The 72,089-nt window shown below is 42.5% G+C and overlaps 3 protein-coding genes across 9 annotated transcripts; 1 reads left to right on the forward strand and 2 right to left on the reverse strand.

Moving 5' to 3' along the window:
* Positions 1-7,857: 7,857 nt before the first annotated feature.
* LOC121634113 (ribonucleoside-diphosphate reductase subunit M2-like) lies at positions 7,858-50,160 on the reverse strand. Its single transcript, XM_041976606.1, has 8 exons — positions 50,138-50,160; positions 35,482-35,620; positions 35,145-35,258; positions 34,687-34,865; positions 33,692-33,695; positions 27,360-27,364; positions 10,788-10,794; positions 7,858-7,868 (listed from the first exon to the last, which is right to left on the reverse strand). Exons 1-4 carry the CDS (start codon positions 50,143-50,145, stop codon positions 34,713-34,715), a joined length of 414 nt encoding a protein of 137 aa, XP_041832540.1. The 5' UTR covers positions 50,146-50,160; the 3' UTR covers positions 7,858-7,868; positions 10,788-10,794; positions 27,360-27,364; positions 33,692-33,695; positions 34,687-34,712.
* LOC121633615 (protein Z-dependent protease inhibitor-like) lies at positions 26,443-28,448 on the forward strand. Its single transcript, XM_041975754.1, has 4 exons — positions 26,443-26,756; positions 26,840-27,165; positions 27,234-27,494; positions 28,359-28,448. Exons 1-4 carry the CDS (start codon positions 26,471-26,473, stop codon positions 28,431-28,433), a joined length of 948 nt encoding a protein of 315 aa, XP_041831688.1. The 5' UTR covers positions 26,443-26,470; the 3' UTR covers positions 28,434-28,448.
* Positions 50,161-56,195: 6,035 nt separating the features above from the next.
* Positions 56,196-66,940, reverse strand: LOC121634105 (oocyte zinc finger protein XlCOF6.1-like). 7 transcript variants are annotated; one of them, XM_041976561.1, is made up of 3 exons: positions 66,832-66,940; positions 66,650-66,726; positions 56,196-59,104 (listed from the first exon to the last, which is right to left on the reverse strand). In XM_041976561.1, the coding sequence occupies exon 3, from the start codon at positions 59,047-59,049 to the stop codon at positions 57,763-57,765; it is 1,287 nt and encodes a 428-aa protein (XP_041832495.1). In that variant the 5' UTR covers positions 59,050-59,104; positions 66,650-66,726; positions 66,832-66,940; the 3' UTR covers positions 56,196-57,762. The 7 variants fall into 7 exon arrangements, 1 of the variants encoding a protein (XP_041832495.1); XR_006009185.1 differs by lacking the exon at positions 56,196-59,104 and adding an exon at positions 63,079-63,328; XR_006009184.1 differs by lacking the exon at positions 56,196-59,104 and adding an exon at positions 63,384-63,851.
* Between the last annotated feature and the right edge of the window lie 5,149 nt (positions 66,941-72,089).

Genomic DNA, 72,089 nt, shown 5'->3' on the forward strand with positions numbered 1-72,089 from the left:
TACCTCCAAACCACAGATGAGCGGGGTGAGATCCATAGCGCCTTCATATTAGCGAGGTCTAGAGTGGCACCAAAGAAGCAGCTGTCAGTGCCCACACTAGAACTGAATGCTGCCCTCACTGGGGCACAGATGGCAAAGGTGATCCAAACTGAGTTAACCCTGGACATCAATCAGATGTTTCTCTGGTCTGACTCAACAACTGTGTTGTACTGGTTAAAGTCAGAATCTTGCCGGTACAAAGTGTTTGTTGGAACTCGTGTGGCTGAGATTCAGAACCTCACTGATGGGGCTAATTGGGTCTGACACTAGTAGTACTAGCCTGATCACATCGGTGGAGGGGTTGCTTCAGCATCCAGATCATTGGCCAGCACCCCCTGTGTTTCAAGCTGAACCAGATGAGATTGAGTTAAAAAAAAGTCAGCCTTGGTTGGAGTCACTTCCTTTATAGCAAACATCCAACTACCAGACCCAGATCAATGCCACTCTTGGAAGGAGCTCATCCGGGTCACTTCTAGGTCCCTTCACGGGGCGGCTGCATCTGATGAGAATACACCTTGTGAGGCTGCAGACTTCATTGAAGCAGAACGGTTGCTTCTTGTTCAAGCACAGCTGCATTCCTTCCCAGAGGAGGTGAAAGCTCTCAAGGTGAAATGACCAATACCACCCAACAGCCGTCTCGCTTCACTCGCCCCAGAATACGATGAGGTGACAGGTCTCATCAGAGTTGGAGGGAGACTGAGACTTGCTGGAGATCTGGATGTGGAGACTATTCACCCAATCGTCCTTGACCCAAGCCATCCCACGCCCCAGCGGTTAATCCAAGACTTCGACCAACGTTTGCTCCATCCTGGCAAGGAACGGGTCTTAGCCGAACTCCGACGAAGGTACTGGGTGGCAGAGCGGCTATCAGGAAACTCCAACATGCATGCAGAGAGTGCCAACACTGGCTCGCAAAGCCCATCATTCCAAAAATGGCTGACTTGCCACCTAGCAGACTGCGCCTATACAAGGCACCTTTGTAGTCAGAATAGGACGGCGACAGGAGAAAAGATGGGGAATCCTGTACAAATGCATGACCACCAGATGCGTACATATAGAACTTCTGAGAAACCTGGATTCAGATGCCTTTCTCCGGTCTCTGCGTCGCTTCATCGCTTTCAGAGGCAAACCGTTGCGCTGAGTTGCTATGTGACAATGGCATCAACTTTGTCGGAGCCGAACGGGAGCTATGGGAGGCCTTGCGGCCATGGAACCCCAGCTGAAAGAGCAACTGGCCAGTCAACAAATCACATTTCACTTCAATCCACCCAGTGCTCCCCATTTCGGGGGTACATGGGAGCGAGAGGTGAAATCGGTGAAGACGGCCCTCAAGGTTATCCTGAAAGAGCAGTCAGTGCCAGAGGAAGTTCTGTACACTGTCCTAGTGGAGATTGAGGGTATGTTAAATGCCAAACCGCTAGGATACATATCATTGGATGACGCAGATCCTGACCCCATAACGCGAAACATCCTTTTAATGGGGAGAAGGGACTCCTCACTACCACAGGCCTTCTATGATTCCCACAACCTACTAGGGAAGCGACGATGGAGGCATAGCCAGGTTCTCGCAGATCACTTCTGGACAGCAATCATTCGTTTTTACCTTCCAGGACTGCAGGAACGCCAGAAGTGGAGAACAGATACCCCAGGACTCTCTGCTGGGCAAGTTGTATTAATAATGGACCCACAGCTACCATGGGCTCAGTGGCCTGTGGGCATTGTGACAGAAGCAATTACTGGGGCAGATGGACGAGTGTGGCTCGCTAATGTCAAGGTAACGGACAGAACGGTTAATAAAGCTCCCTGAGATCGTGGATGATGATCCAAACACTCCTGCCCGTCTTCCCAACTGATTACAAATGTCTAAGTTGACATTTCGGGGCGGCTGTGTCTGGAAGTCGGACAGGACACCTTGTGGCGGAGATGTGTACTGCAGCCCTGCTCAGTTGTTTTTCCTTAGCTTCAGTAGCAGCAGTAGCAGAGTGAGTTAACAGTTAGTGAGACAATTAAACTTGTGCAGCGTGAATTGACCGTGCGTTCATGAATAACTTGTAAGTATTGAGATATCAGACAGATCGAGTGTTCTTTATTTTCTCATAATTGTTGTAAATATAACATATATGCGAGTCTTTTCCAGTATTCTGTAAGCAGCTAATCATGTCATTGTTAGCAGGCTATTAGCATGTAGCTGTATGCTTATCTGCAAGCATATTTTGCAGTTATTGTCAATCGAGGAATTCATTGCTTCGTGTTAATACTCCGTACTGTTCAGATGTTCTGTAATAGTCATGTTAATGATGCAGGTGTGACGGGAGAAAGTAGCTAATCGCCACGCCTATGTATATTTGAGTTAATATTGTGGATTCCTCCTCTTTAGTTTAGTCCTTCAAGGAACTGTGTAAAGCTTTCTTTAATTCAGTCCCAATATGTGTTCTGTTGCAGACCACACACACATACACCTCCAAGTTCAACTACTTCACGCTCATGTTCTGTGCATCTATGTCGGTGAATAAAATGAGTTGAATGACATCTCTTCTCTGGAGCCTGATTCTCTGACCGGGATCAAATTCATATTGTTACCGCCTCAACCAGCGTTACAGCATAATGTGGAAACCCTTTACCACATAAGTATATAAGTGTATTTGTTATATTTTAATTTAAAGTGATTTCCTAGATTATTTTTAATGGCGGACAAAGCAATTAAATGCTTTTCTAAAGAAATATTAACACTGATCAATCTTCAGCATTCACAACCTTAAATAATATCAGTGTTGTCAAAACATTCTAATAAATACTATGTTTTTATATCATAAACCTATTTTTATACAAACATTTAACATTTAAATTAAGACACAAAGTTTGAGGTTGTAGTTACAACATATAACCACACGAGGGCGAAGAATTAGGTAGAAACATTTAAAGTTAGAAATAAAACCATAACGCTTTTCCTTCTGGTTAGGGCTTGGAAACAAACCCGTTTGTTCATAAATAAAATATACAGTTAGGCCCTAAACTAATTCTGTAATCTCTTTAATTAATGTGTTTATTCATTCATATCTGACATGATTAGGCAGTTCATGGCAGCCTTCTGATGGGTAGATGAATAACTACATTAATGTTTATCTTGAATGATTTAACCAGAAGTGTGCTAATTAGGACTTAGCACATTATGCTAATAATAAATTTATCGGGAGTAGAATAGTTTAAGATTTTATTGTGGTGACAAGTTGTGTGTTGTAAAATATTATCTTATTTTCCAAATAAACGTTAGTAATAGTTCAGCAGCATTTAATCAAAGAAAACAGAAAAGCTAACAGCTTGGTTTACAGCAGCAGACTTCTGTTAGCATAGCACCGTTTCAACATCTGGTTGGTTTTTACCTCACGGCATCCATCTTTATTGATTTTACCCTCTTTAGTAGCTCCTCTACAATCAAAACTAATCACTAGATTTTAATTTAGTAAATACAGCTGAGCAATACAAGTGATTTATATTTTATTAATTTCATAGTAGATATTGTAGATTTGTAATGTAATTGTAAATACGGGTTGTGACCACCAGAGGGCAGTATGTTTGTTTCCAGGTACATGTTAGTAAGTTGACTCCACCACCATCATATCAAACACGGCCATATAGAAACTAATTATTCACTATCTTTATTTTTTTTTTAAGCAAAAATAACCAATAATCAAATAACTTTCTTATTTTTAGCCAAAAATATTGAAAGACAAATTTCTTTTTTTCGAACTCGATTAACTGTGTTCCTCGGGTTTCGCGTTTTCAATGGTTAAAGGCATTTTATTTTGAATAATCTAGCAGGAAGTGGAACTTTAATGTACATTCTCTAACTTTACACATGTTGTAGTTACCAACATTGGCCACTAGATGGCAAAAGATCTCCGCTGATCACTGTTTGCAACGAGTAGATCCATATTTTAGAGAAACATGACCACATTACCAAATGGAACTGTTTGGTGGATGACCTAACATAGAAAGAGACCTGACAGCCACCTAGTCAGCATCTGATTACCAGCAAGGTAAAATAAATTCTTTTAAAATTATAGATTTTAACCAGTCAATAACTATGTCAAAGTTAAATTTTAGACAGACATTGATGTGAATTGTAGTTTTGGTGAGATTCCCAGAGAATCTGTTGTACTTTTGTTTTGGTGTTGCCCTGATGTTTAAACCTTTTGGTGTGATATGTGTGTGTTTTTATTGCAGGGAATGTTAAGTTTTGTACTATTTTGGAAAGACATATTGTTTTGTATCCCAAATGACCATAAACATATGAATATTATTAGGTATTATTATATACATTTGTATTACCAAATACATTTTTTTTACCTTTTTGACAAAGTAAACCCTTTTTTTTGGAAAGACATAATTTCGTATTTCATATGATAATAAACATTCATATTCTAAACTGATGTACAATCCATCTTAGATTATAGGCAAAGTTTCATATTCATAAATGCAAATGTACAGGAAGACACTCATCTTTTCTTACATTTATTAATGAATTCACAACAATCACTCAATGAAATACTCAAAGAATCCAAAAGCTATTAAACCTTTTACAGTTTTGACCAAGTAAACCTTTTTAAACAGATTAGCATTTACCCCTAATCTCCCATGACTAAAATAAACTATTTTGTGGACACATTTTAATGTAATTGTTATACACTCTTCCTTACTGTCATATATTCTTTCTCATGAAAATATTCTGTGTAGAATTTCTCATTTAAGTATAATTTGACTTCTAATTTGTCTGGCGTGCCCCAATGAAAGTGGCTGAAATAACTACATTTCTTAGCTTTGTGAGGCATTAACTGAATATTCAGCAACAAATTAAGTCTACTTTGTTATTTCATTTGGCCAGTTTTAGTTAATTAGTTGTGTAATTAGCAAGCTAGTGGTGGTTTACTGTTTTACCGTCAGGTTGGCTTTTACTTTACTGCATCCATCTTTATTCATTTTACCGCTTTTAGTAGCTCCTGTACAATTATAATAAATCAAAAGATATTAATTTAGTAAATACAACTGAACAATACAAGTGATTTATCTTTTATTAATTACGTAGAAGATATTTGCAGAAGCATAAATGTAAATTCACAAAGTACAGAAAAAGTCTCATGTTTGTCTTGGTGGTGGTTTATGGGAAGCTCAGTGCATGACGTGCAAAGCAGGGAGCTGGAAACTCACATCAGTTCTGCATAAAGACAGAGGTTACTTTTTCCTTTTTTATGTTTGTTTGTGTTTACATAAATTTATTACCTTATGTTATAATGGGACAAACACTGAACAGGAAGACACTTGGTCAAAATGTGTCTTCACCAGACTGGAAATGGACTGAATGCCAGAATATTTTTAGCCCAAAACACAAACTGCAGGAACATTGAATGTGGACACATTTGTATCCTGATGAAACAAAGGAAGGGATTTGAACATGGATCACGATTCTTCTGTCCTGTTGTACCACGTGTTGTAGCTTGATCCTAACATATGTGGCTACATAGACAACGAACCACAAGACCCACGGGAGTACGTGGTCATGGTCAGACTCCCTCTGCCGACCTCTACTGGTCAGTAGCTCTACCTCTTCACCAAATAACCTTTATAATTTTCCACAGTTGATGGAGAAGTTCGGGGCAGCGTTTGTAGACGAGGTAGGGGACCCCTCTTGGAGAAGATGCTGATCGGGCTGCCTTGATGGCCTCGTCAACCTCCTTCAGACTCGGTCCTGTCAGCTTGAACTCTGCTGTCGGTGGAGCAGGGTTGATGAGGGCTTTGTTGGGTCCCAGGTCTTGTTCCCTCAGTGGGTTGCTCGTGGTATTCTGGAGGAAGCAATTCACTTCTTCTACTGAGCACACCAGCCGGCTGCTGCATTTGTCCCTGAGCAGCTGTTTAGTAAAACGGAAGGAACTGGCAATGAAGGCTGCTTGCTTCATAGCTCTCTCTTCCTCACCTCTTGTTCCACTCTGCTCTGCGGAGGGTTATGAGCATTTTCCGCAGGATACAGTGCAGCTCTTCCAGTGGTCTCCTCCTCATCTGTTCTTCTATACTGATTCTTGAGGGTTCGAAATTTATGATGAGTTTCATTTCATTCAAATGTTTAATTCTGGCCTGATGGATCTTTAGGTCTATAGCTTGTTGAGGTTCTTCTTCACTATAGATAAAGGGTGTGTCTCAATCAGAACACTTCTATACTTCGAACACTGTGTTTAAGTGCATAGTGCTGACAATGAAATTTCAGTAGAAACTGCACTGAATGTACCCAGATGTTGCCTTAAACTTGGCCAAAGATCTAGTATGAAACGATGAACACTACACGCACAAAATGGACAATTTTGTGGAAGAAGAGGGACTTTCGACCAGTTTTCCAGAGCTGAATAATGGAGGCCAACGACTCAGCGGTACCGGTGCAGGTATAGGCTGTTTTGTACAGATGTCAGTATGAAGTTATTTGATCATAATTCTAATGTATACAGGAGCATGCTACCGATTTCTTCTATCTCTGACAGTTATGGACCTGATCATTGAGCGGTTATACTAACTCAATAGAGTTAGCACACGTAAATATTAACCGTTTTTAGCCGGTTTCGCGGACTTGAATGGCTAGGCTATAGGATAGGCTATAAGTGTTAGAAATTATTAAAGCTATAGGGTTATGTATGTTTATTCATCATTGTTGAACCTCCAGATTAAGCCGTGCGGTGTGTTGGAGAAAACCATAAAAAAAGTAATAAAGAACAGGGACTCCTTTGTGAGGAAAACTAAACAGGTACTTATAAATTCACACAATTTTAGTTACTAGATACTGTTCCACACTAATTTCTTTTTACCTTTCTTTTTAGGTTCTTGAGCGTTTTTTCTTTTTTTTTTTTGATGGAGCATAGATGACAAACTACTTCTTTCAGTTGAAAATTTGTGCATTTACATTGAGAATGTACAAATTACAGAGCCCCGGGTCCATATCTGTCCCTGGCAAACAGACATAAGAAATGTCTTGCTGCTCGCTACAGACAGGACATTGACTCTCTGTCTCTGGACCCCTTATAAATGCAGCTCATCCTCCTTGCTATACACAGTTTTGCTGACTAATGGTGCAGTTGCAGGAATCGGGTCAGATCACAAACACACAACCTACTAAGCAAGCAGGAGATTTCCTCTGGACTCTGGTTAATTTAGACATTTCCTTTAAGTGTAACATTTCACATGTTTTACCAGCAGACACAATTAATCAACCCCTGACATGTTCTTCTCACTCGCCCATATGAGGAGTCTAATTGTTGCTTAAGCACACTAGCACACTTAGTAAGTATCTGAGCTTAAAGATAAGAGATATTTAATGATTAATAGAGTAAGAATATAAATGAAAATAAGTAGCACACTTAAGCAATTCCTTGATAAGTATCCCAATAAATTTATTTACAGGTGTCTATGGTGTAAACAAAATGGTCCTTAATCTGAAAACTGATTCAGAAACAATGACAGTTAGAAAACCGGCCTGTGTTGATGGTTCTGCTGAGTAAGCCATACGTGCAAAGGTTTACAAAACTGTACATCCCTTTAGTTAAGAGTGTGCAGTACCCATAAAGTATATAAACATGAATAATGTTTGCTTTCATATGAAGTGCCAATGTATGCTAATCGTAGGTCGCTGTGGCATCAAATCACCGAGCCAGCAGTGATTTGGCACCACCTGGGGCTTGGATGCTGCTATGGAGTAGATGTCATGAGGTGGTGTATGGATCCAAGGAGTGAAGCTTACGGAGAATGATGAAAGAACAGTTTATTGAATTGTGCAGAGGAGATTGCAGGGTTCGCTGAACGGACGGGCTGGAGCGGGCAGACAGGACTTTCAGGGATGCAGGCGAGGTTCGGGCAGGTTCTTGGGAGAGAGATGTCAACAGGTTAGTATCAATTAGACACGACAGAATCAGATAATATGCACGGCTGGTTACCACGATGAGTAGTATAATCCAGCGATGACTGGATGTCCGTGTGGTGGTTATATGGAGGTGAGGTGATGGTTTGATGTCCTTCAGCTGTGCCGTCCTAACAGTGGTGTCAATTAGGGGTCCGAATATGGTCAACAGGAAGCATTGATTGCAGATGAGCATGGGCCATGACAGTAGAGGAGGAGGTGTTGTTTATTTGTCTTTGACAACATTCTGTAGTTTTGTGAAGTCATTGTGTGGTTGATAACTTTTTCTCTTCTCGGTACCGTCATTTCTTTCTTTGTGTTCTTGGTGCTGTATTGTTTCTGTGATATGGTGACTTCATTGTGATGACCCTTTTCATAAAGCCGTTTTGTAGTGAATTACTTTAAGCAAGTGATGTGATTAAAAATACTTTGAGGCAAAAAAAACTGCGGACACCAGCTTGAAATATAATAAAAAAGATGGTTTTATTACAAAAAGTGACATCTTACAAAGATCTGGAGAATCTGTGAGGTCTCTCGGCCAATCTTTAGAAAACCCATTGCCTCATGCTACTTGTAGAGTAGCATGAGGCTGATTTATTTTGTTTGAACTGATCACACAAGGAAACCACAGACAATGACCAGTTAAAAGAATACGATATATTTAATAACTATTCTACAAACATAAGATACATAAAATTTGCAAATGAGAACTGGTTCTCAAACATTTTTACCTGGTTAAATAAAGGTTAAATAAAAAAATAATAATAAAATATGAACATTTAAAGCATAAACAGAAAACATGTAAATATGATGTTCAACCAAAGTTTGTATTGTGGAAAAGTGTAAAAATATAGGAAAATGAGGCATGAAATAATGTTCAAGGGAATGAAGAAAGGCTTTCTGAATCAGACTAAACTAGATTTGATGGACAGTTTCAGAGGTCAGCCTAGATTGATGACTAATATAGTATAATTTGTTTTCAGCCAATGGAAGCAGACACAGCCTGCAGGGAGGCGTGGTTTATTGTTATCAGCTAATGGGAGCAAACATAGTCTTGCAGCTTTGGTAGAAGATCAGACCGGCTTGATTTTCAAGCGTTTGGCTTAATGTTAGAAATGTTTCTGTTTCTTCATTCCCTTGTCTTGGAATATCAGAATTACACATTTGTGAACACATCTGTAAATTAGAAGTTGTTTAACCCATTAGCAGTGACACACATGTAGAATCATTGATAAACTATTCAAACAGGATGAAACAACATGAACAAGTTATTATAAAGCAAAGATACAACATACGATAAAAGAAATGCTCTAAAACCAACTAAATTCATTCCTAATTGTGTAAGTCTTAATGATTTGTGCTTCCTACATTTATATAACTATTAGAAATTATACATGCTATTTGGACATTATTTATTAAAAGAAACAAACACATGAACAAAAAATGGATTAATAGCAAAGATGTCTTTTCTTATATCTAAGTTGCAAATCTTCAGTTCTCATTAACAAACTAAGTTTAGAGAAGAATCTTCTCATTTTCTATTCATCTTTTTTTTTTTTATCTTAGATCGTCATGAGTTACACAGTAAGCTGCACCATGATTATAACAATATGAATTAAACTACTACAATGGTTTCCATAGGTCCCACCTGAGTTACCATGGTAACTTGTGCTGGAGAACATGTCTGCGCCAGGCCCGCCTGTAAAGCTGATTTAAGTAAATTCTGTAACTCTTGTTTTTACGCCCAGCAGCAATAGCGTCCCTCTTTGTTTGTGGCCTAAAGTGACCGAGTTGTTCTATTTTATTTTACTGTGATTTTATTTGACTTATTTTAAGCTCATTTATTGTTTTGACTTGTGTCAATCTCGTCTTTGACATGCCACTGGCTCTGATTTTGTTTGTTGATGTTTTGATGTGATGTCTGTCCTATGTGTGTGTTCTGGCTGCAAAATCAATTTTGAATTGAATTGACTGACTTTCCTGGAATATTCCCCTATAGTTTTTCTAACCAGCACATATCTGCACTGGAAACAACACATTGTTTACAGGATTGTAGCAAAATCCTGCAATTGTGCCTTCTCTATTTTTTGTGGAAACGCATGTGTCTTTTTAATCTTTGAAGCCACCTAAACTGTTGACCACAAACCCCACAAGCAAATGGTTTCTGTTCTGTGTGGATGCTCATGTGTAGGTTTAAGCCTGTCTTGTAACTAAATCTTTGTCCACATTCCCCACAGCTGAATGGTTTGTCTCCTGTGTGGACTCTTGTGTGATGGTTGAAGCTTGTCTGGTGAGTAAATCTTTGTCCACATTCCCCACAGCTGAATGGTTTTTCTCCTGTGTGGATTCTCATGTGTCGGTCTAAGTGTGCCTTCCGACTAAACCTTTGTCCACATTCATCACAGCTGAATGGTTTGTCTCCTGTGTGGATTTTCATGTGTCGGTTTAAGTGTGCCTTTTGACTAAATCTTTGTCCACATTCATCACAGACAAATGGTTTGTCTCCTATATGGATTCTCATGTGTAGGTCTAAGCTTGTCTTGAGACTAAATCTTTGTTCACATTTATCACAGCTGAATGGTCTGTCTCCTGTGTGGATTCTCATGTGTCGGTATAAGCTTGTCTTTTGATTAAATCTTTGTCCACATTCCTCACAGCCGAATGGTTTCTCTCCTGTGTGGATTGTCATGTGTCGGTTTATACTGTCACTTCGACCAAATCTTTTTCCACATTCCTCACAGCTGAATGGTTTCTCTCCTTTGTGGATTTTCATGTGTATCCTAAGATGTACTGTACTACTACAGATTTCATCACAAACATCACATCTAACTGTTTTTTTTTCCTTTGTGGACTCTTTTCTGCACATTTACATTTTGTGCTACTTTAAAATGTTTCTTACTGTTCGTACAGCTGAAAGACCTTTCATCTGAATGCTGTGTCAAGTGTCTCTGGAAAGATTTTTGGTAGTGAAACTCTTCACCACATTCAGAGCAGATGAGGGATTTTTTGGCAGAGTTACACTCCACATCACCGGGTACACCTGACCCATGTTCCTTCATGGGATTCCAACTTTTATCATCGTCTTCCATTTCAGGTTTCAAATGTGACAAATGTTTTATCTCAGAAGAGCCTGAAGCTTTTTTGTCACTATCTGGTTGTAAATAACTGTTTGGGTCTGGGTTACTGGTTAGTTCTGGTCCTCCACAGTCCTCTCCATCACTTTCTGATTTTATCTGTTTATCTGGGTTGTTGGTTGGAGTCTCTACATCTGTGTTGCCTTCAGTTTGGGCTTGATGAAGGTGGGCTGAATATGACCAAGGTTGAAATTCTTTATCATCATCATCTTCACTCTTCAGAGGGGCCGCCATCATTGGTAAACTGGTGCCAGTCTCTACCAGCTTGTTGTCAACTGCTCCCCATCCTGATTGGGCCATAGTTCCTCCTTTATGACATGGGACTCTAGGTTCTGCTTGATAAGACTCCATTTAGAAAGAACCCCTTCTGTAATCACCAGCAGCTGCTGCACATCTGCAGGGAACACTGAAATGACAAAGAAAGATAAAACTGATAAAGATAAAGACAAAGATAAGCACAAAAATTCCCACCTCATCCCCTCAGAGCTTCTTCAAAGTCACACCTTCAAAATGTCTGCATGCACAACACCTCAGTTACCAAGAGCAGCGTTCTATAAAATATTAAGAGATGTTGCAGAGAAGACTTTGTAAAACAGAAAAGCTTATTACCACCTCAACTTTATTAATTGATCAACAAAGACAGCACTGCAGAAGACAAATGGTCAGGGTAACTGACAGATCCATGTAATTTTTTTATTGGTTATGTGGATTGTGATGGACATCTCTCTCACTAGGAGTTGACTGATGGTTTGGTTTGGTTTATTTATTTCAGTGTCATGGACAGAATGTGCCCAGCCCAATGGGCCTACAAAACACTAAACATTATAAATCAAAACAATTCTAAGTAGGGCTGCAACTAATGATTATTCTGATGGTCGATTAGTCACCGACTATTAAAACGACTAGTCGACCAATCAGATTTTGTATCTCATGATTATTATAAATGGATCTTATTTCACTTTCAGCTTTGAAATCTTGCATGAGGTTATGTAAGTCCGACGTTCCTCCTCTTTAAATGTTCGAGCGTTGCAGACGTACTTTCGTGGTACGCAAGGTCCGCTTTACAAACCTCACATGTATTTGATTTATTTTGTAAGTTCAACGTGAACTTATCACAGACTTTTGACATCCTCTGCCGCCGTTTTGCTCCCTAGTTCGCAGCCATATTTTTCCCCTGGTGGACTTTATTGCACATGTGCAACTCTCAGCAGAGATAAAAAAAAGAAGACGATGTCTCACTCTGTATTTTTTTTTTTTTTTTACCTCTTTGCGCCTGTGCATTGTGAACTCTCAGCAGATAGGATTAGAAGACAATGTCCCACTCTGTAGGCTTTTTTTTGTTGCTGACAATAGTCAACAGCTAAATTTGTTGTTTATTTTTATTGTCGACTATTGTCAACAACGTCGACTAGTCGTTGCAGCCCTAATTCCAAGATGGCTAAATACAAAAAAATGATCAAATTATCAAAGGATTATCAAATAGAAAGCGGGTGCTTATGTAGGATACAGTGTTCTGTCTTAAATTCCAGGCCTTCTCAATAAATCTATATAGCATTTAAACCTCCTCCTGGAATAGCTAACTCAACATGGCAAATTCGGACATCCAAAACAGGTCTGCTTTCTTCTTTTGTACTTTTTCAAACTGAAGTTTCCTCATTTCATCGTACAAAGGACAATAAAACAAAAAATGAAGTTCATCTTTAACAACTTCCAGATCGCATAAAACACAAATGCATCTCTTCGGGTATACCTTTATACCTACCCTTCCTACTTCAATCGCTAGGGGCAACGTTCCAGCTCTTAATGGTGCACACAATGACCTCTGACCTCTCCCTAAATTCTGCATTAAGTATGCTTCTGTAAAATATTCTTCTTTAATCTGCACATACGTTCTAAGTTTAGGTTTCGACCAAATCTCCTCCTTCCACTGTTTTTTGTGAAAATAAAACAGCTTTTGCTTTACAATATCAATTTTACACTGCAGATTATTACTATAAATATGACTCAAATCACAGGAGGATAATATTTCATTAATGTCACTGGACCAAGAATGATTGTGGGCTCTATCCCAATTAAAGATCTTTTTAGTCAACCTATCATCAGGCATCCTAATTAATCGGTTCCGGAGCCGAACCATTTCACATCTTTGTTTTACGACGCAGGGTTCCCATCAGCAACAGCCTTTACTGTAAATTTATGCACTCCAAGATAGCACCTCAGGACTCGACTCTGGATAGAATTACTTTCCGGGGAATCCTTAAAACCCCCAAAACAAAACTGAACCAACCATAGAATCAAAGAGCTTGAAAAAAGTTATAAATCCAATATCTGGACACCTTTTTTTATTTTATTCATCACAGCCCCCAGAGCCCTACCCGCTGACCGCGCCAGGGCTGTCCTTCCTTTTTCAAAACTCATATTTTCAGTAAAGAGAAAACCAAGATTAATCCCACAACAGGTAAATTTGTGTGTTACTAACTCGACTACAGGAAAATAGAGGGAGAAAAGCAGATTAAAAAAATACAAATATTAAATACAAATGCTAAAGAATAAAAAATATATACCACAGTAACTGGTGTTCTATGCACAAGCATACACAGTATGCATTATGGAGGAAGGGTTTTGGAAATATGCAATTAATATTTGTCTGTATGTATGGACATACATATATACACACATATACACATATCTACCCATACACATACTGTATGTTCATATGTGTGAACAATCATTGTGAAATGTAAATAGTTTGTGTTTACACAAATATGTTATATTTATTATACGTGTAGTATAAATGACTAAAATAACTATAGCACACAGTTATTTGTTTGTTTCTATTTATTTATTTTACCTAGTGTGTCAGGTTATTTTCTTTGCATGATACTGTCGGCCCTCGTCCTTCCTCCCTGTAGTCAGATTCATCGTTCTAACAGATCAGCCCTGCCGTTGTCACGTCATTTGCTGATATGATGATAGAATTGGTGTAATGTGACGGAGTACAGTCATGTGTGTACAGCCAGGAAAGGAAGTAGCTCAGTACACAATCTGTGGGTTTCCTGTGCAAAGAAAATAACCTGACACACTATGTAAAATAAATAAATAAATAGAAACAAACAAATAAGTCATTATTGTCTTTAATAAAAAGAATAACACAAACACTGTATATCAACAGTGAGAATCTGGAGAAGGTAGTAAGCTTTAAAATCCTGAGCAGCCACATCACAAAGGAGCTCTCATGCTCATTCAATGACAACATGCTGAGGGAAAAAAGCATGAAGAAAGTTAAAGTTCTTAAAACACACTGCAGAAGATAAATCTTACTAAATCTAGTTGCTAAATGATACAGATCCATTAAGAAGAGGCACCACGCAATTTCTATACAGTTTTTACTCCAGAGACATGAGCATAGTGAAGATTGAACTCAAAAACTACCTCCAATTCAACAGCATGTTTCATGTGCTACATCTTATTATGCTGTTCTTTAGGCACTGTGTGCTATAGTTATTTTAGTCATTTATACGACACATATAATAAATATAACATATTTGTGTAAACACAAACTATTTACATTTCACAATGATTGTTCACACATATGAACATACAGTATGTGTATGGGTAGATATGTGTATATGTGTGTATATATGTATGTCCATACATACAGACAAATATTAATTGCATATTTCCAAAGCCCTTCCTCCATAATGTATACTGTGTATGCTTGTGCATAGAACACCGGTTACTGTGGTACATAGTTTTAATTCTATTGCATTTGTATGTAATATTTGTATTTTTTTAATCTGCTTTCCTCCCTCCATTTTACTGTAGTTGAGTTGATAACACACAAAATTACCTGTTGTGGGATTAATAAGGTTTTATCTAATCTTTTATACAGTTCTTCTTTAAGTACAATATACTATAGTAAATATAGTAGTAAATACACTATTATCTATCATATTAAATATAGATGCTATTACTTTAGTCTGTTTCATTGCAATCAATAGGTTGGTGCTCAGTGTGTGGTTTCAGACAATGTATGTATGTCGACATCTGTGAAGAAAGAATTCTTTCTTTCTTTCTTTCTTTCTTCATAAAAGATATAACAAAGTTTATCTATATGTGAACTTGTATCCTGGCAGTGCATTTGAATATGGCTAGAGATGTAAGTACACAAGCAGACCACAGGGTTACTGGAACAATGCAGACAATCCTTTAGAAGAGATCAGTGATGAACTGGAGTGGTCTGCTCTCATTCTTTACTGATTGGGTCATCACGGTTAAATTTGGCTGTACAAAAAAGGGGCTGGGATAATTATAATACAACAAAACAGCGCTTTTTACGCGCGTTTTAGTTGCACAAAACACCGTTTTAAATGCGCATTAAAGTGCGACAAAACAGCGCTTTTAACGCCGTTTTTTTTTTTCCACAAAACTGCATATTTTACCCCATTTTATTACAAACGCGCCATTATAGAGGCGACTTATGGCCACTTTAGCTTGCCATAGATTTTATTACAAACGTGCCATTATAGAGGCGAGTTATGGCCACTTTGGCTTGCCATAGATTTTATTACAAATGCGCCAATAAAGTGGCGAATTATGACCACTTTGGCTTGCCATACAAAACGGCACTTTTTACCCGCTTTCTTCGAAGTTTAGTGACCACCAAAAACGTCGTATATTTCGGAGTTTACCGAAGCTTTACGGAACGCGTATTTTACGCCGTTTTTGCCACATAAAACGGCGCTTTTAACGCCGTTTTTTAAACCACAACATGGCGTATTTTACGTCGTTTTATTACACACGCTCTAATATAGTGGCGAATTATGGACCTTTTGGCTTGCCAGACCTAGTTAACAGCGGGGATGTCACGTGCGCGTTCTTCGTTCTTCCATTTAACTGGAAGACGGCATTTTTATTTCATTTTTATTTATTTTTATCTGATTCTCTATGTTTACTTTTGCAGAGAAAGCAAGGCTTGGAGATAAGATGGCAGCTTCTGCCGCAGCTCAAAAACACATCAACCCCGCAGAGCCACCACTCCGCTGCAGCAACACTTTAACCTCACTAAACTCCAAACATCACAACCACGCAATTCCCGGGAATATTACCACTTACCGATTAAAGCAAACACTTCCCACCAAGGTGTACATTCTCACCTCGCTTCCCGACGAGGTTTCCCTCAATAACAAGTCTTTGTCCGACTCCTCCTCCGCCCCGCCGTTTCTCCCCAGCGAGCTGGCCTCCGCAGCTGACCAACAGAAACCAACAATCGTCAGCATCCAAGATACGTCGGAGTCTCCAGATGGAGTTTAAAGTATTAACTGAATCATGTTGGAGATGATACCTTGTCAAGAAGCGAAGCGGATCTTAGCTCTCTACCTCTTATTTATTCCAGTGAAGTTATGCTCGAGTCCGCCTCGAGCCTATGAACAGGAAGCACTGTTGCCAACGCTTCAGTAAGAAAAGTTGCTATTGGCTGTCCTAAAAGTCAGTAGAAGTAGCCAGATGTTCTCAGAGTTGCGACATCCGTTGACTTCGCCTAGACTTCGCCGTAAGAGCGGTCACGTGGGTCATGGAGCCTCCAGTAGTCCCAAACAAACCCCGCGCTGCTAGACTCTACTACGGAACAGACCGCTGCGATCGGATGAGGGTGAAAACTAAATAAACATAATAATCCTGCACATACACGTTATTCACCGAATGCATTATTAAGTCAGTGTTGATTTAAGTGATTATGAAGTCATATTTGACAATAGATTAAATAAGTGTAAACAGCACAATAATTTCATACATTTTTGGAGAGAAATATTCATCTCAACCAACAAGCTAGCATTTATTTAAGATCAGACATGATGGTCCTCATTAACCTCTATATTTCTTACTGATAACCGTCCTTACAATTTACTTTAGTAAGGTTAAATAATTAGGTTGTTAGGACTTACTTTCATCTATTAAAGCCAGCCGTGTGGTAGCATGTAATGTTCCAGCAGTATGGACTTAAAATCAAAGACAATGCAGACAACACCAAAGATCCCCTTCAGAGAGGACTCTGTCTCTCAGCTGCATTTCAACGGTTTGTATTTAAAAGTCCAAATCTGCACCGTCTCTCATATGCTGGATTTTAAAGAAAATGATGATGCTTAGTTTATGTTCTTCCTTTTTTGTCTTGTTTTTTATTTTAAATTATGCTTCATATATTATGTTTTAATGTCTTTGTAAAGCCCTTTGAATCACCATGTTGTTGAATTGTGCTGTACAAATAAAGCTGCTTTGCTTTGAATGTAAAAGGAAAACTCACTGTGTAACAACTTGGTTTAACTAAGAACTCACCTGACTGGTGGGACTGGCACCGACAGGACAAGAAAACAAGTGAAACCTTTCAAAAAACAAACATTTTATTTACATAAGACAAAAGGGCAAGGCAATAAAGTAAATAAACCAGTTTACCAGTTAACAAATGACAAAAAAAAACAAAAACTGATGGATGTCAGTGTTCCTGCCTGCTGCTCCTGAACAAAGATTTTTTTAATGACAGTAATTGCTAAATTAGCTACAAAACATAAATGTAGAACAGCTGTAACATGAGCGAATATCAATGAGTTTTACCAAGTGACAAGGTTATAATAGTTAACGAAAACTAACGAAAAAACGAAAACTAAACTTAAAACAACATTCTCGTTAACTGAAATAAAATTAAAAACGAGAGTTTTTTTAAAAAACGAAAACTAACTGAAACTGTTTTGTGTGTTTACAAAACAAACTAAAATGAAAGCAAAAATGTCCTTTCTTTTTCGTTTTTTGTAAATTTATTTCATACATAAGGCCTCGGGGTTGATATGAAATCTGTTTACTTCGCTCTGCCGGATTTACGTCAGGTGTCTGCGTCGTACGGCCGTGACGTCACGTGCCAACAGCGTGTCCGCGCGCCGGCTAGCGTGATGCTACGGAGAAAGTTAGGAGAAAACGAGGAGAGTCATATTTGGGATTTCTTTCGTTATGACCATGTCAAAGATAAAGTGTCTTGTAGAAGAAGCAGGTGGTTCAATATGTGGAAGGAAAAACCACGAATCTGAAAATCCATTTGAAAAGCTGCACATGAAGGTTAACCAGGAGCACCTGGACCAGGTAGCCTCTCTGCCCCCCTCCCCGGATTGATAAGCTTCAGCCAGGCCAAGCAGCATGGGGAGGGAACGTGAGTCACACACACACTCTCAGTTACACACACACGCAAACAGACCTACACACACAGTCACACACAAAATCTTGAAAAGCTGAATTTGAGAGGCTTAAATTAGTTTTTGTTTACAGTGTTTGACAGTAGTTTATATGTATAGAACATTTCATGTACAGGACAATTCAAAGTGCTTTACATAAAACAAAAGCATTACAGATATTAAGAAATAGTAAAAGGCAGCAACATATAGCAAGAATCACAATAAAATCATAAATTACACTAAAATGATTAAAAGCAAGATAAGTTAAAAAAGTTACCGTACAGATTTCATGCATAGGCACATGAGAAAAGAAATGTTTTTAACCTGGATTTAAAAATGTCTACATTTGGGGAAAGTTTAATCTCCACTGGCAGTTTGTTCCACTTGTTTGCAGCATAACAGCTAAATGCTGCTTCTCCATGTTTAGTCTGGACCCTGGTCTGGACTCTGGTCTGGTCTCTGGTCTGGACTCTGGTCTGGACTAGTTGACCAGAGTCTTTGGATCTAAGAACTCTGCTAGGTTTATATTCTCTGAACATATAACAGATGTATTCTGGGCCTAAACAGTTCTGGGATGTAAACAATCTGAAGGGTTTTAAAATCTATTCTGTGACTGACTGGAAACCAGTATAAACTAGAAACCAGTTCAAACTGGAAACCAGTGTAAAGATTTCAAACTGGTGTGATATGTTCAGATCTCTTAGTCCTGGTTTAAACTCTAGCAGCAGTGTTCTGGATGAGCTGCAGATGTTTAATGCTCTTTTTAGGAAGTCCTGTTAAAAGACCATTACAGTAATCCAGCCTACTGGAGATGAATTCATGGAGGAGTTTCTCTTGGTCTTTCTGGGAGACTAAACTTTTAATTCTGAAAAGAAAAGAAAAGCACATCAGCATCCAGCTGAGATACATCAGTATGTTAACCAGCAGCTGGTTCTGTGTTCTACCAGACACGTTCACTTTCAGTGTGTAAAATATCCACAGCTTTATCATGTCCAGTATAACATGTGAGGTCCTGTACTGTTAAACAGATGCAGTGATTTGTACTAAAGCTGCTGCACCTCTAGTTCAATTCTTTATGTAGTTAATGGTGACTTGTTTAATCTGAATGAATTAAAGCTCTGGTCTAGAGTTTGTTGGGTTTTTCAGGTTGTTCATGATGAGTCAGATTTATCTCCTTTAGACTCCTGGCTGCCAAGAACTGTAAACTGTCTCTTGAATGGATTCATGTTATGTTGGTGTGTGTCTTTAGTATGTTGGTTACGTTGATTTTTACCTAGCACACTATCTCAGAAGCAGCATTGCACACATTTGTTTTTTTTTTACTTAAGGCTGTTATCTTATGGGCTGTTGTCTTTGATTTGTCGTTGGCTGCTCATGTTTTCTCCTGATACAGTTTTTAAAAAGTGTATCTTAAGTTTTTATTATACAGTGCTTATTCTGATTATTTTGAATTTTGCACTTGGCAAATACTCTAATTTAGAAAAAACAAACAAAAAACTAAAACTAACACTAAAACTAATAAAAACTAAACTAAAACTAAGCATTTTTAAAAAAACGAAAACCAATAAAACTAGAAAATTTGCTCTAAAAACTAATTAAAACTAACTGAATTTGAAAATAAAAAGTCAAAACGAAATAAAAACTAAAACTAATAAAAAATCCAAAACTATTATAATCTTGGTAAGTGAACAAGTATGTATGAAAAGTAATGCAAGAGTAAAGAGGGAAGATAAAAGAGTGATAGTGAGTGAATAGATATGCACAGGGGATCAGTGAAATATAAGTTAATTAGGAGTGATTTTTAGGTGATTACTATTCAGTTATTGGTGGAACATGGAAAACAAAAGGAGACAAGGCAGTTTTAATAAATATTTAAACAGTTTAAACAACATTTAATGGAGATAATCCAGTAGGCTCTGGATAATTACCTAACAGATCATCTGCTCTGTGATTTTCTATTATAAATAATGGTTATATATACTGTACTTATTTGGCGCATTTATCCAAAGCTCTTTACATGTACATCACATTCACCCATTCACACACACATTCACACACTGATAGCGGAAGCTACCATGCAAGGCGCTCAACCACGACCCATCAGGAGCAATTAGGGGTTCGGCAAAAGGGAAAGAAGAAAGGAGACAAAAAGATCAAAGACAGAAGGAAACGACCCTTCAATCCACACCATCACCAGACAACAAACTGTTACACCTGTACATGAACACACCAGAAAATTTCCTGAAACTTTTACAAAAGCAGAAACACACACACAGAAAAAACAGGGCTGCTAGTCATTAAGAGTTTTTAAATAATAACTAAATCAAAAAGACATAACAGCAACCAGATACTAACTCACAGGAAAAATACAAAAAAATTTTTTTTATAATTATCGCTTAGTATAAAAACCCACTAGACAACTCAGTGACTGTGTCAGCATGCAGAGCATGAGAAACAAGGAGTGATCAGTGATGAAGAGTGGTGAGTGAGATCATGCAAATGCGACTACGCCTCCACTGAGGCCAGAGGCAGACCAGGGCCTGGGCCGGGCCCTCAGCAGCAGACCCGGAGCACCAACCCAAGCCAACGAAGACGACTCCAGCCCCACCCGAAGGGCGGCAGAGGAGAGCCCCAGCAAGAGCCCCCCACGGTCCCGTGGGACAGGTCCCAGTGGGCCAAGATCAGCAGCCGCTGGCCCCGCCAGGGACTGGCCACCCAGGGCAACCCAAGCGAAGGGCCCAGGGCCCCAGAAGCCCAGAGGCGGCCGCCCCACCCCCCAAAGGCAGAGGGCCCACAACATGCCTAGGAGGACCAGGCCCCCCCAGACAGCCACCCGGCATAGGCCAGCACACACCCCGATGTTCCAGCCGCACACCCCGGGAACCAGGGTGCTATCGGCCCCGTCCCCCTACTTCCCACCTACTTCAATCTGCACCCCATATAACCCCACACTCACACCCTCCCCCGCGCCGCACCCACAATCACTCACCACCACACAGTCACGCCACACACAACCCACCCACCATGCCCCGTGGGGGACACCCCAGGCGGACCAGCGGACAGCGAGCCCCAAGCAACCCCCCTTGACCCAACCCCCACAGAGCCAGCAGCCCACCAGCGCAGCCACCCTGGGACCCGGCCCCGGGGCAACCATCCCCCCCGCCCGCCCCCAGCCACACACAGGGGGAGCAGGGGTGTGAGAGGTCCCCAATACCCTCTCCCTCCCCGCTCCTGACTGTTTATGTAGTGTGTGTTGTGTGCAATTAAAATTGAGGGGCAGTGACTGCAATGAGCCGGGCCACCTAAGTGGCCCCGCCCGCTATGCACCGCATGCCATGCCCCCCAGGTGTTGTTTGTGTGTTCTGTTTCTTGTGTTTTGGTGTCTCGGTGCAATTAAAACTGAGAGGCGAGCCGCCACGGGGTGCATCCAAGGAGACCACTGAATGGTCTCCTCCGTTCCACCCCACATGGCTCCACGCCTTCCAACTCCCTACATGTGTGTGTGTGAGACAGAGAGAGCGGGAAGTAAGAGGGGTCCGGGGATGTACGTCCAGAGGGAAGCAAACTTCCCTCTGGATGATGAGCCTCTAGTGGCATTAGGCACCCCTGCTCCCCAGGAGGCCCCCCAGGGCAAGACAGGCCAGGAGAGGCCGCCCCCCACGACCGGGCCATTCAGGGGCCGCAGCCAGTGAGCCGTCACCCACCCCAGAAAATAACCACCCTCCCACACCCCTAAAGGGGAATGAGAGGATGGGGACAGCGGCAGACCCACGGCCCACCACCCCCAGGCCCGCCCAGCCCCCCAGTGCACTTAACCCCGCCCCAACCACACACAGAAACACATGCACACACCTATTTCCTTGCACACTCCCGCTCATCCTAACTCATATATGCTGGAAACTGCAGTAAAATCAAGGTTTAAAGGAAATGTTTGGAGCTTTGAGATCCAGATCAACACGAGCTTCTGCCTCCATCCTGGGACTCCATGCGCTTCTGTTCTGCTTGGTTAGAAGGGGTCACATGGTCTCATCCTTTCACATACATGTCCCCGTCTCTGGTGGTGATTTTCCCCCAGTAGTGCGTGTCTTCATCTGGTGGTTCTGGTGAACTGGTTGTGAGCAGACACTCAGGCAGACGTGGCCTCATGTTGACATGTTTTCCATCTTTAGTTAAAGCTGCAGAAAACGTGGCCACATATGTGGCTACAGCCGATGTTCTGGCTGGTGGACGTAGGTAGAGAGCAGTTCATCTCCCAACCACTGGAGGTCATGGTTTGACTATGGCTACCTCACTCCAGCTTTTAAATCTGTATTCAGCAAAAAACTAATTTAAAAAAGTAATAATACTTAAGTATCACAAGGAGCCTTATATGTTGTTGTCATAGGTGATGTTCTTGGTTTTGTCATGTTTAGTTTCCAGTTTTGTTTGTTCCCTTATGTGTTTAGTGGTTTCTGGTTCTGGCTCGTTAGTTCACCTGGTCTGATTGCTCCCTCACTTCACCTGTTCCCTGTATATATACGCCTTGGTTTCTCTGACTCAGTGCCACAGCTTTGTTGTTGTTTCCGTGTTCGGTCTGTATCGGTTACTTTGTTCCTTGATATTAAATCCTGGATTGTGGTGTTGGTCTGTCTCCTGCCTCATCAGTCTCCATTTGGGTCCTCACCTCTGCCGCCTTTCACATTATATCCATAAAGCTCCTCAAGGGGGGAAGTTAACATTACTAAGGCAGGAGAGAGTTTGTTTTATCTGTTATGTATTTCTTATTTAATAAGTCTGACTTTTGTATGTATTATAAGGGGAGTCAGTTCAGGGGGTTAGGATTACCACACACAAGTGGAAATGTACACATATGTTAGTTTAAAGATAACTCTTAGCTCCTGACAATTTATTCATGTGAAATACTGGATTTTTCATTTCCAGATACCAGTGAATAAAGGTTTTGTGATTTTTTTTGGATCTACTGTGAAATTGTAATGTATGGAGAGCCGTTTCATTTATAATTAAATATAGAAATACTGAAAATGAATATTTTATTTAACAAACAAATGTACCAATGAAATGCATTAAAAAAATAAACTAAAAACATGTAGTTGCAAATCGTGACTGTTTACAGTGCCCTGTTTATGGGATGGTGAAAATAAACGAAAAAAGGAGGATTCAAAACAGAATCTGGAAATTTAAAGTATTGATATCATGCATAGCATACTGTCACACAGAACTCCTCGGAGACAAGGACAGGTTAAACATCCTTTATTCAACAAACAAGATATACGTGAAGAGGTCTTACTATGACGGAACTGAAGGAGTAGATCAGAGGGACAGGAACCATGGAATGGCGTAGGGGTGAGTCCACTGGGTGTAGGTTAAGGTCCGACAGGGAATGACTATGGTGCTGGTGTATATAAAGGACTGGGGAACAAAGGAAGACAGGTGTGGCAGGTTGACTAGATCACTGATGAGCGGATGAGGAACAGGTGTGGAGGATGAGGGAGGTGAGGAGTGGCAGGACAGATTGTAACAGTACCCCCCCCCCCCCCCCCCCCCCCCCCCCCTCCTCCAGAAGGCCGGATTCGAGACGGCCCGGGAGGACGACAGGAGGGCTGTGCGGACAGGAGCTGGAGTCCTGGCGGACGACCACAAGGGGGAGACAAAAACACCCAAAACGTTGGCGGGCATCCAGGAGGACGGGAAAACCTGGACCGGATCCTTGGAGGACGCCCCGGAGGATGAGCAGGCCAGGTCCGGGGCCTGGGAGGCCGGACTGACCGGGACCGGATCTCTGGAGGACGGCCCGGAGGGCGAGTGGGCCAGGGCCAGGACCGGATCTCGGGAGGACGAGCAGGCCAGGGCCGGGGCATGGAAGGAGGACGACCCGGAGGACGAGCAGACCAGGGCCGGGTCATGGAAGGAGGACGACCCGGAGGACGTGTAGGCCTGGGGCTAACGCCTGGCGGACGGGCATGCTCGGACCGGAGCTCTGGAGAACAGGCTAGGTGGATCTCTGGTGGCGGCTGAGCAGGCTGGACCTCCGGCGGACTGCCAGAGGGCTGCACGGGCTGGAGCTGGATGTCTGGCAGGCGCGCTGACTGGAGCTCTGAGAGGTGTGCCGACTGAAGCTGGAGCACAGAGAGGGGAGCAGACAGGAGCTCTGGAAGACAGAGACATGTTAATAATTCTGGCGGGCGACCGGGAGGTCGCACAGACAGGAGCGGGAAACAGGAAGGACCCAGATGCTGGAGAGGAGCGTCCCACTTGGAGACCCCCTTGGAGACTGGAGCCACTGGCGGGAGAGGAGCGTCGAAACCATCGACCTCCTTGGAGACTTGAGCTGACCTCGGACTGGTGAGCGCCGGACAGGACCGTTGCGGTGGCGTCGGACACTATAGAGCCGGACCAGACTGGGAAGCAGACGTAGAAGGCTGCAGGACTGGTGCAGACCGTGGCTGTGGCGTCGGACACTGTAGAGCCGGGGCTGACCGGGGATCACATACAAAGTCCATTTTTGGGTGGTATTTTTATTCGACACCTGCTCAGAAACTCTGAGGGACTGGGCAGCTCAGGATGATGTTCAGCTGCTGCTGGAAGCAGAAGGTTCCAGTTCAAATCCTCTAAATGTTGTAGAAAGATTGATGTTGGTTTTTAAGGCCACCAGCCAAATATAAAGAGTGACAAACGTTCACAAAGAGTGTGTGGGAGAATGGCTCACCCTGATGGGTGAAGCCCTGGAAGATCAGTAGAACTGTAATAAGTTGGACTGACTTACCACACATCTTCTAATGCTCACTCATGTTTGTTTACAAAAAAAAACTAATGTGATGGGATCCATCAGAAATAATCTGGATCAGAATGTAGATTTGGGCTGATTCAGATTATCAGGAAACCGGGACTAGCTGCAGATGTTTTAGTCCTGATTCAGTTATTGATCTGTGCAGGTAAATATCCACCAAAGTACACGAGCATGTAGATTTGATGTGAGAATCTGCACAAAATGGCTCGACCCATGATAACACACGAAATGAATTTTAAGAAAACAAAACATCTTTTTTTATTTTTTCCCCAGTTGCATGTAAAAGATCTGGTTAGATCTGCCTTGAAGACAGAAAATTTAGATGCCTCTGATCTTATCCAGTTTACAATTTTCAAGCAAAACCTGAGAAAAAACTTGTTTTTAGTTCATTTTTAATTTTTTAATGTATTAAAAAAATGAACCAGGCATTATATCCAGTAGCTGATCTCCATCTTTGATCCTGAGGCAGGTTAATGGACGTGAAAAAGTAATAAACAATGACATACAATGGTAAATATATCAGATAATACCAGGACAGCAACGTAAAATAACACATGGACAACCAACTATAATTACATAATATGGTTGTCTAGTTAAGAAACAATGATTGTGTTATAGACGGTGGGTACATTGTTGGTGTGCTTTTAATCATTGCTTTAGACTATTTTTAAATGGTGAATAATTCAATTATTTTTGTAAAGACAATTGTATGTTTCAGGAGCAACAGTCCAGGTTCAGGGCCAAAGTTGTAGATGATGTTAGAAACATATGTTTGAGAGCCGGGATTCAGTCATTTCCAAACATTCATTTTGATCTTTAAATAATATCCCCCTAACATGTGTTATGAGGGAAATAAATAATTTTGTTTTTCATTTTTTATAAGAAAAGTGACATCATGTGATGAAATTGACACATAAAGTGTTAAAATAATCTTTCTAACTACATGTGGTGTTTGGTAGTTTTAATCTGATGTTAAGTGGTAAATTTGTTCCTGGCTTTCTGTTGACCTTTAAAAAAGATTTGTAGTATAATTTTAGAGATGTTCTTATAAAAATAATCCCATACATGGAAACAACCAGAACGGTGGCCAGAAACTGAGGAAAAAATAACCTGGAAGGACAAAAAGATCCCAAACAGCCTAAACAAGGGTTGATTGTTTTTATTAACGATGGGTCTTTTTTATGAAAAATGCTCTAGAAACAAAAACTGATAAGTGATCAATAACTCAGCTGCTTCCAGGTGGTTTGGGGTCTCTGTGAAAGCTAAATAAGATGTTTTGGGTCAGCTGTGGAGCTCCATGCTTGTTACAGATGATGACGAGCTGCTCTTCATCATGTTGTGTTCTGTTTCTCCAACAGAGGAGACCATGACTTCCTCCGTCCTCCTCTCATTGGTCGTCCTCGTCCTCCTGCTGGGTCCAGTTTCCTCTCAGAACCTCGATCCTGCTTTGGAGGACCTGATCCAGAGGAACACAGACTTTGGTACCCGTCTCTACCGAGCCGTCGCCAGCCGAACGGACGACAATGTCTTCCTGTCTCCTCTCACGTTGTCTGCCGGACTAATCGCTCTGCTGACCACCACCAGCGGTCCAACCCAGGACCAGCTGCTTCAAGGACTCACACTGACCGGACTTGACCCTCAGAACCTGCCAGGTAGACCAGGACTTTGAGAACATAAGAAATGACAGGACACTGGATGTTAAAAGGTGTTTGAACTTCTTCTCTGCTGTTCTCAGATCAGTTTCAGACTCTGAGGAACACGGTCTTTCAGAAGGATGCGGTCCAGAACCTCCAGCAGGGCGTGGCCATCTTCCCTGCTCAGGGTTTCCAGGTGTCCACATCCTATCTGGATCTGGTTCAGACAAAGTTTGGGGGGAAGGTTCAGAGTTTGAACTATATGGCAAATTTTGATGCCATCGACGCCATCAACCGCTGGGCCCAGAACCAGACCGGAGAACGGGTCCAGGAACTGTTGTCCATCCTGGACACGCAAACCCAGCTGCTGATTGCGACCGCCGCCTCTTACCAGAGTAAGAAAGTCCCACATGTTCTTAAGGAATTTGTGCTATGAGCAAACATCAAATTGTAAAGCTCCTGTATTTGAATAAAGTTTCCTGTGTTTGAATAAAGTTTCCTGCGTGCTTCAGCCCGGTCTTTAACTCGTCCTCCACTCAGGACGAGCGTTTCTACATGAACAAGTACCAGGTTGTCATGGTTCCCATGATGTCCCGGGCCGATAAGTACTTCCTGGCGTACGACCGCTTGGTGAAGGCCGGCGTGCTGAAGCTGCCGCTGGCGGACGGAGCGGCCATGTTGGTGGTGCTGCCCGATGAAGGCGTAGACATCACTGCTGTGGAAGAGGAAGTGACATCAGGGAAGATCCGGACATGGGTCAGACAACTGAAGAAGACATGAGAAAACCTTCCTTTTTCCTTCCTCACCTCCTTCCTTCTTTTACATCCCTCCTTTCCTTCACCTCCCAACTTTACTTCCTTCATTATTCTGTCCATCTTTCCTCACCTTTCTTTTTACTTCCTTTAATCCTGAAATCACTGTTTTAATCTTTAAGCTTTTTAAGTCTGTCCTTCTTTTCTGTTTGTCTCTCTACTTCCTCGCCCGGTTATCCTCTTCCTCTTCCTTTTCTCTTCTTCACCTCCTCATCTTCTCCTCTTCCTCATCCTCCTCATATTCCCCTCCTCTTCCTCCTCATTTCCTTTTTCTCATGTCCTCTTCCTCATCCTGTTCCCCTTCTATTCCTCATCTTCTCCTCCTCTTACTCTTCTCCTCTTATCAGTTGTTCTCCTCCCTTCCCTCCTGTCCTCTCCTCATCGTGTTCTTTTCCCTTTCCACATCTCCTTCCACTCGCCCTCCCTCAATATCATCTTCCTTCTCTCCTCCTCTTCCTCATTTTCTTCCTTTTCATCATCTCCTCCCCCTCTTCTCCTTTCATTTAGTCATCCTCCTGTCCTCCTCTTCCTCATCCTCATATCTTCTCCAACTCTCTATCCTTTCTTGTCATCTCTTCTCCTTTCCTGTCCTCCTCCTCATGCCTTCTCCTCCTCCTCTTCCTCCTCCTCCTCTCCTTTTCCTCCTGTCCTCTCCTCCTCTTCCTCTTCGCTTCTCTTACACTTCTCTTCCTCCTCATCTGTTCTCCTCCTGTCCTCTCTTCCTCCTCCTGTGCTCTCCTCCCCCTCTTCCTCGTCTTTATCTCCTTCTTAACAAACCAACAGAAACATTCTTTTATTTTGGAAACAGGAAGTTGGAGGTGCAGCTTCCTCGTTTCTTGTTGGAGCGTCCCTACTCTCTGAAAAACGTCCTTCAGACTCTTGATGTCGTTCAGGTGTTTCAGGACGACACTGACATCATCAACATGGGCGGAGTTAAAGGACCGAAACTCACAGAGGTCAGAAGAAACATAAAAAAACTTTTGTCAGTGATAAGAATGACTGATGAAGATGAGTGATGAAGCTCATTTCCTTCCTGAGTCTCACTGCTTGTTATCAACCAGTTTGATCCTTTTATTGACTCCAACTGTTTTCTGTCCATCAGGCGTATCAGACATCTGTTGTCTCCGTCAAAGAGAGCGGTGATGACATCACACCAGGGGGCGGAGCCACAACTTTCTCCACCCCTCCTCCACGACTCACCTTCAACAGACCCTTTATCTTCATCATCTACCAGCAGGCCACCAGCAGCCTGCTGTTTATGGGTCGAGTCATGGACCCCTCTCAGAAATAAACCATCTCACCTTCACCTGACTGGGACAAGCCCCGCCCACCTCATTACTCCTATCACATCTGTCAGATGACCACACTTGAACACAGCAATGGAAACTGGGTGTGTCTGTAGTGCTCAGTATGAGGGTTGTGACCCCTGCAAGGGGCCACAAGGCCCACTTGACAGGCCCTGAGACATAAATGTTTACCCAGGTCCTGAGATGTAAACAAACATTAGCACAAAATCATCAATACTGTCAAACATTTAACTAGTTTTTAGTGTTATTTTATTGTACTGAAGAGTTGTGTTAGCACTGAGCTAATGTTAGCATCATTTTAATATTATTGTGCTGCTTCTTTGTGTAAATATGTTGTTTTCCTGTGAGCTTGTCGCAGGTAGCATGTTGTTCAGAACCATGTTAAACCTCCATCCATCCATGTCAGCTCCTCTGTGATTGTGTAGCTCAGCTGCTGCGTTCTGTCCAAACTAGAGCGTATTTTAGATCACTGTTTGGAAAGTTTGTTTTTCATTTTAGTGACAAATTCAGAGGTAGTTAGTGAACCAAGGTTCATTTCATATATTGGCTTTTCTCCTGTGTTCTGCTTTCACTCACCATTTAGTGGCCAAGAATTTTACATAAAACAAAATAACATTACAGAAGTAGTTCCTGTCATTTCACCAATAATGCTAAGATTAGTGGGAGGAGGTAACAGATTTATCTCCCATCAGCAGCTGGACTTCATATACTAAGCTAATTAGCATCTTAGCCTGACAACCACTACGACACCAAGTGTACTGCTAATAGTTCCTGTAATTTTCTTGTAAGTTAAGATCAGTGAGAGAAGTTAAAGGGAGGAGGTGGATACTGCACCTTCTTAGGCCTAAAACTGCAGCTGAAACACTGCCGTTCGTAATGTTGATGCCCAATGCAGCTCGCTTACTTCATGGTACCACGCCACACATTAGCAAGTAGAAATGGGAAAGAAGAGTTCTGATCTTAGCCTGACAGATGAAGCCTCAGGTAGAATCTCCATCCTGTTTTAATAAGTTCCTCTCAGGTCCAAATGTTGGATTAGTTTGTACATTTATTTATCTATTTATGTATTTGTTTACTTCTCCACAGATATCATATAAAACATCTGTTCTTAGTGTCATGTTCTGGAAACATCATCAAACCTCCATGTTTTTGACCTGGACGATCCTTCTGACTGGATGACCCAGATTTATATTTTATGAGTGAGAACAGCAGCGAGGACGCTCCGATTGGTGGAAAACTGTTTTGATATTCTGTAGTCATGATGCAGCAGGCTGTCCTCTGCTGGAGAAACCAGATCACGTTTAAGAGCACGAATTCTACTGAAAACAGGCTCTGAGACAGTAGATGCAGCCAGTAACGCTGCTGGTGGCTGATGGAGATGTCGAAATAGAACTACATCTTTTTCCAGTTTTAAAACTAGTTTTGATCCAAGCCATGTGACCCAGTCACTTCAAACCACAGGTGAGTTGAAGCAGATGACCATCCAGACATGACACAAGTCTTCCTAATTTTTTTCACCTCCTGTCATATTTTATATGAATAGATGTATTAAAATGATCAACAATCTCTACTGGGAGCCTGTTTATTGAGTATTTTCTAGCTGTGGTCCTCCTGCCCTCTTTAAAGCCTTATTATATTTAATATTAATCACTGTGAAAATGATCAGTAAATCCTGGTGGACAACTGTATTTAATTATTATAAGAAAGTATTTCAAAATAATATATTTCTCTGTCACACGACAAATTGATTCCAACACTGTTTTAATGTAAAAGACATTCAAACAATAAAACACTTCTGTTAAGCTGCACTTTCTTTTTCTACGGTGATTTTGTGGATGCCTTCTGTGTCTGTTGTTTGATGTGGGAATTATATCAGTTTTGTTTTTTATGGCAAGACATCAAACTCTGAGGCCCGTCCCCGCTATGCTCTTACTCCAAGAAGTAAGAGGACAGATTCTTGTTGCTGAAGATGTGATCGAAGCTCTGAATTCAGCTCCTGAGTTAAAGAGTCAAACCTGCTTAGAAACCCTGCAGCTCCTGTGTCGAGGTAGCTCAGGATGATATTCAGCTGCAGCTGGAAGCAGGAGGTTCAGGTTCAAATCCTCTAAATGTTGTAGAAAGATTGATGTTTGTTTTTAAGGCCACCAGCCAAATATAAAGAGTGAAAAACTTCAACAAAGGTTATCAGTGTGACAGGGAGAATAGCTCACCCTGATGGGTGAAGCTCTGGATTATTAGTCGAACTGTGTTCAAAACCACTGACTGACTTCCTGTTTTTTATACTTTGGATGCCAAATGAACAAGTTAGAATACCTACAGAGGGTCTAGCTATGTATGAGAGGATAGCTCAGGGGGATGGAGACCTGCCTGAAGTTCAACAAGTTGTAGGTTCAAAGCCTCCAGTGTGCAAATGGTGAAATGCAATTCTAGACACCTTGAGTTTATAATTTCTTAATTAATTCACAAGTCCAGTCTGAAGTTAAGAGCTTCAATGTGAGGTGTTCCATATCCAGAAGAGTAGCTCAGGCTGGTAGGAGAGTACTCTGGAGGCAGAAGGACCTGGATCAAATCTCTTAATTCACCACATCAATTTTCACAGCCAGTGGCCAAAATGAAAAGATAAAAGCACCACGAGAACAAGTCTGAGTGTGAAGGGCCTCGGTGGCGTGGTGGGGTTGGCAGAGAACCGTAAGTCGCCAGTGGTGCAGCGTCTAGTTCGAATCCTGCCCGTTGCCGGTACCTGGATCATAAAACCATCCTGCTCCGGTGGGTTGGGGAGGGGGCCGTGTCCCCTCCCCGTACTCTGGGGAGGTAACAAGTAGGGGTTATAAATCAGAAAACTAGAACAGGCTAATATTTTACTGGGTACATGAAACACCAGATGTCCCGCTACTTAAATAGCAGGATGTAATCTTACATCTTCACACACAATTTTAGACAGTTGCTGACCATTGAAGTTTGGAAAGATGATTTATTAGAAACAGCACAACATGACAACAAACTATTTTAGATATTTACAGAAAGGAAGAACAACATCATGACTGACTTCTCTAAGACAACAAAACGGTTTAAGACAGATGGGAATAGGTTTGTCAGCTACTGAAGTAAAACAGAAGGAAGGTGAAAGAACTTTAATGATTACAGTCAATGAAAACTTCTTTCTGCCCACTGAACTTCTATTGTAACAGAATCTTTCTACTAGAGCATACTCCACTACATGTTACAGGTATTATTAGCCCAACTACTAAAGTATACGGTATGGAAGTAAAAGTAAAAGAGAGTCATGTAGAATTCAACTACTGAACACAGAAATTCCCTCACCAGTAAACTGTATTTGGCTGCTACTTTGGCCAGCCCTCTCTTGTAAAAGATATTCTGAATCACAATGGAACTTCTATTGGTTGGTAAAGTTAAAGTAAATTGAAAAAACCAAGCCACTCCATAACAGGATATATCAACGTATAGATGACACCTGTGGTGCAACCCTTTTAAGCACGCACATACATACCCTACAGAACTGACCTATCAACCCATTACACTCCAGGCCTGTATGTGTATTCAACATTCATCATTCAGATACATCATTCCAGACCTGGGGGCGTATCTCTATCCTATCCTTCCTTCTATACATACGGCACATACATACATCAACATCTCATAGTGTCACAGGTGTCATCTGTGTTGATATATCCCTACTATCTACTATAAAACAACCTATTTCAAGGGGGGAAGTTAACTCCCCCTTGTGTTCTGGCGTCCTGGCTCCCCCTTGCCGTAGCATTTAGTGGCCTCACACCCAGAGTTGAACTCAGGTCTCCCAAGTGGGAGGCGGAAACCCCACCAGCTGAGCTAGTCAGTGGCTCGATGTGAAACGTTTGATCTGTGTACAAATCATCTACGGATAGATGTGTGTTACTAAAAATGGTTTTTACTATGGTATATAGATGATAGTTCCAACAAATTTCTCTTTGGTACATCCAATGACTCATGGACTTCTCAGAGGGATTCAGCTCTGATGGGACACTGGGGACATGAACTTGGTTCTCCTGGACTATAAACCACTGAGGTATCCACTACACCACACCAAGCATGCTGGAAACAGTTTCTTTTAAAGCTTTGACTTGTGTTTCACAGTTTCTCTGCATAGTTCAGTCATTCTCCTGTTGGACTGGTCACCAGCTTCCTGGGAGGGGGCCACAAAAATGCTAGTGGGCCCACCATTATATGTTAAGGGCCTTTCTGAGTGATTTACCTTTGATGGAACACTGGGGACCTGAACCCAGGTCCTCTGCTGGGGTCAATGCTGGACTCTTTCCTGGGAGCTCACATGCAGAACTCTGATAATTAATTTGAAATATTCAGTCTTAGTCACACCTGTCAGGGAATCGGCTATTTTAATTCAACTGACAGCTGAAAAAGAGGCACAAAATTTGTATGAAATCGTTGTCTGGTTGGTAAATCTCAACTATTTCAGCATGAATTTGGTCATTTGTTCCCTCGGTTCACAGGAACACAGCAAACACTGGCTTATGCCAGCAGGTTACTATGTATTAAATGGTAAATATTTGGTAAATCCACAATGAGTGATCCATGATAGCATGTTTATCGATCGCATTTTCATACAAAGCATTGTGGTAGGAAGTGTCATATTTTAGCATCTGTCGTAGTAAATCTATCTTAGATGGAGATGATCGTCCATGCCGTCATCTCATCCAGACTTGATTATTGCTTAAGCAAAAAATCTCTTGACCGTCTTCCAGTTGTTAACAACGCTGCTTCAAGGCTGATAACAAATCCTCCAAATTCACTCATGTCACTCCATTACTAATCCAGCTGCACTGGCTTCCCGTAAACTACAACTAGTACAAAACACAGCAGCTCATATTACAAGAACATCATCGACTTCCCACATCACACCGTCTCCTGGTCACATGTCGCATTCAGTATAAATTAATCTTCACAACCTCGTTCATACATCTCTGACCTTCTCCATTTCATTGTTCCTATCAGTCATCAGATCCTCTTCATCTATTCATCTCACTGTCCTCCCATTCGCCTCAGCGCAGTGGGAAGGAGAGTTCAGCCACTCTGCCCCCAACTGTGGAATTCACTACACCCCCAATCTTTACAACATAACTTCACTTCTAGTCAGTTAAAAACACACCTGTTCAGGTTCGCCTTCTCTCCGAGTGGGTGCTTTTTTTTTCTTTTTGATATTCATTCCACTTTCAATTTATAAGCAGACTGTGTCAAGAAAGGCACCTATAAATAAAATATAGTATGTTTTAGTGCAGTGTCATAAAAAATGGTGGCATAATATAGCATGTGATTTAGTTTTAACAGGAAAATAAAAGATCTTTTTATCCCCATACTTTTTTTTTCCTACTTATTGTTTTTAAATATTAAATGTCATTAACCCTTGACTTTGTTACACACTGCACCTCTGAGGGGAAATTTAATCAATACGTCTGAAAATGTAACACACACTACTGGTATCAACATAAAAATATTTTTACTTCTCCCGAGCTCAAACTTCTTTCTCCGCTTCATAAAAGACTAGACAGTCATTTGCTCACAGATCTTCATTGCAGCACTGAAAAATTAATGTGAAGGAGTAAAAACAAATCAGTACTGAAAACAAAACAAACAAACAAAACTACATATTAACATTTTCTAAAAGTACATATATATAAAAATCTGAAGTTTTATTACAAAATGGAGGTAAAAAGCAGGTTATTAAAGTGTATCTACAAACAACAATTACTGTAAAAAGTTAATGATAAGTTTGTGCATGGGTCCCAGCATGCACTGAGGCAGAGGTAGTGTCACTGCGCGTGTGAGGTCTGCCGCTGCGCTCAGAAGTCAGCGTCCAGTCTGAAGGCGTTGTCTGTGGGACCCGACATCACGCCCATCCTCTGATACTCGCCAACCCGCTTCTCAAAGAAGTTGGTCTTCCCCTCCAGAGAGATGTTCTCCATGAAGTCGAAGGGGTTCTCCACCCAGTAGATCTGCAGAGAACACGCATACGACAGGTGTTTAAACGCACCTGGTTTGGCTGTAAAGCAGCACACCTGGACGGACAGCAGGTGAGTTCAGTCAGGCGTCTGTGTCGCACTGCTGCTGGTCTGACAGAGAACCACATACTCCTGATCAGCCTCTGCATCAGCGCTCAGCCCCCATCACTGGCTGAAGTCCGTACCCCTGCGAATACCACCATACACCACCACACATCACCACACACCTACTGATCCCAGCTTTGACGTGTTTTCCTGTACAGGTGATGTTACCTTAGAGAAGCCGCGCTCCAGCAGCAGTCTGTCAGCTACAAACTCGATGTACTGCTTCATCATATCGCAGTTCATCCCGATCAGCCTCACCGGCAGAGCGTCGGTCAGGAACTCCTGCACACACACACACACACACACACACAATTATTAATAAAATAAATTCTTCGGTTAATATGTTTGTTCTTAAGTTCAGTTTTATTAGGTTTAGTAGGGTTTTTTTAAATTAGGAGTTTGCTAAATTTAGAATATTTCAAAAGTTACATATATATATATATATATATATATATATATATATATATACACACCTTGTATTCTGTTCTATTCAGTATCTATTAACCTGTCTCTCCAACAGCATACTGACTGGTTCTCCTGAACCCGCCACTGTGAAAAGCTGTGAGTGGCTTTTCTTCACAGACAAACAGGTCATGGTTGGGGGTTGGGTGCTTCTAGGGTGAGTTTTGAAGCTCTCTGCAAACCTGAAAGACAGGAATATTGCAAACAATATTCTTGAAAAGCACCATTAAAGCAATTTATGTAAGCATACAGCACTTTACATGGAGAAAACCTAAATTTTTATTTAGGCAGACCTTGTGATGCTGGGGCAAGACGGAAAAAACCTACAATGTGGGGGTAAAAAATAAATTAAAATAAAAGCAGGGTTCTTATGTAACATGAGGGGATGTGGCCCAGATCGAGTCCTCTGGTAAACCAAACCACTTTCCAAAGTAAGGTCTAGACTCTAGAGCTCCCTATTACCTATTACAGAATACACAAGTTCGATCAGACTACCTACTGACAGAAACGAACAAAAAATAATCTTATTCTTTATTCACAATTAATTACTTAAAATATTTACCATATACTACAGCTTACTTTGAGCAATCGGGAATTACTAAAATAAAGAAATCATTGCAATCAAAAGAAAATAAAGAAAACTTAAAGATTAATGAATTAGTAACCAAACTCAAACCCATGAAAAAACTAGTACAGGGTTAAAGCAACCAAAAGAACATCCCATAATAAACACAGCAACCACACTAAATGCACACACAAACCGCGGGAACAACCATGTCTAGCCCACGGCTAAAGCCTAGCACAGATTAACCAACCCAAGAGCGGGAATAACAAAGAGCCTAGCGTAGCAACGAGCAGAGCATAAAACAAAGGAAACAAGCATAACCAAAGAACATAGCAGGGAACAGGGGCAACCTGGAACACCAAAGAAAACACAGAGATAGCCATCAAACCTTCTAACTATTATCCACGTTAGCATCTGCTGCGCATAATTCCTATCTGAGCAACGTAGCTTCCCTCACGTGCCCACACAAATATCCCTTAGCACAGCCTAGTGAGAAACAGTTAACATAAGCTTGATGTAAAGAACCACACACACAACCTTTAAATGCCACCAATTACCTTCACCAGCCAGACTGGGGGGACATCCACGACTCAGATGGTAAACTCCAAGGGTTCTGCTCCAACAACCTGCACTGCTAGAACCTCCAAGCCACACGCTTACTGGAATTGCTTACTGTTCAGTAGCATCCCTTATTCGTCAGTTCATGAGGAACCTGACAGCAGAGCGAACCAGAGAGTCCTTATCTTCCATTTTAGTGACACGTCTCAGGGAACCGATGAGGTTTAGGCTTTGTGGAAGTATTAATACATCAGAGTTGAAAAACAACAGGTGCAGTGGCCCTGGTCAGCAAAATATTAATAGATTGACATTATAACATGATATCAAAGTGATGTCAACTAATTACCAGTCAGCCCTAAAAGGCTGTGTGTGTGTATACAGAAATAGTAACAGGCAGGCTATATAAGCATGGAGAAATGAATGTACGTGGTCTTTGATCCTGAAGGGGTGTCCCCCTGTTCGGCCGAATAAAGAAAGATCATTGAGACCTCTGTCTGCAGACTTTTAATATCAGCAAGCCCTTTTGATAAAGAATTTATCTACAACATTTAGACAGATAAATTTGTGTGCACACAAATAAAGTAGTTTTGTGAAGACAGGGCCTTACCAGAAGTAGCTGGGAGGAAGGTCAGTTTAAGGCGATATTGGGTAGTTTATGAGGGCCTTACCAGAAGTAGCTGGGAGGAAGGTCAGTTTTAAGGCGATATTGGGTAGTTTATGAGGGCCTTACCAGAAGTAGCTGGGAGGAAGGTCAGTTTTAAGGAGAGAATTACACAGGGCTCACAAGATTGCGAGCTATAAGGCTGGTCTTAAGGGGAGTCAGTTTCAGTGGGTGTGTAATATTTCAGGGCTCTATCAGAACCCGGGGGGTAGACTGGACGCAGGCCCCTTGGAATTTTGAGAGGAGAGTCAGTATAGCGGTGAAGAAGTTAATTGGCAACAAAAATAGTAGTGAAAGTGAAGTAAAAGTGAAAGTGATGAAAATGCACCGATCGATCTGTTTCGAGTTCCAAATTTAGTAAAGAGTTATTATACAGGGCCCGCAAGATTGCAATGCTATAGGCTGGTCTTGTACAGGGGGTCAGTTAAGTGGGTTTGAGTAGCTTACGGCTAGGATTGTGAGAAAAAAGGGTGCAATGATCGATCAAAAATCTGATCCTAAATTAAACAGAGCCAGTAGTGAAAGGTTTAAGCTCTGTTAACCTGGGAAATCTGCGTAAAAGGGGCTTAGCGCAGTACAGCTGTGAAAAAAACCTTGTTGCAACATTAAATGACAAAGAAAAAGACTTTAAAAACTGACTTTTGACATATCCCTCCCTTTGACTGTTCTTCTATTCTCAATAAGAGTGATATGACAGCTGATGTCTTCTGTGTGTGTGTGTGTGTGAAGCGGATAGTGTGTGTGAAGCGGATAGGAATGGGTGTCTGAGTGAGCTGAAAATTGTCTTGTGACTGCTTTACCCCTCTAACTGAGAGTAAACTTATGACTTCTATGTGAAAAAAATAAGGGAAAAGTTTTAAACTGTGCCTTGACTGTTTTATTCCTCTCTTACTAAGGGTGATTTGTTCAGCTGTTGAATAAAAGCATAGTATGTGATGCAATGGGAAAGCAAGGTGTGACTGCCGACAGTGTGTGTAAACCGCCAAGTGTGTGTGTAAGGCGCGTCTGAGCGAAACTTGAGACGAGTGTGTGTGTATGTGTAAGTGAGCTAAAAGTAAAAAAGGACCAGTGTAATTGGGGATTGAAGCAGCTGCTGAGGATACTGGGAAAACTTATGCATGAGCATGAGACAGAGGCCTCTGTCAGTGATATTGCATGTTGCATGTTGAAAAAAGCTATAATCCTGAATTACAGTGCATTGACCCGTTCCCCCAACCCACAAAAATAGCCCAGAGTGGTCTGGTGGAATCTGACACCAAGCTGCTTGCTAATACACATACACACACAAAAATAACAGAAAAAACTTTGCTCTTCTCTTGTGCAGCTACAAGGATGTAGCTGTTCTATTCTTACGCCTGTTAAAATAAAACCGCTGAACTCTTTTGGTTTCCTTCCAACAGAACACGACTCCTCCCATTGGGTTGACACCAAGAAGCAGGACACGGAGTTGCAGCACACCCAAGTGGATTCCATTTGAGTTGCATGATTATCATATTGTATTAAAGCAGGGTTGACTGAATAGGAGAATGATGAGTACGCCCCAGGCTATCGTTTGTATACGTTACCCGCACAGGATGAAAGAGGTTCAACACATGTCCCAGAAATGGCATAAAAGAACAAAAAAACCTTAAAGACCCGTGGCCTGCTACAGGAACCTTCGATAAAAATATTTGTGAATTGATGCAACATCGCATTGAGGATTACAAAGCTGGAAATAATTCTAAGAAACGACAAAAGAAGCGAGAGCTTGAGTTGGAAATTTTAAACTTATTTAGAATCAGCAAGCCAATTAAAAGAAATGTCAAAACCATGGTGTCATATACAGATAATCCAGGGGAAGCTGAAAACTGTACTAATGCCGAACTTTTCCCAAACTTAACAGGAACAATAAAGATAGATGGAAACTTTAATCTTGATGACCGGCAAAGCCTTCCAGGGGTACCAGCTAATGCTGACATGTCGGGAACTGTAAGTAACATTCATGACAGGTCATCTGTTGCTTCAAGGGTCGCTGAGGTGGCACTTCCTGGTCCAGACCCACTCAACTCCAGACAGAGGAGCCTGTCTTTACCACCAAACACTGGAGAAGCCCAGGCCCAGGTCAGACAGCGTCCGGCCTCTGCCCATTCTCCTCAAAGGCAGGAAACTCCTCCCCACATGACAATCCCAAAACATTGTAGCACGCAGCGACGTCAGTCTGGAATTATTAATTGTTACCAAGATCGAACCGAATTGGTTCGAAAGGGCAAAGCTGAGGACAGTTTTTGGTTAAACTTAGGGCCCCGTCAACAAGATTTACATCGTGAGCTGGGACGGAGCCAGATAGTTGAGATGGAACAGGAAATAGATGACTTAAATGAGGAGGTGGAGGGGGCGACCTCGGGGGGTGGGACTTCCATGCCTGCGTGCCTGCAAAAGCCTGGCGCGTCCACAGGGGTTTCCAGGGATGAGTATGACTTAAGATATAGGCCGAATATTAGACCTCCTGATAGATTCACAGGTGGAGAATTCCCAATCCTGATTAGGGGAACGAGGGCCGATTATCACCCTTGGCCAGCTCGGGACTTGACAGGTTTGGTCTCCGGGCTCCCACAGATCACCGCAGGAGGGGGCAAATGGGTTAAAGCTTTTGAATCAAACATGGCTGGAACACTACTTTCACTAGGCGACATCAAGGCTGTCCTCACACAGGTTTTGGGGTTGTCTAAGATGCAACAGTTTTTCAAAGACAATGAACTGGACTGGATTTTGAGTGAACGGGCAGATGGAACGGAACTGGCTGCCTATAAAGGGGTGATTTGGAAAGGAATACGCACCAAGTACCCTAATAAAATTGATGTTGATGCTTTAAAAGGGGAACCTCTGAAAGATGACCAGAATCCAGCAGCATACATCGACATACAGTTGAAAAGATGGCGCCTAGAGACTGAAAAAGATGTGGAAAATGATCCTGTTTTGCTCACTCTTTTCAGAAATGCAGTGATCACATCGATGCCAAAGGAAGTCACCCGGCGCCTGGAGGACGTTGTTGGCCTGGTGTCCATGTCCTCGCAGCTGTTCCGTGATCATGTGATTCATGCAGTAATGCGATACAGAAGAGATCTAAGCAAGACTTCTGAACAGGACCTCCAGATTCAAAGGAAACTGACTCAGATGCAACTAAATGATTTGCAAGGCAAGCTGAAAGAAAAGACTCAAGCTGTTGTGTTCACAGATCCAGGTGCGGGTCAGACTGCTGGAGTTCCTGAGTCAACGCAGGCCGCCAGTGGTCCCCAGCCGTTCCGCCCTTCCTACTCAAGGCTTGGTACTCCCTCGTCTGGGGCGTGGCAGGGATCCAACCGCTGCTGGTATTGTGGAATGTTTGGACATTTTGCTAGGGCTTGCCCACGGTTTATGCCCCTCTCGGCAGGTGGTCCTGGAAGAAACGGAGTTGTCCCCAGAAGAGGTGGAGGAGGGGCCCTGGGTGGCACTCGGCCAAGACCCTCTCAGGTTTAGGGGGGTCCCGGGAATCCTATGGATGAAGGTTCGTACCCGTTGATCCTACACACATGCACTGACCCCATGATAAATGTGGAAGTTGGGGATCAACAGGTTTCTATGATGATCGACACGGGAGCTACTCACTCATGCATACAGGAACACCTCGCCAAGAACCTTCCCCTGTCAGATAACTTTGTCAAGACAGTAGGATTCTCGGGAAAAAGTCAATTGGTTCCTATTACTGCTCCCGTTAAAATAAAAGTAGGAAATGATGAAATTAAAATACCCATTTTGGTTTCAGACCAAACACCCGTCAATTTATTAGGACGAGATGCACTTTGTAAACTTGGGCTCAAAATTTTATGCTCCCCTTCGGGAATATACGTGGAAAATATTGGATTGGATTTACAAATGACTGCTCAAGCAGAACCAGCAATTGTTTATTGGTTGGGAAACATGGAGGGACCCGTGGGTTCAGTGTTGGAAAAATGGGAAACATGCGTAAGGGCCCAGGCACCGAGAGGTTTTCCTCCAATCTTACCTCCTCACTGTACAATGTTTTTTGATCCATCAGCCAGCCCAACCTTTCAGGATAGGTGGGAAAAGGAGACGGAGGGTGTAAAGGTTGAATTGAAGGCTCCATATATCCTGATTGGAGGCCAAGGCGCAGCATTAAAGGTAAACCACAATACCTTTATTGATAAATGGTACTGTGTTACTCAATCCTCACCACACATTACACTGTTGGTAAACCCAGGATACCATTCAAGGGACCTCGGTCCGATGGTAAGAACCGCAGAGCATTTAACATGGAGAAGTACAGACAACCCATTAATCTCTCTTTCAGATGATGGATCAATGTTAAGGATTAGGTGTGATCTGTCATTACAAGCAACACCTCAGATGGTGGTGCTACCAGGAAAAAACATAATGATGACATGCAAAACCAACCCCCTTGGATTTAACAGTGATCTGGAAACTGATATTTTAACACAGGTTCCGGACCAACTGTGGTCCAGACATGAGACGGATGTGGGACCGGCAGTTTCAGCCAGCCCAGTTACTGTCAAATTAAAACCAGGTGCAGTTTTACCTTGGCGGCCACAATACAAACTTAATCCCGCAGATGAAGAGGGGATTGGAATCCTAATTGATGGGTTTTTAAAAGTAGGAGTGCTGATTGAGATTTCTAGTCCTTGTAACACCCCAATTCTTGCAGTTCTAAAAGCAGATAAATCAAAGTACCGACTGGTCCATGATCTAAGGGCGATCAATGCCATTCTTGAAGATGTCGCGGCAGACTTCGCTAATCCTCACACACTGTTGAATGCTATCCCTGCTAAAGCTAAGTTTTTCACAGTAGTGGATCTTTGTTCAGCATTTTTTAGTATCCCTCTGGCAGAAGAGTCACGATATCTGTTTTCGTTTACCTTTAGAGGTCGACAATACAGCTACGCCAGAATGCCCCAGGGACTGACAAGCAGCCCCGCGTGGTTTGATCGTGTGGTAAGTCAGGATCTACAGGAGCTGGATTTGAGCGGCGTCTTAATCCGGTATGTAGACGATATATTGATTTGTTCAGACACCATTGAAAATTGTCAGCGCGACTCGATCAAAGTGCTGCAGAGACTGGCAGAATGTGGACACAAAGCTTCTCGGACAAAACTGCAATTCTGCCAGCCTCAGGTGGAATTCCTTGGCAGAGTAATCTCCCATGGAACAATAGCTCTGTCTCCTGACCACCTCAAAGGCATAAGTCGAGCACCGCGTCCACAGACATGCGCGCAACTAATGACCTTTTTAGGGATCACAGGATTCAGTGCGGAGTGGGTGGAGGATTATGCAGTAAAAACGGCACCACTCAGGGATCTTCTGAAGTCTTCTGAAGCTAGGGCTTTGAGGGGATCTTTGGAGTGGACCACGGAAGCACTGTTGGCTTTTGATGTGCTTAAGCAGGAACTGCAAGGTGCCCCAGCCTTAAAAATGCCGGAATATGATAAACCTTTCTATCTTTACATTTCAAACAGATGCAACATGTATGCGACGGCTGTATTGACACAGGATTCATGTTCTGGTGGAAAGAAACAACCCATCGCTTATTACAGTACAAAACTGGACGACGTGGCAAGAGGGTGGCCCCCGTGCTACCAGGGTCTCGCAGCTGTTCACATGGCGTATGAAAAGGCGTCTGCAATAACTAAGTCATATCCTGTGGTTATTTACACCCATCATAAAATCACAGAGTTGATCAATCACAGCAAACTTGTTCTGACAACAGCACGTTGCCTTCAGTATCTACCATTGCTCACCTATCCTGATGTAACAATTAAGAGATGTGAGACCACAAATCCTGCTAATATGTTACCTTTTGAATTTGAAGGTGATACACACGAGTGCGTCGCTGAGACCACGAGGTACACAAAACTGAGACCGGACTTGGAATCTGAGCCGTTGGACGACGCACAGGTCACGTACTATGTAGATGGGTCATGCTTTCGAGACCACATGGGAACTCACGCAGGCTACGCCGTGGTGCAACAAAAGGAAGGGACGTTTGTGACAATAAAAGCTGAAAAATGTTTACAACCTTGCTCTGCACAATTAGCTGAACTATACGGACTTACTGCGGCATGTGAACTTGCTAAAGACTCCTCTGCTAATATCTACACAGATTCAGCATACGCTCACGGAGTCTGTCACCTGTTTGGAGCAGTTTGGAAACTGCGCGGGTTTCAAAAATCAGATGGTAAACCTGTTCGGCATGGGAAACGGATTATGAAGTTAATCTCGGCCATGATGCTTCCACATCGATTGGCCATTATCAAGTGTCCTGCTCATCGAAAAGACAACTCCATCACCACAATGGGAAACAATGCGGCAGACGAAGCTGCAAAGCACGCTTCAGGTTGCAAGGTCGCCGTCTTGGCCCCAGCTGTGGAGTTGGAACCATCTGTCACACCCGACGATATCACACTAATGCAAGCGCGTGCCAGCGCGAGTGAACAAAACATGTGGGAAAAAAGGGGTGCTACAAAAGATGGGCGAGGGTTATGGCGGTCACATACCGGCCTGATTGTCGCTCCAATCTCACTTTTGTCTCTGTTAATTCCAGAGTGTCATAAACCAGACCACTGTGGGCGAGATGAGGTGGTGCATCGGGTACAACAACAGGGTTATTGGGCGCCGTACCTGCAGGCATTGGTGACGGATGCGCTAAATCAGTGCGAGATATGCTCGCAAAATAACATTCGGAAAGGTATTGTCACCCCCACAGCGCGAATTCCTGTCCCGGAAGGCCCGTTTCGTCATCTGATTTTAGATTTTGTGGACATGTTGGTCCCGGTACACGGTAAGCGCTACCTTTTGGTGGTTTTTGATCATTTCAGTCGTTGGGTGGAGGCCACTCCGTCAAAGGACATGGGGGCGGGAACAGTCATAAAGTTCCTGGTCCGTGAGGTGATCCCTAGGTTTGGCTTACCATCCATCCTTTCATCAGACTCGGGACCAGCATTTATCAATAAAGTCTACGAGGGCGTCCTGCGTCAGCTCGGAATCAAAGTCCGTCATGGGAGTATTTACACTCCCTCCAGTCAGGGAGGGGTGGAACGAGTGAATGGCACACTTAAAGCAAAAATTAATAAGATTTGTGCATGTACTGGTTTACGGTGGCATGACGCATTACCGTTGGCCCTAATGAGTTACCGCATGCAAGCTCATCGGGTCACACATTTGTCTCCTCATGAAATGTTAACAGGTCGTCCCATGCCGGGCCCCCAGTTTCGGGGTCCTTTCAAAGGACCCCCGCTGGAGCAGTTGGAGAAGGAGCTGCACAGTTACATGAAACAGTTGTCTGCTATCCATAAAGCAATTTATTTTCAGGAAAAAGCAAACGAGCCCAAGCAGGTCTCGGTGGAATCGGGTCCAGTGGTGCCCGGGGATAAGGTGTACATCAAGGAATTTCGGAGGAAGTGGAACACTCCTAGACGCCGAGGTCCCTACACGGTAGTCCGAGCCACCCCGACTGCGGTCCAGGTAGAAGGAAGCTTCGCTTGGCACCACCTGAACCATTGTTCGTTGGCAACTACGACCAACAACTGCAAAACGGGCCCTGGGGACTGGTCGAATTGTGCAGCGTTCTCAAATGACCAGTCCCCCAAAAGGGGAAGTATCGCCTCGCATGCATCTGACGAAGATAGTCCTGTCAGGGCAGATTCAGAGTTGCCGCCCGATGATGTTGAGTTTGACATTCCTTTGGTTTCTTCTTCTGGGCGGGACAGGGATCTCGGCAGGGACAATTCAACCAATCCGGACCCAAAGCAACAGCCACCACGTCGTCCCATCACCAGGGCCTTCTCAAGGAAACAGAAGGGCAACAGCGCAAAGAGGGAGCGCCGTCCTCGGTGACCAAGGGGAGTACGACTCACATGCCAAATGTCATTATCAGTCAGGTCTTTTGCCGGCATGCACCCGCACACATCTACACACTACCCGTGACTCGGTATTTCAGACAGATGTTGCCCTTTTGGCACAACGTCGGCGAAGGGTAAGATCAACTAATGGGAAAAATGTAGAGGGGCATAACATTCCAGTGAATCCTGGGATGGATGATAAAAGCGGTGCTCAGGGAGGAGAGGCTTTGGGGTCCAGGCTAGACCCTCTGGGCTCAGACTTGAGTGTTTATGTTACCACAGCTGCAACTGCCAAGAAATGGGGAGTTCACTTTGTAAAGGAGGAGCCCACTCCCCCTCCAGCTGCGGCTCTGGTCCAGGAGCCGGATAAGGTTGGTCTTGAAGCAATCACTACTCCACGCCCACAGGCAGGAATAGGTAACCATCAGACAGTACCAGGTGTGTTGGGGTATGAACACTTAGCACATATTACGTCCCTAATGGTTGACCAGGTATGGGCTGCTGCATGGAACACCCTGGAGGGTCTATTGGAGATTGGGAAGGTTGTAAGTTCTTACCAGACCATAGTTAACACCCCTGTTGTGAATAAAGTTGATTTTACACCTGAACCGCAGCCCACCGCGGTTACTGATGGCCAACCAGACAATGGGGTGGTTGAGTCATTCACCCTTCCCCCTCAAGGATTAGATACTTTGGTAAATAGTTATCATGATAAAACATTAGAGGGGGGGGGGAGGTCAAGAATGTAAAGGGGCAACCGGAAGTACGAGGGTTTAGACCTAGTAAAGATTACTTATGGAAGGAAGCAATGGCCAACACTTGGTATCGCTGGGCGTGGCTGTCAGTAAAGGAAATGACATCGGAGGAATGCATATGGTGCTCAAAGGCGCCTGGAGCCCCTCCGGTTGTTGTCCCAGACAAGTACAGCTCTTGGGAGTGTGCCCAGGAACAACGCCGAGTGTGTAAAGAAGAAGCGTTCAAGTCTACAACGACGAATGCTTTCTTCGGGCTCCCAATGTGTGGTATAAAGTGTAGATTACTTTATGGGGCCCAGAGGATGCATGGTTACCTGAATAAAGATAGGGGTTACAAAATCCAGGAATTGTGTGAACCGTACCAGGTGGCAAATACCGCCATGGCCCCTCCCACGGTTTACGAGGTGGACTATAACGCCGCATACGAGTGTTTTGCCAGCGGAGGATTTCTCCAGCAAAATGGGATAATGGTGGGGAACACGACGGTAAGATGTAATGTCACATGGGTATTATCATGGTTCCCAGAGTCTGGTGTGTCTCCTCTCTTCATAACAAAAGCAGTATGGTTTGAGAACCCGGAGCCTATACATCAGGTCTGCAAGGATACGTCAATCACGGTTCCAACCCTATTTTGGTTCGGAGACCAATCACATGCGGTCGCTGATAGTTTCTGGTTATGTGGAAATAATCTGCTACGTAGCACCCTACCCCCCTCTTGGGTGGGGTTGTGTGCTACTGTTCGCTTAAAGGTGCCAGCTATGGTAGTATACAATGGTGTAAATAACATTCTTAACTTAAAACAAGACAAGGGCGCGCTGCGTAGGAGTAGGCGTCAGGTCTTGGTTCTCATGGGGTATATCGGGATGCAATTGGAATTGCTAAAGGGATTCCTGTGGAATTTTCGGCCAGAAATGAAGTAGTGGCCGGCATAGAATCTATACTACCATGGATAACTGTGAATAAAAATGTTAACTGGATAAATTATATATATATAATCAACAGCGGTTGTTTAACCACACCATCGAGGGACTGAGTGCACTTGGAGAACAGCTGCATGAGACTAGCAGACTCGCACTACAGAACCGGCAAGCACTAGATTGGCTTCTGGCAGATAAGGGTGGAATATGTCAAATGTTCGGGGAGGACTGTTGCACTTTTATTCCAGCTAACACAGCGCCAGATGGTTCCTTTACATCTGCCATGGACGAGATAATACGGGTGGGAAGGGAGGTGCGAGAGCATGCTGGGAAGAGCGACTGGTCTCTTAATTGGTTGGACCAGTTAATGGCTGACTGGAAAAATGTATTGATAAAGGTGGGAGATGGGTCAGCTTTGGTTCTGATCCTTCTTTTCTTGTTTGGCATGTGCATCGTTCCTGCCCTGAGGAAAGCATGGAGGACGAGTCTCAAGAAACAGACCTCTGTCATCATGGCTGCCCAATTGGTCCGTACTGAGTTGGACCTGTGACGTCTCAATAGAACTACAGTCGGTTGGACAAAGGGGCGGCAGCCTGTGACGGAAGGCTGGTGACCCAACACTCCTGTTTGCCTCCGGACTGGAAAAGGACTCTATCTTGTGTTATTCACGTGTGAATTTTGTAGTCAGTAATCTTCTGTAATAGGTTATCCTTGTGAAAACGGATTGTAATGTATTTTCTTTGTTGTGTGTGTATGATTAATTTCTGTCATAGTACTTAGAAGGTCTCCTGCAGGGGTTCACTGGCCTACCCGTGCCTGAGTGTCAAGTAAGATCAAAAGTTACCGGTGCTCGCCCAGAGGGGGGGCACGGGGGAATTTTTTCTCCCTTCGGGGTTTTTTTCGCCCTCGTACGGGAGGTTCAGATTGGCTCCTATGTTATGCTTGAGACCTGCGTGTGTGGACAAGTGTGCGTAAAAAGGTTTCCCTATTGTAAGTTTCAGAGTATCGTCTTAGGGCCGATTACTCTGAAATATTTGAAAGGGGGAAATGTGGAAGTATTAATACATCAGAGTTGAAAAACAACAGGTGCAGTGGCCCTGGTCAGCAAAATATTAATAGATTGACATTATAACATGATATCAAAGTGATGTCAACTAATTACCAGTCAGCCCTAAAAGGCTGTGTGTGTGTATACAGAAATAGTAACAGGCAGGCTATATAAGCATGGAGAAATGAATGTACGTGGTCTTTGATCCTGAAGGGGTGTCCCCCTGTTCGGCCGAATAAAGAAAGATCATTGAGACCTCTGTCTGCAGACTCTTAATATCAGCAAGCCCTTTTGATAAAGAACTTATCTACAACAGCTTCAGCTGCTTCTTCAACAGCAATGTTTCAGCTTCTTGTATCTGAGTGGAAAAAAAATACATTAAAGTTCAACTACTCATTAATATCCTATACCATTCTAATTAAAGGTTGCAGGGAAGCTGGAGCCTACTAGCCAGCAATTAACAGGTACACCCTGGACAGGCCACCCATCCATAAAAGGTCCAACACAAACAACCGCTCCTAAAGAGAATTTAGAGCAACAAATTAGCCTGACATTGTTTCTCTGGATGTTGGGAGGAAGCCAGAGAACCTGAAGAAAACCCACAAAATCATAAGGAGAACAAGCAAACTCCACACCGTGCAGCCCCAAAACAGGTTTAACTAATGCTGGGCTCACACCAAACCATTTTCACGGTCGCAGACTGAAAACAGAAGTCTTTAGGAAATCTGAGGAGTCTGACTGGAGTCACGGCGCGTTGCCGTCATCTCAGTCGTTAGCTTTAAACTGGTAATCTGCGCTGTTTCAATCTTTCTCTCGTCTTGGATCGCAGTGACGAAACACGATCAACAACCAATAGATGAGCTCTGACAAAAGCAGAAACCGGAATCCTGACAGTCAAAACACCGGCAAAAATAAAATAAAAATTTTTAAAAATAGACGAACAAGAAGCGGTGATGAAACGTTAAATTGTCAAATCAGTGTGAGACTAGGCTGACACTTAAAACTCTAAACATTTGTCTTAGATGTGAGCTTGTTTTCTAGACATTTGTCTCAAAGTGTCCTGATGTAAGCCCAGAATAATACACTTTAAAATGAGTAGCAAAATGACTGCTAATAATACTTACTGAAGTTTATGATTGCCGACATCTTCCACTTTGACAGGGGCTGTTGGTAGCCCGGAGGCACCTCTGTTGTCAGCCCATGTGATCTGGACACGCCCCCTCGCCAATATACTTTAAAGCAGGGATCACCAACTCCGGACCTCTTGAGCCAGTGTCCTGCAGGTTTTCAGTATCTCCATACTGCAGCACACCTGACTCAAATAATGGGTCGTTAAGAGGCTGGTGTAGACCTTGACTATTGACTATTTCATTTGAACCAGGTGTGTTGCAGCAGGGATGCAGTGAAAACCTGCAGGACACTGGCTCAAGAGGTCCAGAGTTGGTGATCCCTGCTTTAAAGGATCTTCCTGTGAGGTAGGACATAAACCCCGAGAGGACAGATTCTGAGATACCAAGCTCAGAGAGCGTCAAGAACAGTATTTGATGGTTGAGCGTGTCAAAGGCAGCAGACAGGTCCAGCAGTATAAGGACTGAGGATTGACCAGTGGATCTGGTAACCCGTAGGGAGTCAGTAACTGACAGGAGAGCAGTTTCAGTAGAGCGGCCTTGCCTATAGCCAGACTGATATGGATCTAACAGGTTGTTGTCTTGGAGGAACTGTGAGACCTGACTGAAGACGGCACGTTATAGTAGTTTAGACATGAATGGAAGCAGTGAGACCGGCCAGTAGTTTCCAACCTGGGCTGGGCTGAGTGTGGGTTTCTTCAGCAGCAGGGTAACCCGAGCTGTGAGCTGAGAGTGAGGCTGAGAGTGAGGCACCAGTAGCTGGTTTGGTAAGGCTGAGTTGGTCAGGCTCAGTGAATTGGTTACTGATGGTAGCGACCTTTTCAGATCTAAAACCTAATGATGTCAAAGCAGGAAGTCCCAGCCTAAGATCACTGGCTGCGTGATTTCTTCTGACAACCTGCACTGTGTGGGTGAAAACATCACTACCTATCCTAATAGAAACAGAATGAATAGAATGAATAGAAATGAATCTAGGTTGTCCAGATAGTCGCCTGTCACAGCTCTAGGGAAAAATTGAGCATGTTGCATTGGCTTTGTGCACAAGGAGGGAATGGACATCCTGAAAGCTTCACTAATTAGTGATATATCTGAGCCTGTGTCTAGATGGACTTTAGTAGCAACATTCTCAATAACAGCTAACACATGGCGTGTGGGTGTGCTGCACGCGGGTGATGTTACCTGTGCATGGGCCTCAACAATAGAAGCAGATACGTGGCCCTCAGTAACTGCTACCATTCGTTTCCCTGACCCCGGCAGTTGTCAGTAAAGCTCACATGGTAGCCGTCTCTGTGGTTGGCGTGTCTGTCTTCTGGAGATGTTCACCACGCATCCTGCTCGAACCAAGCTTATGAACGTTCCTCTGCGCGGTCATATCCATGTTTGTACGTTCCCGAATCAGCAGACCCGTGTCAAGCGGTGTGTGCACGCTTCAGTTTCAGCTGAGAAAGCTCATGCATGAAGTCGTGAACATCCTTAGAAAGCTGGTTGACAGCGCTGAGCAATCCTGCAGATGGGTCAGAATGAGATTTGTCCTGTATAGTGGACACCATATCTGTCAGTGTCTTATCAGTTGCAAATAGGGAAGCAGCGTGTGACGTCAGAGCAGGTAAAGACAGAGGTGGAGGGAAAAGTTTCAGTGCTTCCTGGGCATGCTCCCATTTACATGCAACAGCTAATGTATCCTCCAGCATAGCTGCATCATGTTCATGACGTTTCGCCTGATAGATGGGATCCAAACCGGCAACAAAGTGGCAAAATGGTTCGATTGTAAAGGCTGCATTGCCATAATGAGGAAATGCCTCTAAGACCAGTCTTGTAATTTCTGTAGCATAAACTTCCTAGAGTTCCTTGGGCAACCACTGTCTGGTATTGACAAAGGTCTGGAAGTGTAGCACGAATTGTTTCCTTCCAAAGACATCATTTAGTTTCGCTACACACACATTTCTAGGGTGCCGGATAATCGCTGATCCTCCTGGGGGACTTACTATCCCTGGCCTCCTGCTGTTTTGGCTCTAGATGAAGATTGCGCACGAGCATGAAAGTGCTCGAGCGTTCCTTTGTTGTTCGGTTCTTGTAGGTCCAGCATGTAGCATTATCTGGACTTTCTGGATTCCCAAAAAAAATTTACCGTATTTACTAAGCAGCAGCTTGAAATGAAAACAAATGCAAGAAAAAACTCACCACAAACAAACATGGACAAACCTGCTGCAACACGACTGTGCCAGTTTACAGTACCGGCTGACTGCTAATGAGCATTAACATTGTTACAGTAAGGCTGACCATCCTGTGTACCATTACCTGTTGTACCACGTGTTGTAGCTTGATGCATGTAACCATGATAACAGTCTCTGGACACTTATTGATGATGTAATAACTAGCTCTGACCACTCTGTTGTAACTATTTGTAGTGAATTTTGATATTTGCACATTCCTGTTTCGTTTATTAATTAATGCAACTGCTTTTCCCAGACCTTTCTTCATTTCTCTTCTGCTAGCTTATTTAGTTATTTAAGTTCTTCCTCCATGAGCCGCCACCTTATCGTGGTGGAGGAGTTTGTGTGTCCTGACGATCATAGCAGCTATGTTGTCGGGGGCGCATGCCTCTGGTAGGGTCACCTATGGCAAACAGGTGTCTAGGGGAGGGACCAGACGAGGCGCGGCTCACACAACCCTTATGATGATGAAAAAACAAGGACCAAGGTTTCCCTTGCCCGGACGTGGGTCACCGGGGCCCCCCTCTGGAGCTAGGCCTGGAGGTGGGGCATGGAGGCGAGCGCCTGGTGGCCGGGCCTTTGCCCATGGGGCCCGGTTGGGCTCAGCCCGAAAGGGAGACATGGGCCTCTCCTCCCGTGGGCTCACCACCTACGGGAGGGGCCATAGGGGTCGGGTGCATTGTGAGCTAGGCGGCTGCCAGAGGCGGGGACCCTGGCGGTCTGATCCTCGGCTGCAAAAGCTAGCTCTAGGGACGTGGAATGTCACCTCTCTGGCGGGGAAGGAGCCTGAGCTGGTGCGCAAGGTTGAGTGGTTCCGGCTAGATATAGTTGGACTCACCTCGACGCATGGCTTGGGCTCTGGAACAACTGCCCTCGAGAGGGGCTGGACCCTCTTCCATTCTGGAGTTGCTCCCGGTGAGAGGCGCCGAGCAGGTGTAGGCCTGCTCATTGCCCCCCAACTTGGCACCTGTACGTTGGGGTTTACCCCGGTGGACGAAAGGGTAGCCTCCCTCCACCTTCGGGTGGGGGGACGGGTCCTGACTGTTGTTTGTGCCTATGCACCAAATAGCAGTTCAGAGTACCCACCCTTTTTGGAGTCCTTGGGGGGGGGGGGGTGTTGTTGGAGAGCACTCCTTCTGGGGACTCCCTCGTTCTGCTGGAGGACTTCAATGCTCACGTGGGCAATGACAGCGAGACCTGGAGGGGCATGATTGGGAGGAACGCCCCCCCCGATCTGAATCTGAGCGGTGTTTTGTTGTTGGACTTCTGTGCTCATGGATTGTCCATAATGAACACCTTGTTCAGACATAAGAGTGTCCACATGTGCACTTTGCACCAGGACACTCTAGGCCGCAGTTCGATGATCGACTTTGTAGTCGTGTCATCGGACTTGCGGCCGCATGTCCTGGACACTCGGGTGAAGAGAGGGGCGGAGCTGTCAACGGATCACCACCTGGTGGTGAGTTGGCTCAGATGGTGGGGGAGGATGCCAGTCAGGCCTGGCAGGCCCAAGCGTGTTGTGAGGGTCTGCTGGGAACGTCTGGCAGAGTCCCCTGTCAGAAAGAGTTTCAACTCCCATCTCCGGCAGAGCTTCAACCATGTCCTGGGTGAGGCGGGGGACATTGAGTCTGAATGGGCTGTGTTCCGTGCCTCTATTGTCGAGGCGGCCAGCCGCAGCTGTGGCCGTAAGGTCGTCGGTGCCTGTCGTGGCGGTAACCCCCGAACTCGTTGGTGGACACCGGCGGTGGTGGAGGGTCCGTCAGATAGTCGAACCTCGGATTGAGGAGGAGCAGTGTGGTTTTCGTCCCGGTCGTGGAACAGTGGACCAGCTCTACACCCTCTTTGGGGTCCTTGAGGGGGCATGGGAGTTTGCCCAACCAATCTACATGTGTTTTGTGGATTTGGAGAAGGCATTTGACCGTGTTCCCCGGGGACTCCTGTGGGGGGTACTTCGGGAGTATGGAGTGCCGGACTCTCTTGTAAGAGCTGTACGGTCCCTGTACGACCGGTGTCAGAGCTTGGTCCGCATTGCCGGCAGTAAATCAGAATTGTTTCCAGTGCGGGTTGGACTCCGCCAAGGCTGTCCTCTGTCACCGATTCTGTTCATAACTTTTATGGACAGAATTTCTAGGCGCAGCCGAGGTGTGGAGGGAATCCGGTTCGGTGGCCTCAGGATTGGGTCTCTGCTCTTTGCGGATGACGTGGTTCTGTTGGCTTCATCGGGACGTGATCTTCAGCTCTTACTGGAGCAATTCACAGCCGAGTGTGAAGCGGCTGGGATGAGAATCATCCACTTGGGTCCTGCCCCAAGTGGAGGAGTTTACATATCTCGGGGTCTTGTTCACAAGTGAGGGAAGGATGGAGCGGGAGATCGACAGGCGGATCGGTGCGGCGTCCGCAGTGATGCGGGCTCTGCATCGGTCTGTCGTGGTGAAATGCTGTTATCAAATTCGGCTCCCTGTACTGGCCTTGGATGGCTGGTTAAAAGCTCCCTGGAATGTTTTGTTGACGGATGCTCAGTCCCCTCACCCTCCCCCACCCTCCTCACAGGGCGATGGACTTTAACCTGGATCAGCTACCAAGGATGCCCACTATCATCAGGAGGCATAGACTGTGATGGAGAACTGGGGCAAAGTTCAGATGCTCACTTTTACGCACACACATGCACCACACTCAAGTACACCACTACAGATACACCTCCCCGTGATTCACTGTCTGGGCTGTCCTTTTCCCCCCTCCCTCCACTCCCGGGCAGTGGGTTGATTGGACGCACTCAGAGAATGCAGCTGCGTCTGCACTTGCTGCGATGGGAGACCCCTCTCCCCCCCGCCACGTGTTTCTGATGTTGTGATTGTCTGAGTTATGTGATTTATGTACTGAGGAGTGTTTTTTGTATCTCAATAATGGGCCCTTAGGCCCAGTGTGGAGATGCCTTTTTTTTTATCCTCTCCAGCTACATCTTACTCCCCTAACGTTACCTTTCACCTATATCTAAGACAAGGAGCGCTGTACAAACGGCTGCTGCCTCAGTTTGCCTGATCCTGTTTGTGTTATATGTTGTTATTGTCTAGTCTTGGATGGGTTGTACTGGAAACACAAATTTCCCTTCAGGGATTAATAAAGTATTTCTGATTCTGATTTCTGATCTTTCTGATCTGATCTGAAGAGAGAGCTGAGCCAAAAGGCAAAGCTCTCGATTTACCGGGCGATCTACGTTCCTACCCTCACCTATGGTCATGAGCTGTGGGTAATGACCGAAAGAACGAGATCTCGAATACAAGCGGCCGAAATGAGTTTCCTCCGCAGGGTGGCCGGGCTCTCCCTTAGAGATAGGGTGACAAGCTCGGTGATCCGGGAGGGGCTCAGAGTAGAGCCGCTTCTCCTCCACATCGAGAGGAGCCAGATGAGGTGGCTCGGGCATCTGGTTAGGATGCCTCCTGGACGCCTCCCTGGTGAGGTGTTCCGGGCACGTCCCACCGGAAGGAGGCCCCGGGGCAGACCCAGGACACGCTGGATGGACTACATCTCTCGGCTGGCCTGGGAATGCCTCGGGATCCCTTTGGATGAGCTGGTGAATGTGGCCGGGGAGAGGGAAGTCTGGGTTTCCCTGCTTAGGCAGCTGCCCCCGCGACCCAACTCCGGATAAGTGGAAGAAAATGGATGGATGGATGGAAGTTTCCAATTTCTGTCTTTATAAGTTAAAATGGCTTCCTCAACTTAGATTTCCTGGTTTATTAATGTTTTTCATTTCGTAACTGAAACTCCACTGGTTGGGTATCATAATGATGTATTAATGGAATACTAAAGCATTTGGTCCGAAAAGTGAGGATAACTTTGAAAGATGCAATGAAAAACAAAAAATAATTCTTAAAAATTGTCATAAGGGCATGCAGTAGATCATTTCCTCCACACAGCATAATTATCTGAAACTGGTTGATGTTCTTCAAGTGCTCCTCTTTGGAACTCCAGACTCCCTCTGCTGACCTCCACTGGTCAGTAACTCTACCTCTTCACTAAAAGATTTTCACAATTTTCCACAGGTGATGGAGAAGCTCAGGGTAGCGTTTGTAGATGAAGTAGGGTACCCCTCTAGGGCCTGGAGAAGATGCTGATTGGGCTGCCTTGATGACCTCGTCAGCCTCCCTCCTTCAGACTTGGTTCCGTCAGCTTGAACTCTGCTGTTGGTAGAGCAAGGTTGATGGGTTTGTTGGACCCCAGGTCTCCCTCAGTGGTATTCTGGAGGAAGCAATTCACTTCCTCTACTGAGTTTGTCTCTGAGCAGCTGTTTAGCAAAGCAGAAGGAACTGGCAATGAAGGCTGCTGGCTTCCTAGCTCTCTCTCTTCTGCATCTCTTCTCTATCAGCATTTTCTGCAGGATGCTAAGCAGCTCTTCTAGTGGTTGCCTCTCACCTGATCTTTCGAAATGCTTCTTGAGGGTTTGAAGTGGTGATGTGTTTCATTTCATTCAAACATTCAATTCTGGCCTGATGGAGCCGTGCTGTCCGTAGATGGTTGGGGTTCTTCTTCACAAAAGATATGGTCTGGGAGATAATCCATACTATTCCCGAGTGCTGTCTTTCCGAGTCATCAACTGTCTCTCCAGTACACTAATCTTTTCTTGGTTGTCACCTAGTCTCTTCCCTAGGAGTTACTGTCACGGTCAGGACTTAACTATGTAAAAAACATCTCCTGGATGTACTGGTATGCATCATCAGTGATGTTTCCTGGGGTCATCGTTTGTTACGGTTCTTGCAACATCAGACACCTTCACCCTGGCAACGCAGCCAGGGGTGATCAGGCCCTGACTTGTGTACTAGTAGGTACCCACAGATCAGCTCTCTTAATCCACAGCCACTGCATGGCTTTCTCTGCAGCTTCACGAGCAGCCTGGATGGTCTCCTATCACCCCTGCCCCTAGAGGGAATAATGATATGTCATTAAATAAATCAGACTCACGCTACTTGTAGAGTTCTCGTTTGAATTGATCTTAGAACCACACAAGGAAACCTCAGACAATGACCAGGTACAATAATACGATATATTTAATAACTATTCTACAAACATAAGATAAAATATGAACATTTAAAGCATAAACAGAAACATGTAAATATGATGTTCAACCAAAGTTAATATGATATAGGAAGATTAATTCACTATCACCAATCTTTGTGATACCAGTCATGTTCATAGCTAACCTAAGAGAGAGGATCTCATCCAAGGATTCTGTGTTTGAGTGAGATGAGATTCACACCCAGTACTGTTGGGTGTGAGTTCTGTGGGATTGCAGGGAGGCGTGGTTTATTGTTATCAGCCAGTGGAAGCAGACATAATTTTGCCGGTTTGGCAGAAGATCAGACCGGCTTGATTTTCAAGTGTTTGGCTTAATGTTAGAAATGTTTCTGTTTCTTCATTCCATTGTCTTGGAATATCAGAATTACACATTTGTGAACACATCTGTAAATTAGAAGTTGTTTAACCCATTAGTTGTGACACACATGTAGAAACACTGATAAACTATTCAAACAGGATGAAACAACATGAACAAGTTATTATAAAGCAAAGATACAACATACGATAAAAGAAGAAATGCTCTAGACAAATTAACTAAATTGATTAAAAATTGTATAAATCTTTGTGATTTGTGCCATCTGTGCTTCCTACCTACCTACATCTATATAGCTATTAGAAATAATACTGAAATAATAATGTTATTTGGAAATTATTTGGTAAAATGGTAAATGGACTTGTACTTATAGAGCACTTTTCTAGTCTGCTTGACCACTCAAATCGCTTTATACTACATATCCATTCTGACACACACACACACACTCACTCACTCACTCACTCACTCATACCCGATAGGCCCATTGGGAGGCAACGTGGGGTTAGGTGTCTTGCCCAAGGACAATTCGACATGTAGTCAGGGAAAGCCTGGAATCAATACACGACCATCCGGTTGGAAGACAACTGCTCTTCCTCCTGACATACAGCCTCCCAATATTTGATATAAGAAACGCATGAAAAAAAGTGGATTAATACCAAAGTAAGATGTCTTTTCTTATATCTAATTTGCAAATCTTCACCACTTCTCATGTAAGTTTAGGGAAGAATCATCTAATTTTCTAATCTCATCTTTATTGATCTGAGAACTTCATGAGTTACACAGTAAGCTGCAATATGATTAGAACAATATAATTAAACTACTACAATGGTTTCAATAAGTCCCCACTGAGTTACCATGGTAACTTGTGCTGCCTGTAAAGCTGATTTAAGTCTCGCCTCAAATAATGACTGACAGGTCGAAATGGGACTCCCAAAAGAGTGTTCCTCCCCATAAATCCAATCAAATAAAAATAAAACATTAGCATTTTCATTGTATCTAAAACAAACAAAGACCTTAATATTTTTTAAGTCCAACATTGTATGCAACTAGTGGCATCATATATTTACATTTTAGAAAGAGAAAAACCCTAACTGCATCGACTGTTAGTTCTTTAAAGATATTCCTACTCTGTCTCCCAGTGCTCTGTGTACAAAACTGTAAACACATTGTTTACAGGATTGTAGCAAAATCCTGCAATTGTGCCTTTTCTATTTTGTGTGGAAACGCATGTGTCCTTTTAAACTTTGAAGCCACCTAAACTGTTTACCACAAACCCCACAAGCAAATGGTTTCTCTCCTGTGTGGATTCTCATGTGCAGGTCTAAGCTTGTCTTTATTCTATAGCTTTGTCCACATTCCCCACAGCTGAATGGTTTGTCTCCTGTGTGGATTCTCATGTGCCGGTTTAAGTGCGTCTTTTGACTAAACCTATGTCCACATTCCCCACAGCTGAATGGTCTGTCTCCTGTGTGGATTCTCATGTGTTGGTCTAAGATTGGCTTTTGACTAAATCTTTGTCCACATTCATCACAGCCGAATGGTTTGTCTCCTGTGTGAATTCTCAGGTGTCGGTTTAAGCTTGCCTTTTGACTAAATCTTTGTCCACATTCCCCACAGCTAAATGGTCTGTCTCCTGTGTGGATTCTTATATGTTCGTTTAAGCTTGTCTTGTGACTAAATCTTTGTCCACATTCATCACAGCTGAATGGTCTCTCTCCTGTGTGGATTCTCATGTGTCGGTTTAAGTGTGTCTTGTGACTAAATCTTTGTCCACATTCATTACAGCTGAATGGTTTGTCTCCTGTGTGGATTTTCATGTGTATCCCAAGATTTACTTTATTACTAGAGATTTTACCACAAACATCACATCTAACTGTTTGTTTTCCTGTGTGGACTCTTTTCTGCACATTTACATTTTGTGCTACTTTAAAATGTTTCTTACTGTTCGTACAGCTGAAAGACCTTTCATCTGAATGCTGTGTCAAGTGTCTCTGGAAAGACTTTCTGTAGTGAAACTCTTTACCACATTCAGAGCAGATGAGGGATTTTTTGGCAGAGTTACTCTCCACATCACCGGGTACACCTGACCCATGTTCCTTCGTGGGATTCCAACTTTTATCATCGTCTTCCATTTCAGGTTTCAAATGTGACAAATGTTTTATCTCAGAAGAGTCTGAAGCTTTTTTGTCACTATCTGGTTGTAAATAACTGCTTGGGTCTGGGTTACTGGTTAGTTCTGGTCCTCCACAGTCCTCTCCATCACTTTCTGATTTTATCTGTTTATCTGGGTTGTTGGTTGGAGTCTCTACATCTGTGTTGCCTTCAGTTTGGGCTTGATGAAGGTGGGCTGAATATGACCAAGACCGAGGTTCTTTATCATCATCTTCACTCTTCAGTGGAGCCACCAGCCTGTTATCAACTGCTCCCCATCTTGATTGGGCCATAGTTCCTCCAGTATGACATGGGACTCTAGGTTCTGCTTGATAAGACTCCATTTACAACGAACCCCTTCTGTAATCACCAGCAGCTGCTGCACATCTGCAGGGAACACTGAAATGACAAAGAAAGATAAAACTGGATTTCAAGACCACGCAAACACAAAAATTCCCACCTCATCCCCTCAGAGCTTCTTCAAAGTCACACCTTTAAAATGTATTAAGTAATGTTGCAGAGAAGACCTTGTAAAAAAAAAATAGTGTGTCAGTGTGACATTTGAAGCTCGTCTGTAGTAATACAGACTAGTTTCTTTCCACCAGGTCCCCGTAGCTATTGTTTGTCTCAGAACAGCAGCTATGTTCTGCCCGGTGTGATCTGGAAAAAATTAGTCTGGAGACATTTTGTTTTCACGTTGTCTGCATCAATAAAATGTAGCGTGACATTAATATACAGCTCTATGATGCGGCTTGATCACAGGCCCACAGCAGTGGCGAAACATTGGACTGTAGCCACGTCCTTCACAACACCCTCACTCATCATCCTGGGCAGGACAGATGCTCCACTAACATGAAGACGAGATGGCAGTGATGCCGTTTGTCCAACGTGTTGATGAGTTTCTTAAATCCCGGTTGTTCACTGTTAACTGAGAAAAAGTTCTGTTTGTTTATAACATTTATCTCTCTGTGTCTCTGGATTATTTAGTCGCGACTTACAAAAATTTTTCTATTTTCTTGTGTCGCGTCGCCCCCGTGTGCACGTCTGCATGAATGAGCGCAACATTTCACATGCACGAATGTCGCTTGGCTGGAGGAGGGCAGCCATTTCCACCTCAACAAGCAAGTTCGATAGAAAACGATGGAGAAGGAGTGACGTCGCCTCCGTGTGTCCAGCCCATAATAGCACATATTACGGGCTGACATGGAATATTGATAGCACATATCTGTCAGAAACAGAACTGGCAGACATACCAGCATTGCCAGAAGTACCAATTTCTCTCTGGGTTACAGATCTGTATGATGTTGTGTTAATTAAGAACTGTCCACCCGTTGTTATCACGTCCCAATCGGATTTCAGGCCATATCACAAGCAGTATCCCCTGAAACCAGAAGTGATACGGGGAATTATGCCTGTGACAAATCATTGACAAATGCTAGTATAATTGTTTCATGTCCAGATTCTCCAGTAAAAACACCAATCTTCCCAATCTTTCAAATTAAAGTTTTCTTGCAGAGAACAGCTTAAAAGAAGAAGCGTAACTTTGTTTCTGAACACCAGATGATAAATATTCCAAATGTAAGGCTTGAAAATAGGGATGCTTTAAATCCAATTATTTGATTTACTTGATTAACAAAATACTTTGATTACAATTTTAGTAATATACGCTTCTTTTTAAAATAAAATAATTTTTAAAAAAGTTTTGTCTAATTACTTTCTGTCTGTACAACTTACTTCCAGTCTTACCTGCTGGTAAACCAGAAGTGTGGTTGTTTGTTTGGTGGGAGCGAGAAGTCATGGAATCAGATGAGCAAAGAGCAAAGTGACACAGCAAGGAATAAAAAGAAGAAAATCAAAGAAAATCTGAAAAAATTTCCCAAGTGTGGGATCACTTCAAACTAAAACCTAATAGAAAGACTTTACATCGCTTTCACTGCAGTAGCGAGCTAGCTTTCCACAGCACAGCCTCTATGTCACAGCAGCGGACTCAAAACAAGGTACGTGAGAGAGTTTAAAATGATGATAAAAAGAGAATAAGCAGCTACATTATTGTATTAATTAGACTTAAAATTATATGGCAGCTAACAGCAATAGCATGTTTTTTTTCTCCATGGATTGTTGCATGTTAAAGTGGAAATAAAACAGTCATCCAAATTAACATTATTTACTAGATTGAGTCTCATTCTTATCAATAATTATATATAATAATATATTATTATATATAATTACATAAAAAACATGAAATATAAAAACAAAAGAAAACCGTAGCACCGTTTTATTTTTCGTAGCAAGGGCGCAGCCGTCTATAAACTGAAGTCAAGGGGTTGAGTTGGTGTCTCGGTAATTTCATTTTGACCAGTCGTAAATAAATTATAATTAGCAAGAATTTTCATTAAAGATATCTACGATTTCATTCTGACTAGTCAAAAATACAATCAGATATCTGTAATTAATTTTTGATTAGTCGCAAAAGAATTGCAGATATCCAAAATGACATCACTTTAACCGGCACACGACTTGTCACACATCCTAAATGACAATTACAGATATCTGTAATTCAGTTTTAACTAGGCAGAATGAAAGTAAAAGCTATCTCAAACGTAATTATGACTGGTCAGAATTATTGTGCAAGATGTTGCTCATGCAAGGCATTCCATTCGTTGCTCATTACTATGGCAAGCTTTCCATCAGATATTGGCTAATTAAAGAAAACATTTGAACAGTGTTAAGAGTTAAGTGCACGTGAAGAAAAGAAGGCAGAAGAAATGGCGGTAGCATGGTTTAAGAATCTGGTTTACAGCGGTCGATGGTTGGAATGAGTTTGATCAACAATCAATAACATAGATCCTTACGACCTCACAGCTTAGGAATGGAGCTACAATGCTACGTTACTACCTCCAACCTCATCGCTGGACATAACAAGCGACCTTGTTTATGGTATCAGTGTTTACACGTATGAACAGTTCAGAAACTACAAATCTCTGGAAGCTCACAGACATTTCAGGAATGTCTGGGTGCAGGATCTGTTCACACTTCCACCGCAGGACTGCACAACACCGTCTCACTGCAAAGGTAAGCTCACCTGCTGTTAGTGAAGTTATGGCTGGAGGTTAGGGTTACTTTGTTTTATCTGTTTTCTTTACTTATTTAAACTCTTAACATAAATTATTAATATGCATTATAATGTTGCAAAAGAAACAACTTCATATTTATATTACATAACTCAGAAAAAAATATTCAAATGCTCTAATAATTCTACCACATGTTCATACAACATAATTACTTAAGCTAACACGTCAGTCTGGCATCAGCCTGTAAACCAGAAACTGTAATAATATAAACGTCCTTATAAATGAAGCTAAATAAAGCAAACGGTTGAACTCTGTTGTAAACGGTTGTTGTTTGTCTGCCAGTGTGTCTACAGGTCCTCCCAGCACCTGACCGACTCTCCACTGAAGCTCTGGGTCATCATGGAGGTCCAGCCTGCAGCAGATAAAGAAGACTTCTGGATCTGCTTCATGGAGGTCTACAGCCTGCAGCAGATAAAGAAAACTTCTGGATCTGCTTCATGGAGGTCTACAGCCTGCAGCAGATAAAAAAGACTTCTGGATCTGCTTCATGGAGGTCTACGGCCTGCAGCAGATAAAGAAAACTTCTGGATCTGCTTCATGGAGGTCTACAGCCTGCAGCAGATAAAGAAGACTTCTGGATCTGCTTCATGGAGGTCTACGTCCTGCAGCAGATAAAGAAGACTTCTGGATCTGCTTCATGGAGGTCTACGGCCTGCAGCAGATAAAGAAGACTTCTGGATCTGCTTCATGGAGGTCTACGGCCTGCAGCAGATAAAGAAGACTTCTGGATCTGCTCTCATTGGTCGTCTTGGTGACTAATTTGCACATAGTTTGCAGTTTTTAGCACAATTGCACGTTCTATTGTTTCAGTGTTGAACTTGCCATTAAAGAAGGAAATTCTCTCACATTAAAGATATTTTGCCACAACTTCAGTGTTTTTATTATGTCCTGTGTGCATATTCTGTATTTTCTGTTATTGAAATTTTATCTGTTTAACGTTATGCTGCTACTGTTTATTCTGACTGAGAATTTCAATAAAAACTTATATGAAAAAGTAAAACTGTCAAGCTTCTCATCTGGTTAACAATCATGTTTCTATTCAGTGTTTTTCTCCACTAGATTTTTAATGTAATTAAAATTTAATGTAATTTTCATTATTAAACTGACGCTGGTTATTTATGTGTTTAAGAGGCAACGAAAAGCCAAAATACTTCAAAAATGCCTTTGACACACTTTATTATTCATGTTTAAGTCATGTACAAAAAAAAACAAAAAAAAAAACACATTTTTTCTGCACAAATAATATAAAAATAAAAAAACTTCCAACTGTCTGACTGTACACACACATCATCTTCATCATGTGTCTTATACTCTGATCAGCTGACCACCTTCTTCTCCAGCCTTATGTGTCCTCTGGTCTGTAGCTGAAGCTTTCCTCTCCAGCATCACGTGTCCTCTTCATGGTCTGCAGCTCTTCAGGGTCTGCATCCTGGTGGACTCCATCTCTGCTGCTTGCAGCGTCTCTTTCCTCAGCTGATCCGTCTTCTTCATCCTGCAGAGCGTGCACAGTGCAGTGTTTGTGGGTGAAACTGATGTGTGTCCTACAATCAGGGATGGTACACAATCTGGCCATTACATTTCATTACATCTTAATCAAACCAGTTAACACCCCATCAGATCTCACAGAGCACTTTTGGTATTTACCTGGATCTTTAAAATCATTCACTCTGCGATGTTTTGATATAAGATGATTAAATAACATAAACACTGATCAAACACAGATTTGCCTCTAGTTTAAGTGAAGTTAGCCAATAGATTAGATTAGACTTTATAGATTAGACTTTAATATATAGTGACGTTAGAAAGCCAAATAAAATATATTCATTAACATTACTTACACAATAAAAACAACAGCAACAAAAGCTCTCCTACTTGCCTTTATGAAAATGCCAACAGCAAACACACATGAAGGGAGATGGTGGTGAAAGTGATGTTCTTCCATCTCACAGCTGTGACCGGGCCATCCGGCGCCTCAGTTACATCCTCAACCTGCTGTCCAAAGCCTCTTTTAAAAGCTGGAAACCAAAAAAATCTAACATTGTGGCCGACTTAGTATGGCAGTCTTTCACACAACACGAGACTCCCATTTTATCAACGATTATAACACAGCAAAGACGGCGCACCATTGCTTACAACGAGGATGCAACCAAGATGGCAATCGACCCACAATACACTGCAGCTATCCCAAGCATTACGCCACCTGACAAAGACCGATAGGCAGAATTGTCATGCATTTTTAATGTCAGACAATCAGCCCTTGAACATTTTCATCTAGTCTCGTCAACGAAATCTCACTTACGTCTTGTCATGTTTTAGTCATCAGGGAGCCATGTTTAGCCATCATGAGAAAGGTTCATCAGCAAAATAACTTTGTCATTGTCGATGAAAATAGCAGAGTTTCAATTCATTCCTCTTTTGCTGTAGCTTAGCATTTAAATAACCTTAATCAGATTTGTTGGTTTAACCACACACTTTACCAAAAAGTGGTTTGCGTTTTTTTCACAAATGTGGGAATGAAATTGATAATTGACAATTACAGGTCCCTAATCAATTTTTGGCAGGCAAAAACCACTGAGGCCTAATTCCACCTTAAAGGGTTTGGAGTGAAGTTAAGGAACTAGTAGGCCAGTAATCTGTAAAATATGTCTTACCTGAATAAACTGCAGCCATTTTAAGGTTCATTTGTTTGTTTTATTGACAATTAATTAGACACTTTAATGTAGACTCTGCATTTCATTAATAAAAAATGTACTCTAATAAATAAATTAAATAAGTCATGAACTTCTGTGCAAATTAAACTTTGTAAATCAACACACAAATCATATACTTAATGGACTTTACATACTTTACACAAGCATAAGGCAAACGCATGAAACCTAAACCGTGAAGCTGCAACATGCCTGAATATGGTTTCTGATTACAGCACTTGTCGGTTTTATCAGGGACGGTTTTTGCTATGGGCAAGGTGGGCGACCGCCCAGGGCACAATCTATTTGGGGGCGCAAGAGCACCCTCAAAAAAGAAAAGAAAAAGAAAAAAAGTGCCAGTTTTCTAGACTAATGCGGCTCATTTCCACATCAACTTAATGGGCGCCTCAACCATTGTGTCAACTTGCTGCTGAGAGTCATGTATACAGGTTGTGTGTGTGTGTGTGTCAGAAGAAAAGCCAGGGGGGAGACGGGTGGGGGATCAACTCGCAACTGCAGAGGTTGAGAGCAGGTTGAGTCTCACTCTCAGGAAAAGCAAGGAGGAGCCTGATCCCAGGCCACACAACACAAACTGCTGCTTCCAAAGAAAGTGTATTTCATTCATAGAATTAATACATATGTATTATTAAATTTATTGAAGGAAGGAAGAAAGAAAGCAAGAAAGAAAGAACGCAAGAAAGAAAGAAACTTCCTGCATCAACGTGAATTTGCTCACATCACGTGACGTCAGTCTTGACTCTGGGATAAAGATAAAGGTATGCAGGTCTCTGAGTGACGTTGATTGTGCATGTATTGAAACAGTAGCCTACATTCTATTTATCCTTATGCTAATATGTTGCTGCTTAGCCCCAAAAGACTACTATTTGGTTTTTAGCTTTACTTAAGCAACTATTAAAACTTGAAGCATGAAGTCATGCAGTTAATTTCACCAATAGGCTAGTTTGTGTTTGCATCACAAGTGCAAGATCACATGGGCCTATTAGTCTGGGAAGCTGGTAAACAATAGTACGTCCTGACTGTGGAATTTTTAATGCTATACATGGGTCTTTGCTAACTTAATAACCTATATAACATCCATGTCAATATACACTGACATGACATTCTGAAAACTTTATGTGATATAGTTTTTTTAATAATTGAATTTATGGTATGTTATGCTTAGTGAACAGGATGTTAAAAAATGATCATTTGTGCATTATTATTGTTTATTTTAATTGGGTAACTGATGCATGTTAAGTGTGATCTAACTTACATACTGTATCTTAATTGTAAATTCAGGGGCACTTCTGAAATGTTTTGGAGCAGCTCCCACTGGCCAAAATGAAGAATCGCCTCCCTCTGCAACCACACAGGTCTTTGAGATGCTCCCGGAGTCTGATGAGGAGGAGCCATCTAGCTCTGCAGCCACATCTTTGCAGGACTCGTGTGTGTGTGTGTGTGTGTGTGTGTGTGTGTGTGTGTGTGTGTGTGTGTGTGTGTGTGTGTGTACGCACGTGCATGGAGGGGGGTGTCTGTGAGCATTCTTGCATAACTTTTTACTTTTGTAAACATTATAAATGCTGTCATTGACAAATGTAAACTAATGACAACACCATATGGGGGACGTTGATGGGGTTGGTTAGTTGTGGTTGGTGGGGTGTGGGGTGCGCCATTGGGTGGTTCTCTGGGTTTTATGTCGAGAAGAACAGCCGAGCGAAACTGAGCGACGCGATGCAAACAGGCTGCGCGCGCTCCCGCGGCCATCAATTTCTGGCAGACAATCACTTTATGGCACAACACCGGTAGATCAGCTGATAGCTAGTGGCTCGTTAGCTCACCAGTACGCGACCTGCTCCGCTGTCGTTTATTCCGAGTCCAGAATCCCAAATCTAAAATCTTTTCCAGGCAGAGGTCAAGCCAATGATGACTGCACCAACCCAAAGTCCAAAATCAATAGTCGATCAATACAGAAAAAGGGTCAGAAAACTCATATAGACAACAAACAGGAAGTAACCGGAGTTGAGGAAGGACAATCACAACTACACAATATCACAAGCACACGATTCCCGGGAATATTACCACTTCCCGATTAAACCAAACACATCACACCAAGGTGTAATTCTCACCTCGCTTCCTGACGAGGTTTCCCTCAATAACGACTCTTTGTCAGATCCTTCCTCCGCTCCGCCGTTTCTCCAGCGAGCTGGCCTCCGCAGAGGACAGAAACCAACAACCTTCAGTATCCAAGACACGTCGGAGTCTCCAGCTGGAGTTTAAAGTTTTAATTAAATCATGTTGCAGAGAATACCTTGTAAAGAAGCGAATCCTCCACTCCTTCAATCTCTACCTCATCTTTATTCTAGTGAAGTTATGCTCGGGTCCGCCTCGAGCCTATGTACAGGAAGCTTCGTCAGTGTGTCAAAAGTCACGTGACCAAACCAACCGAGTCCTCCTTATGTCCTATATGTGGTCATTTTCTTTTTTCTCTCTTTTTTTTTACTTTCAAATCTCAATACAGAAAATATATATAAGAATGAATATATAACAGCAAGGAAGAATGTAAAACAGTTACATTAAAAATTTTAATCACAAAATAGCTTTTTAAAAAATATTTGAAACGCTGGGATGGAGGAAGAAATTATGGAAAATACTATTTTGTTTACTTTGTCAAAAAAGGAAAAAACTGTATTTGGTAATGTGATACAAAGGTATATAAAAATACCTCATAATATTCAAATGCTTATGGTCATTTGGAAAAACAAACAATATGTCTTTCCTAAATAATACAAAACTCTGAGTTTAAAACCTTCACCACTAGGCTTAAATTTAGGCTTAAACAAACCAAAACTGTAACCACTTGTAAATAGTACTGTGTGTGTGTGTATGTGTGTGTGTGTGTGTGAGAGAGAGAATGAATTATATATTTGTATTGTGTGTTTAGGTGAGTTTAATATAGGTTTTCGTAATACTTTATTCTAATTCAATGGAGTGTAGAAAGGCCCAACCCGGAACAAGAGTTGAGAACTAGCTTTGGCTAAAAACTCTGCATGGCATCAGCTACACAATTTTGTGAATATGGTCAAATGCAATGTCCCTGTCATATAATGCAAATAGAAAAAAACGTTTTAAATGCTTAAAGGCATTTTATTTTGAATAAACTAGCAGGAAGTGGGACTTCAATGTACATTCTCTAACTTTACACATGTTGTAGTTACCAACATTGGCCACTAGATGGCAAAAGATCTTCGCTGATCACCATTTGAAGCGAGTAGATCCTTATTTTAGAGAAACATGACCATATTACCAAATACTCTCTTTTTGGAACTGTTTGTGGATGACATAACATAGAAAGAGACCAGACAGCCACCTAGTCAGCATCTGATTACCAGCAAAGTAAAATAAATTCTTTTTAAATTATTTATAGATTTTAACCAGTCAATAACTATTTCAATGTTAAATTTAAGACAAACATTGATGTGAATTGTAGTTTTGATGAGATTCCCTCAGAATCTGTTGTACATTTGTTTTTGTGTTGCCCAGATGTTCAAACTTTTTGGTGAAATTTGTGTTTTTATTGCAGAAAGTTGAGTTTTATACTATTTATACTATTTTTCATGAATTCAGTCACAACAATCACTCAATGAAATACTTTAAGAATCCAAAATCTATTAAACCTTTTACAGCTTTTGACAAAGTAAACCTTTTTAACAGATTAACATTTACCCCTAATCTCCCACAACTGAAATAAACTTATTTTGTGGACACATTTTAATGTAATTGTGTTACACTCTTCCTTACTGTTATATATTTTTTCTCGTGAAGATATTCTGTGTAGAATTTCTCATTTAAGTATAATTTGACTTCTAATTTGTCTGGCGTGCTCCAATAAAGGGGCTGAAATAACTACATTTCTTAGCTTTGTGAGACATTAGCTGAATATTCTGCAAAAAATTAAGTCTACTGTGTTATTTCATTTGGTCAATTTTAGTTAATCATTTGTGTAATTAACAAGCTAGTGGTGGTTTACTGTTTTTCTGTAAGGTTGGCTTTTACTTTAATGCATCCATCTTTATTCATTTTACCTCTTTTAAAGTAGCTCCTTTACAATTATAATAGATTAATAGATATTGATTTAGTAATTAAAACTGAGTAATACAAGTGATTTATTTTTCATTAACTCCGTAGAAGATATTTTCGATTTGTGATGTAGACGTAGATACGGGTTGTGACCACCAGAGGGCAGTAAGCTGGTTTCCGGCTACATGTTAGCACCATCCTATCAAAGATTCAAGATTCAAAGCATTTATTGTCACATGCACAGCAAGGAAACAGGTTTCCCTGTACAGTGAAATTCTTACTTTGCCGTCCACACCGAATGCCATAAATATTCAAAGTATATAGAAAAGACTAGTTTAAGAAGAGCATGCAAAAGAGTAAACATAAATATAAACTATAGGTAAAATATAAGTAAAGTAATCTATGTACATAATGTGCAGCGTGCTACATAAACTGTGCAACATTCAGCATTGAATGAGTAATTGTGCATAAAAAAGAACTGTCATGAGGTAGACGGTATGATACATGTGCAAATACTGAATAATAATAATACGGTGCATTGATAATGTGAACAGTCAGTATGTGTAAAGTCCATTGTTACAGACTCTAGTCTGCTGTTAGCTGTTAAGGAGTCTGATGGCTGAGAGAAAGAAAGAGTTTCTGAGTCTGCTAGTCCAGCATTTCACACTCCTGTACCTCCGGCCTGAGGGGAGGAGAGTGAACAGTCCATGTTCAGGGTGGGTGGGGTCTTTGATGATGGAGGCAGCTCTCCGGAGGACTCTGCGCTGGTAGATGCTCTGCAGAGAGGGAAGGGGAGTCCTGGTGATCTTAGATGCAGTCTTCACCGCTCTCTGCAGGCGTTTGCGGTCCGTGACAGTAGAGCTATCAAACACAGCCACATAGAAACTATTTATTCAGTATTAACTGTGTTTATTTTTTATCACAAAATAATCAAAGACAAACTTGTTTATATTTTTCTAACTCTGTTACTGTAATTAAATGTTGTAAATCGTTAGAAGCATTTTATGTTGAATGAACACGTCCCTGTTGAAGGAAGTGTGGTATGTGCACACTTGCACATACCAGGTGAGAGTATGACTCCTGGCCTTTTTGTTCCAGTCTGGTCCTGACACGATCCATCGCACCTGCACATGACACAAATCCACCAAGGACATAGCAGATGTCAAGTTGTTCTAGTATTATTTCAAATTTTCCCCAACTTGATAAGGAATGACATCCACCTGGAGCTCTACACCGGACTACACTCAAATGACCAAGCAGCAGTCAGTTATTCCTTTTCCTCTTTCTTTCCTTTCTTTTCTTTATTTAGACTTTAGTAGGGAGAACAGTAGTTTTTTTTTTTTTTTTTGTCTTTTATCAGGTGAAAAACCTTCAAATGAAACAAAAGGAATACACATAACTTATGGTTCAATTGACACACAACAATTCTTTGGAATAAAATCAACAAATAAATGCATTTCATATTTCTATATGCATAATATAAATATCACAATTGATTTACAAACTACTACATTTTTTGTAAAGATTTTTTTTTTACCCAACTGATGTCAATATTTCTATTAAATTAAATCACAATTTAGCACAAGAGTAGCATTTGCCTACACACATTAACAACACTTAATCCTCATAAGTTCAGCACAGGAAGCTCTGTCATTCGAAAAGTTCACAGTGGCAGAGAGCCTCATCCTCGTCACAGTGCTGGATTAATCGCTGCATTAAATCAAATCAACTGGCAGATCAGCGTTAAAATCAGAAAGAATTTCTTCTCTTACCAGCTGCCTTTCCAGTCTTTATGCGGATGTCTCTTAGTTTTTCCCCGATTCCGCTAAACAGTGTGACAGAAATGTTTGGCGTCGTCTTCTTCCAACATTAGAGCTTCTCCACTGATCAGCTGTTAGTCCCAGCTGTGGCTGCATGACGTCACAGATCAGTTTTCTATCCGCTCGCTCTGATGATCTATTTTCCCCACACAAAGTTTGACTGAACAGCAGACAAATGCAGCCTAGTACAAAGATGCCTGTGGCAGAGGCTCAAGAGAACAGGTAGCACATTTTCCACCATTAACATTTTAATATAAAATTATAGTCATTATGGCCTTTAGAATAATGTTTTTGGGGAGGTGGGGTAGTGCCCTACAGGTCTCTGTGGCTGATCCAAAGGAACCACAACCTGAACTCAAGAAAGTCCAACAGAAAACTAAGGAACACGTTAAAGAAATAAAGCAAGACTAAAAACAGAAATCATTCAAAGAACAAAACATGTTGTGTCTGTTGGAATTTGCACACATTTTCTAAATCTTTGATCCATATTTAGAATCAGTGCGTTCACCACCACCTGCACTCCAAAGTCAAAAAGTAAGTGACAGCTTTATTTATCCTACAGGGTAATTCAGTTTGACAGTCCTCAGTTCATCCAACAATAAGCACCTTTAAAACCAGTCATTAAGAATATAAAAACATAGAACAACAAAGTGTCAGTGCAGCAGTGATGTGTGACAGCTTGGACATTTATACAGCAGCTGAATCCTCAATGATAAAATTAAAGAAATAAAAACTATACTGCCATCAGTAGCATTTAAAGAAGATAAATTGGTTTTCCAACATGTGGCAAGATAACGCCTTCCAGAGGGCATAGGTTGAAACTCCAGTGACAGAGGATGACCAGGTTTATCAGAGATGCATCTGACTGTCTGAATTACCTCCAGGCTGTAGCTCCGCCTCCTCAGCGATGAAACGACGTCTCGAACACTCGAGTACCAACTCATTGATCATACTAGTATCAACTAACACACACATGTATTTCCTCTCACATACAGTGCTGGTGTCACTCATTCAGATGGGAACAGGCTGTCTCATGAGTGTGTGTGCAGGCTTTTAGCTGTGTGCGTTTGTGAATTTTCAGGGGTTTATTTGTGTGATGCTGCTCTTGAATGTGTGTGATATTTGGTTGTTGGTGTTTGTGTAAGTGATTATAGTGGTATATGCATGCTTTCAGAGGTGTGTGAGAGTTAAAAATAATGTCCTATCATATCCGGAACCTGATAACTTCAGACTGCATGAACATAAACTGGACTGGGAGGGAGACAGTCTCTAAGAAATTTACTCTTCTCATGTTGTCCCATTAAGATCAAGGAGGACTCAGATCCTAAACACAGCTAAACACATCTGAAGTGAGCAAAAGGCTCTGCTCAGAGCTGGCTGACCCGGGAAAAGTACGCAAAAAGACAAGAAACCCAAGCAACACCTGTGGAGGACAAAGCTGCAGGAAGAACTGGAGACAGAGGACTTCAAAAACATCCAAATATTTCCAAATACATCAGTTCATCCAGAATATACAAATCTTTCAGAATATCACTAATAAAACAGGCTAACTTCCTCAAACAGCTTGAAGCAAATGTAAACTGTCAAGTTACAAAACCTTTAGTTTTATAGGACAAAAATCTGATTACTAAACAATCTTCATTATATTACCAGCAGAATTTAAACATTG

Source organism: Melanotaenia boesemani, chromosome 22, assembly GCF_017639745.1.
Source record: "Melanotaenia boesemani isolate fMelBoe1 chromosome 22, fMelBoe1.pri, whole genome shotgun sequence".
Classification (NCBI taxonomy): Eukaryota; Metazoa; Chordata; class Actinopteri; order Atheriniformes; family Melanotaeniidae; genus Melanotaenia; species Melanotaenia boesemani.

What these genes read in the sequence shown, in the direction of transcription:
- LOC121633615 (XM_041975754.1), top strand. Translation starts at nt 26,471, where the DNA reads ATGACTTCCTCCGTCCTCCTCTCATTGGTCGTCCTCGTCCTCCTGCTG. An exon ending in TGACCCTCAGAACCTGCCAG is followed by an intron (nt 26,757 to 26,839) that starts GTAGACCAGGAC and finishes TGCTGTTCTCAG; the next exon opens with ATCAGTTTCAGACTCTGAGG. An exon ending in CACATGTTCTTAAGGAATTT is followed by an intron (nt 27,166 to 27,233) that starts GTGCTATGAGCA and finishes GTTTGAATAAAG; the next exon opens with TTTCCTGCGTGCTTCAGCCC.
- LOC121634113 (XM_041976606.1), bottom strand. An exon ending in GTATGCTGTTGGAGAGACAG is followed by an intron (nt 35,259 to 35,481) that starts GTTAATAGATAC and finishes GTGTGTGTGCAG; the next exon opens with GAGTTCCTGACCGACGCTCT. An exon ending in TGGAGCGCGGCTTCTCTAAG is followed by an intron (nt 34,866 to 35,144) that starts GTAACATCACCT and finishes TGTTCTCTGCAG; the next exon opens with ATCTACTGGGTGGAGAACCC.
- LOC121634105 (XM_041976561.1), bottom strand. Translation starts at nt 59,049, where the DNA reads ATGGAGTCTTATCAAGCAGAACCTAGAGTCCCATGTCATACTGGAGGA.